Source organism: Triticum urartu, chromosome 4A, assembly GCF_056163025.1.
Source record: "Triticum urartu cultivar PI428250 chromosome 4A, HENAU_Tu73, whole genome shotgun sequence".
Lineage (NCBI taxonomy): Eukaryota > Viridiplantae > Streptophyta > Magnoliopsida > Poales > Poaceae > Triticum > Triticum urartu.
In genome coordinates, this window is record NC_141876.1 from 536696569 (window position 1) to 536767912 (window position 71344).

Below are 71344 nucleotides of genomic sequence, written 5' to 3' on the forward strand. Positions count from 1 at the left end.
GGCGGTGTACCAGGATATGCAATGATGCATGAGTGAAATGTGTGAAAGAATTATGAATGGTGGCTTTGCCACAGATACGATGTCAACTACATGATCATGCTAAGCAATATGACAATGATGGAGTGTTTCATGATAAACGGAACGGTGGAAAGTTGCATGGCAATATATCTCGGAATGGCTATGGAAATGCCATAATAGGTAGGTATGGTGGCTGTTTTGAGGAAGGTATATGGTGGGTGTATGATACCGGCGAAAGGTGCGCGGTATTAGAGAGGCTAGCAAAGGTGGAAGGGTGAGAGTGTGTATAATCCATGGACTCAACATTAGTCATAAAGAACTCATATAATTATTGCAAAAATCTACAAGTTATCAAAGCAAAGTATTACGTGCATGCTCCTAGGGGGATAGATTGGTAGGAAAAGACCATCGCTCGTCCCCGACCGCCACTCATAAGGAAGACAATCAATAAATAAATCATGCTCTGACTTCATCACATAACGGTTCACCATACGTGCATGCTACGGGAATCACAAGATTCAACACAAGTATTTCTCAAATTCACAACTACTCAACTAGCACAACTTTAATATCACCATCTTTATATCTCAAAACAATTATCAAGTATCAAACTTATCGTAGTATTCAACACACTCATAAGAAAGTTTTATTATTAATCTTGTATACCAAGCATATTAGGATTTTAAGCAAATTACCATGCTATTAAGACTCTCAAAATAATCTAAGTGAAGCATGAGAGATCAATAGTTTCTATAAAACAAATCCACCACCGTGCTCTAAAAGATATAAGTGAAGTACTAGAGCAAAATTATATGACTCAAAAGATATAAGCGAAGCACATAGAGTATTCTAAAAAATTCTAAATCATGTATGGATCTCTCAAAAGGTGTGTTCAGCAAGGATGATTGTGGTAAACTAACAAGCAAAGACTCAAATCATACAAGACGCTCCAAGCAAAACACATATCATGTGGCGAATAAAAATATAGCTCCAAGTAAAGTTACCGATAGAAGTAGACGAAAGAGGGGATGCCTTCCGGGGCATCCCCAAGCTTTGGATTTTACGTGTCCTTAGATTATCTTGGGGGTGCCATGGGCATACCCAAGCTTTGGCTCTTGCCACTCCTTGTTCCATAATCCATCAAATCTTTACCCAAAACTTGAAAACTTCACAACACAAAACTTAAAGTAGAAAATCTTGTGAGCTCCATTAGCGAAAGAAAATAAAAGACCACTTCAAGGTACTGTAATGAACTCATTCTTTATTTATATTGGTGTTATACCTACTGTATTACAACTTCTCTATGGTTCATAAACTATTTTACTAGCCATATATTCATCAAAATAAGCAAACAACACAAGAAAAATAGAATCTGTCAAAAACAGGACAGTCTGTAGTAATCTGTAGCTAGCGCAAGATATGGAACCCCAAAAATTCTAAAATAAATTGATGGATGTGAGGAATTTATATATTAATCATCTGAAAAAATAATTAACTAAATATCACTTTCCAAATAAAAAAGACAGCAATTCTCGTGAGCACTAAAGTTTCTGTTTTTTACAGCAAGTTCAACAAGACTTTCCCCAAGTATTCCCAACGGTTCTACTTGGCACAAACACTAATTAAACACAAAAAACACAACCAAAACAGAGGCTAGATAAATTATTTATTACTAAACAGGAGCAAAAATCAAGGAAAAAAATAAAATTGGGTTGCCTCCCAACAAGCGCTATCGTTTAACGCCCCTAGCTAGGCATAACAAGCAAGAATAGATATAGGTATTGCCATATTTGGTAGGTAATTCTTCAATTAGGCATCTACCATCTTTAGGAATTTCTTTCTTTTTATTAATTATCAAACTTTTAGGCACAAGATCGAAAAATTCATTTGTAACAAATGGTTCCTTAATGATAGCAAAAAGATTGGGATGAATACTTATAGATTTGAGATCCGCATTTTCTTTACTAGAGGATTCACCCTTATTTTTAGGAACATACATAAGCTTGGCAATTTTAGTGGGAGGACTTGGAGTATTCTTTACGGAAGAAAAAGCGGTTCCCAAGTTGCTGATAATACCCTCAAGTTTATCGATCCTAGTGGAATCGTGATTTATTTTCTCATTAACTATGGGTTCCTTTTCTTTAATATTTTTCAAAGTAACTCCTACTTTAGATCCATATTGAGAGATTCGGCTGTGGATCTTTTTATCCAAATTTTCAATTAAATCTACGGTAGCAACCTTATTTTCAATAATTTCAAGCCTTTGCATTACATGCTCCAAAGTTAATATAGTTCCATTAACCAAGAGAGGGGGTGAGCCAAATAAATCTAACATAGCATTATAAGAATCAAAAGTATGGCTACCCAAAAAGTTCCCTCCGGTAATAGTATCAAGAACATAACGGTGCCAAGGAGTAATGCCTACATAAAAATTGCGAAGGAGAATGGTAGTAGATTGCTTCCTAGTAGATCTATTTTGAGCATTGCAAATTCTATACCAAGCATCTTTTAGATTTTCACCCTCCCTTTGCTTAAAATTTAGAATTTCATTCTCGGGAGACAACGAAGAAGATAAGGGACTAGCCATAATGACAAGCAAACAAACTAACACACAAGCAAACAGAAAGCAAGCGGCAAAAAGAGGCAAACGGGAAAGAGAGGGAGGATAGAGAGAGAGAGGGAGAATAAAGCGGCAAGGGTGAAGTGGGGGAGAGGAAAACGAGTGGCAAATGGCAAATAATATAATGCGGGAGATAAGAGTATGTGATGGGTACTTGGTATGTTGACTTTTGCGTAGGCCTCTCCGGCAACGGCGCTAGAAATCCTTCTTGCTACCTCTTGAGCACTGCGTTGGTTTTCCCCGAAGAGGAAGGGATGATGCAGCAAAGTAGCGTAAGTATTTCCCTTAGTTTTTGAGAACCAAGGTATCAATCCAGTAGGAGGCTACGAGTGAGTCCCTCGTACCTGCACAAAACAAATAAATCCTCGCAACCAACGCAAATAGGGGTTGTCAATCCCTATAAGGCCACTTACGAGGGTGAGATCTGATAGATATGATAAGATAATATTTTTGGTATTTTTATGATAAAGATGCAAAGTAAAATAAAGGCAAAGTAAATAGCAAAGGAAATAACTAAGTATTAGGAGATTAATATGATAAAGATAGACCCGGGGACCATAGATTTCACTAGTGGCTTCTCTTGAGAGCATAAGTATTCTATGGTGGGTGAACGAATTACTGTTGAGCAATTGAAAAAATTGAGCATAGTTATGAGAATATCTAGGTATGATCATGTATATAGGCATCACGTCCGAGACAAGTAGACCGACTCCTGCCTGCATCTACTACTATTACTCCACTCATCGACCGCTATCCAGCATGCATCTAGAGTATTAAGTTAAAAACAGAGTAACACCTTAAGCAAGATGACATGATGTAGAGGGATAGACTCATGCAATATGAAGAAAACCCCATCTTGTTATCCTCGATGGCAACAATACAATACGTGCCTTGCTGCCCTTACTGTCACCGGGAAAGGACATCGCAAGATTGAACCCAAAGCTAAGCACTTCTCCCATTGCAAGAAAGATCAATCTAGTAGGCCAAACCAAACTGATAATTCGAAGAGACTTGCAAAGATAACCAATCATACATAAAAGAATTTAGAGAAGATTCAAATATTATTCATAGATAGGCTTGATCATAAACCCACAATTCATCAGTCTCAACAAACACACCGCAGAAAGAAGATTACATCGAATAGATCTCCACAAGAGAGGGGGAGAACATTGTATTGAGATCCAAAAAGAGAGAAGAAGCCATCTAGCTACTAACTATGGACCCGTAGGTCTGAGGAAAACTACTCACACTTCATCGGAGGGGCTATGGTGTTGATGTAGAAGCCCTCGATGATCGATGCCCCCTCCGGCGATGCTCCGGAACAGGCCCCAAGATGGGCTCTCGTGGATACAGAAAGTTGCGGCGGTGGAATTAGGTTTTTGGCTCCGTATCTGATCGTTTGGGGGTACGTAGGTATATATAGGAGGAAGGAGTACGTCGGTGGAGCAACAGGGGGCCCACGAGGGTGGAGGGCGCGCCTGGTGGGGGTGGGCGTGCCCCCCTACCTCGTGGCCTCCTATTTTCTTTCTTGACGTAGGATCCAAGTCTCCATGGTCTTATTCGTTGAGAAAATCACGTTCCCGAAGGTTTCATTCCGTTTGGACTCTGTTTGATATTCCTTTTCTTCGAAACCCTAAAACAGGCAAAAACAGCAATTCTGGGCTGGGCCTTCGGTTAATAGGTTAGTCCCAAAAATAATATAAAAGTGGATAATAAAGCCCAATAATGTCCAAAACAGTAGATAATATAGCATGGAGCAATCAAAAATTATAGATACATTGGCGACATATTAGGGGGAAGGTGATGATGACGTTGGTGAAGATGACGGAGGTGTTGGTGTAGATCGTTGTCGCGATGATGGCCCTGGCGGCGTTCCAGCACCACCGGGAGAGAGGGGGAGAGGGCCCCCTTCTTCTTCTTCTTCTTCTTATTCTTCTTCCTTGACCTTCTCCCTAGATGGGAGAAGGGTTTCCCCTCTAGTCCATGGCCTCCATGGCGGCGGAGGGGCGAGAGCCCCTCCAAGATTAGATCTGTCTCTCTGTCTCTCTCTGTTTCTGTGTTTCAGATTCTGGCCTTTCACCGTTTCTTATATTCCCGGAGATCCGTAACTCCGATTGGGCTGAAATTTTAACATGATTTGTATCCGGATATTGGCTTTCATGTGGCAAAGTGAAGGAAATATGCCCTAGAGGCAATAATAAAGTTGTTATTTATATTTCCTTATATCATGATAAATGTTTATTATTCATGCTAGAATTGAATTAACCGGAAACATAATACATGTGTGAATACATAGACAAACAAAGTGTCACTAGTATGCCTCTACTTGACTAGCTCGTTGATCAAAGATGGTTATGTTTCCTAACCATGGACATGAGTTGTCATTTGATAAACGGGATCACATCATTAGGAGAATGATGTGGTTGACTTTACCCATTCCGTTAGCTTAGCACTTGATCGTTTAGTATGTTGCTATTGCTTTCTTCATGACTTATACATGTTCCTATGACTATGAGATTATGCAACTCCCGTTTACTGAAGGAACACTTTGTGTGCTACCAAACATCAAAACGTAACTGGGTGATTATAAAGGTGCTCTACAGGTGTCTCCGAAGGTACTCATTGAGTTGGCGTATTTCAAGATTAGGATTTGTCACTCCAATTGTCGGAGAGGTATCTCTGGGCCCACTCGGTAATACACATCACTATAAGCCTTCCAAGCATTGTAACTAATGAGTTAGTTGCGGGATGATGTATTACGGAACGAGTAAAGAGACTTGCCGGTAACGAGATTGAACTAGGTATTGAGATACCGACGATCGAATCTCGGGCAAGTAACATACCGATGACAAAGGGAACAATGTATGTTGTTATGCGGTTTGACCGATAAAGATCTTCGTAGAATATGTAGGAGCCAATATGAGCATCCAGGTTCCGCTATTGGTTATTGACTGGTGATGTGTCTCGGTCATGTCTACATAGTTCTCGAACCCGTCGGGTCCGCACGCTTAACGTTCGGTGATGATTTGTATTATGAGTTATGTGATTTGATGTACCGAAGGTAGTTAGGAGTCCCGGATGAGATCGGGGACATGACGAGGAGTCTCGAAATGGTCGAGACATAAATATCGATATATTGGAAGCCTATATTTGGATATCGGAAGTGTTCCGGATTTTACCGGAGTACCGGGAGTTACCGGACCCCCCCCCCCCGGTGAAGTAATGGGCCTATTGGGCCTTAGTGGAGAAGAGAGAGGGCAGCCAAGAGGTGGCGCGCGGCCCCCCTTGCCCCAGTCCGAATTGGACAAGGGAAGGGAGCGGCGGCCCCCCTCTCCTTCCTTCTCTCCACCTCCTCCTTTCCCCCTTCTCCTACTCCTACTAGGAAAGGAGGAGTCCTACTCCCGGTGGGAGTAGGACTCCCCCCTTGGCGCGCCCTCCCTGACCGGCCGCCTCTCCCCCCTTGCTCCTTTATATACGGGGGCAGGGGGCACCTCTAGACACAAGTTGATCTATTGATCTATTCTAGCCGTGTGCGGTGCCCCCTCCACCATATTCCACCTCGGTCATATCGTAGCGATGCTTAGGCAAAGCCCTGCGTCGGTAGCAACATCATCACCGTCACCACACCGTTGTGCTGATGGAACTATGCCGTGAAGCTCCGCTGGATCGGAGTTCGCGGGACGTCATCGAGTTGAACGTGTCCTGAACTCGGAGGTGCCGTATGTTTGGTACTTGGATCGGTCGGATCGTGAAGACGTACGACTACATCAACCGCGTTGTGCTAACGCTTCCACTTTCGGTCTACGAGGGTACATGGACAATACTCTCCCCTCTCGTTGCTATGCATCAGCATGATCCTGCGTGTGCGTATGAATTTTTTTGAAATTACTACGTTCCCCAACAGAAAGAAGGGCACCAACCGCCTTACGGGGTGGCCACGAGGGCCCAGGGCTCGCCTGACCCCCCGGGGTGCGCCCCCTGCCTCGTGGCCCCCTCGAGCATCGTCTCGCGTTGATTCTTCTTCCCAAAAATCACATATATTCCAAAAAAATCTCTGTCAGTTTTTATGCCATTTGGACTCCGTTTGATATGGATTTTCTACGAAACAAAAAACATGCAAAAACAGGAACTGGCACTGGGCACTGGATCAATATGTTAGTCCCAAAAATAGTATAAAAAGTTTCCAAAAGTATATAAAAGTTGTAGAATATTGGCATGGAACAATCAAAAATTATAGATACGACAGATACGTTTCACGTCCTCGTCGCGGCAGTCCTTAATCTTGTCTTTGACAAGGAGGAATCTGGCCCAAAAGTGATGGACTGTTTCCTGAGGCTGCTGTCATACGTACATGAGGTCGCATATATCCGGCGGGCCAGAATTGCTTGGCGAATATTGCTTGTGGTGGGTAGGTGGTTTTAAATCCGAACCCTGACCCGATTTGGAGTCTGGAGCTTGAAAAACTTCCGAGCTCATTAGTTCGGGCTCCGGGATGTCGAACGATTTTCCGGGCCCAACGCCCGAACCCAAGTTCGGGGGACTGGGTGTGTCGTTCCGCGGACGGGTATCCGGCTCTTCGAGCTCAGAAATCCGAACATAGTTCATCTTCAGCATAGGGGAAGAATTGTTGTTTTGCTCTTTTACGACCGCTATATGATGGGTGATTGGCGGAGATTTGATTTCTCTCTGATCGGGTTTAAGCCCAATTTGATCATAGTCAGTAGCGACCCCCATGGCGGTGATGTGATCCAGGAGTTCATTTAAAGATTACCACTCCGCTGAATCCATCCGTATGGAGTATTCGGAGTCAACACGGAGGCAATTTTCGATGACCCGAGAAGTTATCATCGGCTTAACGGCCGAACGGGCGGTCATGGTAAAGCCGCCCAGCCGGAGGGTTTGGCCTGAGGCCAGAGCTCCTCCAGAGGTGATACTGTCTTTGATAACAAGGCGAGCCATCAACCCTAACTTCGACGTCACAGTGGAACTCTCAATGAAAGCACCAATATCGGTGTCAAAACCGGTGGATCTCGGGTAGGGGGTCCCGAACTGTACGTCTAAGGTTGATGGTAACAGGAGACAGGGGACACAATGTTTTACCCAGGTTCGGGCCCTCTTGATGGAGGTAATATCCTATGTCCTGCTTGATTGATCTTGGTGAATATAAGGATTACAAGAGTTGATCTACCACAGATCGTAATGGCTAAACCCTAGATGTCTAGCATGTATGATTGTGATTGTTCCTAAGGACTAAACCCTCCGGTTTATATAGACACCAGAGGGGCCTAGTGTTGGGGAACATAGTAATTTCAAAAAAATTCCTACGCACACGCAAGATCATGGTGATGCATAGCAACGAGGGGGAAGAGTATTGTCCACGTACCCTCATAGACCGTAAGCGGAAGTGTTATGACAACGCGGTTGATGTAGTCGTGTGTCTTCACAATCGATCGATCCTAGCACTGAAGGTACGGCACCTCCGCGATCTGCACACGTTCGGCTCGGTGACGTCCCACGAACTCACAATCCAGCTGAGTGTCGAGGGAGAGCTTCGTCAGCACGACGGCGTGATGACGGTGATGATGATGCTACCGGAACCGGGCTTCGCCTAAGCACCGCTACGATATGACTGAGGTGGATTATGGTGGAAGGGGGCACCGCACACGGCTAAGAGATCAATGATCAACTTGTGTGTCCATGGGGTGTCCCCCTCCCCTGTATATAAAGGAGTGTAGGAGGGGAGGGGCCGGCCCTCTCTATGGCGCGCCCTAGGGGAGTCCTACTCCCACCGGGAGTAGGATTTCCCCCTTCCCTAGTTGGAGTAGGAGATGAAGGGAAGGAGGAGTAGGAGAGAAGGAAAGCGCCCCCCCCAACCTATTCCAATTCGGCCTCCTGCCCAAGGGGGGCGCACCAGCTCCTTGTGGGCTGGTGTGCTTCCTTCTTATGGCCCATAAGGCCCGTAACTTCTCCCGAGGGGTTCCGGTAACCTCCCGGTACTCCGAAAAAATGCCCGAACCACTCGGAACCATTCCGATGTCCAAATATAGGCTTCCAATATATCAATCTTTATGTCTCGACCATTTCGAGACTCCTTGTCATGCCCGTGATCACATCCGGGACTCCGAACAACCTTTGGTTCATCAAAACACATAAACTCATAATACCGATCGTCACCGAACGTTAAGCGTGCGGACCCTACGGGTTCGAGAACTATGTAGACATGAACGAGACTCACTTACGGTCAATAACCAATAGCAGAACCTGGATGCTCATATTGGTTCCTACATATTCTACGAAGATCTTTATCGGTCAAACCGTGTAACAACATAGGTTGTTCCCTTTGTCATTGGTATGTTACTTGCCCGAGATTCAATCGTTGGTATCTCAATACCTAGTTCAATCTCGTTACCAGCAAGTCTCTTTACTCGTTCTGTAATGCATCATCCTGCAACTAACTCATTATGCTTGCAAGGCTTATAGTGATGTGCATTATCGAGAGGGCCCAGAGATACCTCTCCGATACTCGGAGTGACAAATCCTAATCCCGATCTATGCCAACTCAACAAACACCATTGGAGACACCTGTAGAGCGTCTTTATAATCACCCAGTTACGTTGTGACGTTTGGTAGCACACAAAGTGTTCCTTCGGTATTTGGGAGTTGCATGATCTCATAGTCATAGGAACATGTATAAGTTATGGAGAAAGCAATAACAACAAACTAAACGATCATTGTGCTAAGCTTAAAGATGGGTCAAGTCAATCACATCATTCTCTAATGTTGTGATCCCGTTAATCAAATGACAGACCGAGGTGGATTATGGTGGAAGGGGGCACCGCACACGGCTAAGAGATCAATGATCAACTTGTGTGTCCATGGGGTGCCCCCCTCCCCCGTTTATAAAGGAGTGGAGGAGGGGAGGGGCCGGCCCTCTCTATGGCGCGCCCTACTCCCACTGGGAGTAGGATTCCCGCCCCATTCCCTAGTTGGAGTAGGAGATGAAGGGAAGGAGGAGTAGGAGAGAAGGAAAGCCCCCCCCCCAACCTATTACAATTCGGCCTCCTACCCAAGGGGGGCGCACCAGCTCCTTGTGGGCTGGTGTGCTTCCTTCTTATGGCCCATAAGGCCCATAACTTCTCCCGAGGGGTTCCGGTAACCTCCCGGTACTCCGAAAAAATGCCCGAACCACTCGGAACCATTCCGATGTCCAAATATAGGCTTCCAATATATCAATCTTTATGTCTCGACCATTTCGAGACTCCTTGTCATGCCCGTGATCACATCCAGAACTCCGAACAACCTTCGGTTCATCAAAACACATAAACTCATAATATCGATCGTCATTGAACGTTAAGCGTGCGGACCCTACGGGTTTGAGAACTATGTAGACATGATCGAGACTCACTTCCGATCAATAACCAATAGCGGAACCTGGATGCTCATATTGGTTCCTACATATTCTACGAAGATCTTTATCGGTCAAACCGCATAACAACATACGTTGTTCCCTTTGTCGTCGGTATGTTACTTGCCCGAGATTCGATCGTCGGTATCTCAATACCTAGTTCAATCTCGTTACCAGCAAGTCTCTTTACTCATTCCGTAATGCATCATCCCGCAACTAACTCATTAGTCACAATGCTTGCAAGGTTATAGTGATGTGCATTATCGAGAGGGCCCAGAGATACCTCTCCGATACTCAGAGTGACAAATTCTAATCTCGATCTATGCCAACTAAACAAACACCATTGGGGACACCTGTAGAGCACCTTTATAATCACCCAGTTACGTTGTGACTTTTGGTAGCACACAAAGTGTTCCTTCGGTATTCGGGAGTTGCATGATCTCATAGTCATAGGAACATGTATAAGTTATGGAGAAAGCAATAGCAACAAACTAAACGATCATCGTGCTAAGCTTACGGATGGGTCAAGTCAATCACATCATTCTCTAATGATGTGATCCCGTTAATCAAATGACAACTCATGTCTATGGTTAGGAAACATAACCATCATTGATTCAACGAGCTAGTCAAGTAGAGGCAAACTAGTGACACTCTGTTTGTCTATGTATTCACACATGTACTAAGTTTCCGGTTAATACAATTCTAGCATGAATAATAAACATTTATCATGATATAAGGAAATAAATAATAACTTTATTATTGCCTCTAGGGCATATTTCCTTCACCTAGGGTTATACAAAGTTGGTTACAGAGAAAGGAAATAATACATCTAGACGCCTAGCTTGCCTTCCACGCAAAGGAGAGTTCCATCCAGACACGGGAGGAAGTCTTTTATCTTGTATCTTCATGGCCCAATAGTCCGGCCCATGTCACACAGGCCGGATGCCCGAGGACCCCTTAATCCAGGACTCCCTCAGCGTGCCCTGGTGGGTGGTGCCCTCCTCGGCCCACCTTCGGTGCCCATCTTCTGGTATATAAGTCATTTTGACCTAGAAAAAATAATAAGAGGACTTTCGGGACGGAGCGTCGCATTCTCGAGGTGGAAATTGGGCAGGAGCACTTTTGCCCTCCGGCGGAGCGATTCCGCTGGGGGAACTACCCTCCCAGAGGGGGAATTCATCGTCATCATCATCACCAACAACCCTCTCATCTTTGGGAGGGAAATCTTCATCAACATCTTCAACAACACCATCTCCTCTCAAACCCTAGGTCATCTCTCGTGTTCAATCTTTGTACCAGAATCTCAGATTGGTACTTGTGGGTGACTAGTAGTGTTGATTACATCTTGTAGTTGATTACTATATGGTTTATTTGGTGGAAGATTATATGTTCAGATCCTTTATGCTATTTAATACCCCACTGATCTTGAGCATGATTATCATTTCTGAGTAGTTACTTTTTTTCTTGAGGTCACGGGAGAAGTCATGTTGCAAGTAATTATGTGAACTTGATGTGTGTTCGATATTTTGATGATATGTATGTTGTGATTCCCTTAGTGGTGTCATGTGAACATCGATTACATGGCACTTCACCATATTTGGGCCTAAGGAAATGCATTGTGGAGCAGTTATTAGATGATGGTTTGATAGAGTGACAGAAGCTTAAACCCTAGTTTATGCGCTACTTCGTAAGGGGCTAATTTGGATCCAAAAGTTTAATGCTATGGTTAGATTTTATCTTAATACTTTTCTCGTAGTTGCGGATGCTTGCGAGGGTGTTAATCATAAGTAGGAGGTTTGTTCAAGTAAGAACAACACCTAAGCACCGGTCCACCCACATATCAAATTATCAAGGTAGCAAACATGAATCAAACCAACATGATGAAAGTGACTAGATGAAACTCCCGTGTACCCTCAAGAACGCTTTGCTTATTATAAGAGACCGTTTTGGCTTGTCCTTTGCCACGAAAGTATTGAACTACCTTGCTGCACTTTATTTACCATTACCATTACTTACTCGTTACAGATTACCTTGCTATCAAACTACTCGTTACCAACAATTTCAGTGCTTGTAGAGATTACCTTGCTGAAAACCACTTGTCATTTCCTTTTACTCCTCGTTGGGTTTGACACTCTTACCTATCGAAAGGAGTACGATTGATCCCCTATACGTGTGGGTCATCAGGGCTCTTTTCTGGCGCCATTGCCGGGGAATGAAGCGCTCTTGGTAAGTGGAAATTGGTAAGGAAAAATTATTACTACATGCTGAAATTTATTGTCACTTGTTACTATGGAGAATCATCCATTGAGAGGTCTATTCGGGGTATCTTCACCTCGTCCGAAACCATAGTTAGTTGCCCCTCAACCTACTGCACCTACTAAAAATATTGGTTATGAAATTCCTTTGGGTATGATAGAACAACTGCTAGCTAATCCTTGTGCAGGAGATGAATTGAATATCCTGATATGCACTTGATATATGTTGCTGAAATTTGTGGATTACTTAAGCTTGCAGGTTTATCCGGAGATGAAGCTAAGAAGAAGGTTTTCCCTTTATCTTTGAAGGGAAAATCAGTGACATGGTATAGGCTATGCGATGATAATGGATCTTGGAACTGGAATCGATTGAAATTGAAATTTCACCAAAAAATCTATCCTATGCATCTAGTTCATCGTGATCGGAATTATATATACAATTTTTGACCTCGTGAAGGAGAAAGTATCGCTCTAGCTTGGGGGATGCTTAACTCAATGTTATATTCATGCCCCAATCATGATCTCTCAAGAGAAATTATCATGCAGTACTTTTATGCTCGGCTTTCTCGTGATGATCAATCCATGCTCGATACTTCTTGTACTGGTTCTTTTATGAAGAAGACTATTGAATTCAGGTGGGATCTTTTAGAAAGAATTAAACACAACTCTGAAGATTGGGAATTCGATAAAGGTAAAGAGTGAGGTATTAAGATTGGATTTCATTGTGTTAAATCTTTTATGAATATCGGTGCTTTTAAAAAGTCTAGCACTAAATATGGACTTGACTCTGAGATGGTAGCCTCCTTTTGTGAATCTTTTGCTGCTCATGTTGATCTTCCTAAGGATAAGTGGTTTAAATATCATCCCCCTATTAAAGAAGAAATTAAAGAACCGGTCTCAGTTAAAGATGAAACTATTATTTATAATGTTGATCCAGTTGTGCCTACTGCTTATATTGAAAAACCACCTTTCCCTGTTAGGATAAAGGAACATGCTAAAGTTTCAACCGTGGTTCGCGAAAGTAATATTAGAGCACCCAACCCTGCTGAACAAATTAAACTAGAACCTAGTGTTGCTATGGTTAAACATCTCCTGGTAGAAAACATAGATGGGCATGTTATTTATTTCTATGATGAAGCTGCTAGAATTGCCAAACCCGATGAAAAAGATAAACATAGACCTGTTGTTGGTGAAGGAAATATGCCCTAGAGGCAATACTAAAGTTGTTATTTATATTTCCTTATATCATGATAGATGTTTATTATTCGAGCTAGAATTGTATTAACCAAAAACTTAGTACATGTGTGAATACATAGACAAACATAGTGTCACAGGTATGCCTCTACTTGACTAGCTCGTTAATCAAAGATGGTTAAGTTTCCTAACCATAGACATGAGTTGTCATTTGATGAACGCGATCACATCATTAGAGGATGATGTGATTGACTTGACCCATCCGTTAGCTTAGCACTATGATCATTTAGTTTGTTGCTATTGCTTTCTTCATAACTTATACATGTTCCTATGACTATGAGATTATGCAACTCCCGAATACTGGAGGAACACTTAGTGTGCTATCAAACGTCACAACGTAACTTGGTGATTATAAATATGCTCTACATGTGTCTCTGATGGCGTTTGTTGAGTTGGCATAGATCAATATTAGGATTTGTCACTCCGATTGTCGAAGATGTATCTCTGGGCCCTCTCGGTAATGCACATCACTATAAGCCTTGCAAGCAATGTGACTAATTAGTTAGTTGCGGGATATTGCATTACGGAACGAGTAAAGAGACTTGCCGCTAATGAGACGAACTAGGTATGATGATACCGACGATCGAATCTCGGGCAAGTAACATACCGATGACAAAGGGAACAACGTATGTTGTTATGCGGTTTGACCGATAAAGATCTTCGTAGAATATGTAGGAACCAATATGAGCATCCAGGTTCCGCTATTGGTTATTGATTGGAGATGAGTCTCGGTCATGTCTACATAGTTCTCGAACCCGTAGGGTCCGCACGCTTAACATTCGATGACGATCGGTATTATGAGTTTATGTGTTTTGATGTACCGAAGGTAGTTCGGAGTCCCCGGGTGTGATCACGGACATGACGAGGAGTCTCGAAATGGTCGAGACATAAAGATTGATATATTTGAAGGCTATGTTACTAAGACCCTAATTACCTTACTGCAATTTTTTTACTTTTATTTACTTTTGAAATTTACATATCCACCATTATCAGAATTAGTCCTTGTAATTAACGAGTACAAGGGGATTGACAACCTCTTGCCCGCGTTGGGTGCAAGTATCTGTTTTGTGTGTGTAGGTACTGATGACCTTTGTTTGTGTGAACCTCCTATTGGTTCGATAAACCTTGATTCTTTACTAAGGGAAATACTTTCTGCTACTATACTATTTCACCCTTCCTCTTTAGGGAATTCCTAACGCCTATCACAAGTAGCAACAATCTTGTCCATGCATTGGGGAATTGAATGTTTATTCATATATCTTGTTCAAAACAATATATTGGAAATAAAGCCAGCTAAAGCGAATGAAGACCCATCTCTCCTGAATCTTCTTCGCCTCATCTTCTTCATGGAGTTGACGAAGAAATGTCGCCCTCATCAAGCCCTCTCAATTGCCAACAAGGCCAAATACTGCCTCAACTTTGACGATGACAATGAGGTCCGTCACCCATTGAGCATGCACGTGCGCTATGCCCATGGGATGGGCATTTTCTTTCGCATCCTCTTCCAGGGCAACAAGGTACTCCATGAAGGTTATGTACCCACGGGTGGCCATCAGGCAAGCAGGGCTAGCTTCTTGCATGACCTTCTTACGACTCACCCTTTAAAATAGTCTGACCAACTCATATTGTGCAACCGTCGTTCCTGGTCCATTACCCATCGGCCTGCCTTTCTGATGTGATGCTTCTCCAGGTCTTTGCATGTCAAGCCAAAGTAGAAAATCACCCATATAAGTTCCTCGACCTTGTTCGGAAAATTGCGGGGCATGGTGCCAAGAACTATCCCTTGATCATGTCGTAGGCTTTGATCACTCGGCTCCACAGGTGCACCGATGGAAAAAAGGCTCTAGCAGTGTTGTTTACCCCGTGTCGGGCTTTTTCATCCACGCGTGCCAGGTAGGAGCAGGAGCGCAGTTCGTTAGGGTAGTGGTCTGCATCGGTGATGGTCTAGTGACTTTAGCCTATGCCATGGTGGAGCTAACTCAACGGCGTGCAACTTCGTTTGGTTTCCACTCGGTGCGGTTGTGTGCAGATTAAAGAATGATCCAATGCCTCTGGAATCTCATTGCCCGTTGTTGTCGCTCTACATGTGCTGGCATGTCCATTTGTGGCGGGGCGCATCCTATCGGGATCCTGACCGCCTATCCCACCCATGGGCCAGATGGTGACGTACCCAGTTTGGAGTCAGTGTCTTGACAAGTGGATGAGGTACGTTTGCTCCTTTCAGAACTGCCTGGTTGTTCCCCTGAAATCGGTTTCGCTCCTTGCTGCCTACCCGACTCATGGTTAGGTGGGGTTGTGGTCGTTCGGTCCTTATCTTCCCGACATGCAAAAACCAGCCTACCATCGCATAGGTTAACTTCATACTTTCAGATGGTTCCTTAAGAACTTCTTTTTAACAGCTTGCTCACCTTTTAAGCTTTGCTTTGCTTCTTGTTGTTCATTCATAACCATTTAGGGAACCAACCACTCTTTGCGGACCATTCGTAAAACATTTTGTTTATAGTTTGCTTCGTTATGTGGCTACGATTGGTCTTTGTGCCAAGGGCGCAATGAGTCATCTAGTAACAAAATAAAAGACAAGTAAGGAAGACACGTGGCAGAATTAACGAGATGGGAGCACGAAGAAGACGAGGTTATGCCCTATGGTTAAGACCCTTTGCGTGTGTAGGGGGAGGGGTCACCTATTTGTTGGAGAGCCCTGAACCGAAGACCCTATTGGCCACAAAGACCTAGACCTTTTCTTATTGAGATTTGTCCACTAATTCTAAGGCTAATCACTAATGGTGAATCTTGAGGTGACCTTCCTCATTCACTAACTTCTCAAGGAAAATCTACAAGCTTGGCTGTTTTCGGTGACTCCAACCTTGTATGAGTCCTCGCAACTCAAAGAGTAACAAAACTTGATGGATAACTTAAACGATATCAAAAATTGGCTCGGTTGAATCTTGGATCTAGTTTCGAATCACACTTTCCCTCGCATGGATTTAAGCTTGCAATGGGATGGGCGAGTTTGGATCTCATTAGTGGTGAAATATCTCAAATCCAAAAGCTAGGTACATGTTAGAAACTTGGTGGGGGTCACCCTCTAGCTTTGACACGCGGGGAGCACCCCTCGAGGCTCGAGCGTGCGCCGGACAAGCGGGGCGCCACGTGGCTGATTTACTGGTATCCTTTTATCTTCCCTTTTTTCACGGTTCTTCTGTGCATGCATATTTTCTAGTAATTCAGTACGAAACAAAATAAATCCAAACAAGTTTATTAGTAAACCTTAGAAAATAATGTAAAAAATGCATCAAGGCAACATTTAATGTTGCACCATTCGTCAAAGACAAAACCAAGCTTCGCACGTGATGCCAGTTGCACTGACGTACAATCATTTTGGTGATTTGTGTGCATATTTTTCAATCATTATAAAATTGAAATCAAATCAAATGAAATTGTTTGCTGATGCCAATGAAATAAAAATAATAATGTACCAAGCCAACATTAGTGTCATGCCATTCATCAAAGACAATGCTAGTGGTAGTAACGGAAATTATACAACACGCCACCTTCTCCCCAAGAAAAGAAGTCTAGGGTTCCCTGCCTCCCGCCGGCGCCGTCCGCCTCGTCTCCGGTGGCCTTACGGCCATGGCGGCGCAGTGGATCTTGGCCCTTGGCGGCGGGAGGGCACTGTTTTCGGTTGTTTCTTTACGTTTTGTTATGGTTTATGTCCTGTTTAGAAAGACGAGACGACGGCGGCTCCCTGAAAATGAATAAGGTTTCCTCGCCTAGCCCCTGTCTTGATGGTGTGTCTAGTATCATCGGTGGGCGTGTGGAGGTGTGTCTCCGGCGGATCTATCCTTGGTGGATTTGCTCAGATCTGGTCATAGCTCGTCTATGTTCATGTGTTTTCGGGTTGGATTCTTCCGATCTACGCTACTCTTCATCGGCGGCGGTTGTTGTCCTGCTGCGCTGGTCCCATGTGGCCTTAGCACGACGACTTCTCGACTGTCTACTACAACAAGTTTTGGCCGGCTCCGACAAGGGAGGGGCAATGATGGCGGCGCGCCTTTGTCTCGCTTCAGTGCTCATAGTCGTTGCTAGGTGGTCTACAGATCTGGATGTAATTTTTATTATTTCTGGTGTTCGTTGTACTGCCATCGGCGGCGTTGTAGCTCGTCTACGTTCATGTGTTTTCAGGTTGGATCCTTCTGATCTACGCTACTCTTCATCGGTGGCGGTTGCTGTCCTGCTGCACTGGTTCTATGGGGCCTTAGCATGACGACTTCTCGACTGTCTACTACAACAAGTTTTGGCTGGCTCCGACAAGGGAGGGGCAATGATGACGGCGCGCCTTCGGCTCGCTTCAGTGCTCGTAGTCGTCACTAGGTTATGGATGTAATTTTTATTATTTATGATGTTTGTTGTACTGCCATGATTGAAGATGAATAGATCAGAAGTTTTCTCATAAAAAAATGCTAGTGGTAGCACTTGTACTAGCCGGGGCAGTGTACAACCATGACAACTATGTTGCGAGTGGAGATGTACTTTTTAGAAAAATTAAAGTAGAAAAAAGGCCGTCAAACATATCAACGAGCAATTTAGTGTAACAATATTCTTGAGAGAAATACAATGTGAGAACGATATGTAATTTGAATCTTCATTCAAAACTCATTCTAGTATGAATTTCATTTAGAGTAAATTCAGCGTAACTCCCGGGAAACATCATAGACCCACTTGTGTTCTCTGCTGATGAGCTCTTCCCGTGCTCTCACCCGCTCACTTTATGTTGCACCACGTGGCGAGCTAAGATTGCTTATTTTCCAATGTTACACCACCTTGTTTGTCCGTACCTACAAAATTTGTACTACAACTATTAGCCTACACACTGGAAACCAAAATCATCACCTACCATATCATGCCATTCTTCTTCCTTCATTGCTTTTTTTTCATGAATCACCCCCTTGATTTTGCTTCTTACTCTTCACGAGTTTTTATGAGCTCTTTCATCGACAACACCATTTTTGCTATCACCAACATCTCTGTTGCGATGATAGGTTTGAAATTCCTCAAACCTAGACATATGGCTAATGGGGGGTGTCGGATCAACAACTGAGTAGGGTAGTATGAAGCGGCGAGAGAGCGTTGTCGCATCATGGTGGGTGGGGCAGACTGGCATCTTCGTAGGCCGGCTGGCAAATCACTGTGAGAAGTGGAGGAGACAAGTCGACAACATAATTGGTTAGGAGAACGTGAAGACGAGCCATGTTGATCGAGTTGTTGAAGATTGATGGAGGTGCATTGGTGACAAACTTGAGGACAAAAAGGTGAAGGCCGTAGAGATGGTTAGAGGGAGACGAGGGGGCAATAGTGCATAGGAACAGGACGAAGATAACAATACTTGTGTAGACATGAAGAACAACAAGCTAAAATTAAGATAGAAGAGAGCTTATATACATGGATTACACTTTACATGTGGACACGGAGTTTCTGCACCCGAGCTCAAATGAGCTCAGGTGAACAGTAAAATCAAAACTAAATCAAAAAAATAAAAAAAAAATCTAAATTATTTTGGAAGAAACATTGACAAAAGTTCTAAGTGCTTGCAAAAATTCGCCATGAAATCACATTTCTAGAAGGCGTGGCAAAAAAAACAAAATCAGTACTCTGAAAAGGCTACTTTCAAAAGCATTTTGGAGCACTGAATTTGTTTTTTTGCCACGCTTTACAGGAATGTGATTTCATGATGAATTTTTGCAAGCACTTAGAACTTTTGTCAATGTTTCTCCCTAAAAAAATTTAGAATTTTTTGATTTTTTTTTAAATTTACTGTTTACCGAGCTCAAATGAGCTCGGGAGCAGAAAGGCACTTTCGTTTACATGTGCTCTTCCTTGAACCTTGACGCGGCACTCCATAAATTCATTTGCCACGGCAAAGCAAAACAGTAAACTGTTGCTTAGTCACCGCTCAGAGAAGGAGTCCTAACTAACAACAGTCCTATTCGGAGGTGAAACTCCGTTTACAAAGGATGTAGATAAACCAATTCTTTCTCCAAATAACATTATCAAAAAAATAAAAGAAAAACAAGGCACCAACCCAACCCAACCCCACCCGGCCACGGGATGCCTGATGATTGGTGGACGCCAATAATACCCTGCTCTTTCCCCTCTCTTCTTCCTCCTCCGGCCTCCCTGTCGCTCCGCCCCATCCATCCGCGCCTCCAAATAAAGTAAGCGCGGCCACCCGCACCACCGAATCCTCCTCCGCCTCGCAACCCGCCCTCGCCCTCCCGCCATCGCCTCCCCTCCGCGCGACCGTCCAGCTCTTCCTCTTCGCGGAGGAGAGGGAGCACGCCGCGCGCGGCCGCCATGGGCTTCTGGGAGGCCTTCATCAACTGGCTCCGCAGGTATGGTTCCACAAGCGTATGCCCTCGGTGGGCGGGTTCAGATTCTCGAGTGCGACGCGCTGCGCATTGCGGGACGGGCGCGGGGGTCCGCGTGCGGGAGATCTGGGAATTCTGGGTCGGTCTAGGATTAGCATGCCTCGGTTGCTCGCTGGATCGGATGCTTGCTGGGGCAGGTTGAGCGATGTTCGTGCTGCCGTATATTTCGTAGGAAGTTGTTTTTGATGGTTGGCACTTGACAGGAAGCTTTGACCTGTATGAAGGTGACGCTGGTTAGCAGCAGCATGGTGTTATTTGTTTTTCTCATCCAATAGTGCCGGTAATCATAAGGAAAGTTGGTCCTTCTGGTTATTTTACGTGAGCCAAGTTCAGATTATGGAGTCCTGTGGCTTCGCGGCGTGCTTTGTGGTATCTTTGTATGGCGGAACTTCTCGCCATCGACTACAAATGGCGATCACATTATTGATTGAACATGTCGATCGAAGTATTTAATTGTGCATGCCTGCCTATCGATAGGAGAGATGAAGGGACACGAAATTCGTTCTTATCATTTTTGTGATGGGGTCAATTTATCCCCTGCTAACATCGCCTAGGGCGAGAAGTCGTACGGCATTTTCTCATGATAGCTATGGTCAATATTTTTTGTTATCCTGCTTTCTTATGGACTCTTATCTTGTCAAGAGAGAAAAAAAGCCATTTCCAATGTGCATTAATTAATGAACTTGCCTGTTCTGCTCAATGAACTCGTAAGAAATCTGGTTCCACCTGTAACTGACGCGTACTCCCTCCGTCCCATAATATAAGAGCGTTTTTAACACTAGTGTAGTGTCAAAAAACGCTCTTATATTATGGGACAGAGGGAGTAGTAAATTCTACTCGTTATGTCGTTATGTTGACTAAGATAGGGCTACCACGCATACCACGTAATGTTCATCCTCGTGATAATAAACTTCCTTAAATGTTTAGTTTGTGATAGTTTGTCAATGCATACCATTAAATTTTTCATAGTAGAATTAGCCCAAGGTCAGTAATGCTTCTCGTCAGTAATGCTTCTCTTGGAATCTAATCATTGGAATGAAAATGAGTTGCCAGTGGGCTGTATGCTATGATTTGTTTCATTTCTACCTACCAGCCATGTAGGCTTTGCTTCTTACACATATATAAACAAGGGGCTTGGGCTCAAAAGGATCCCTTGCACATGCCATCATTAAGTGGCAGAGCACAGTTTTGACTTGTGTACCAAGAAAATAAATGCACAGACGTAATTAGTTACTCATATTTTCTTCATTGGAGCTTGATTCAAGTATTTACCTTTTTTTTGTGTCTACAGCCTCTTTTTCAAGCAAGAAATGGAGCTTTCATTGATTGGGCTCCAAAATGCTGGGAAAACTTCGCTTGTGAATGTTATTGCTGTAAGTTTCATGCTTGTCACTATTCATTTCCTGGAGTTGTGCTGATTTACCATCAACGGCGTATTCTGCAGACAGGAGGTTTTAGCGAAGACATGATTCCCACAGTAGGATTCAATATGAGAAAGGTAACCAAAGGAAATGTCACTATAAAATTATGGGATCTTGGAGGCCAGCCAAGATTCCGGAGCATGTGGGAGAGATACTGCCGTGCTGTTTCTGCAATTGTGTATGTTCCTTTACTGTCTATTTTATGAATCTGCATAACTTCTTTGCTGTTAGTTGTTGCACATGCCTTTTTTTTCACATTTTGTTCGTTTCGTTGTATGATTAATTAATAATTATACGCATTGGTTAACACCTATATTGTCCAGATACGGCGATACGGGTACAGATGCTATGATTTGTCAGTTTTTCAAAAACACAGATATGGGGATATGTTTGTATATATATAATATAATATATAGGAAATTATTATTATATGAATATATATGACAGTTTAGGAATACTAATAAGGTGATAGGACCATGGAAAATGCACCATAAATATGATTCTAGTTTTCTCCAGCCACTGCAACTTCAATTTGAAGCTGCCGAAGAGTAGGATCAGTCACATATGGGCATGATCTGATCCCCTTCTTGGATATCTTGAGCAAATGTGCTTGAACTCTGTTGTAGCTATCTCTATATTCTTGTGTACAATACTTACAATACATCTGAATCAGACATTCCCTCCACCCCATGCATCTGCCTCCATAATGTCTACATGATTCCACAAAGGCCTGTTGCTTAGATCATTTGCCAGCACATCCTAAAATAGTGTGAGGCACACGCAACAGTAGACAATGAGAAGATAATTTTTTACAAGCAAGGGCACATAGGGTAAAATCTCAAACTCACCATGGCTAAGAAAATGTCATTCAGATTTGGTGAGTGGAATGCTGGAGTAGTGGCTGCTAGTCTTCCCTTCTCAAGTGCGGTGCCAGTTAGGGGGAGGGAGCAATGTATGCTGTCCTCCTCCTTCCTCATACGAGTGTTGCTCAGGTCAGGGGGAGGGAGTAGGGGTGGAGGCACTAAGATGCGGGGAGGGATCACGGCGGCTGCGCTCAGAGGTAGTCGCCGGATGGTGGTGCTCTAATCTGGGCAGGGAGGTTGCTGTGGTGGCGCTCAGATCTAGGGATGGGAATGACGGAGCAATGCAGGCTGGGTCTCTCCTCTGGTGCGGTGGGCTGGCGGCTGGGTATCTCCTTCTCCTGTGCGGTGAGTGGCAGTTAAGGGGAGGGTGCGGCGGCGGCGGCTCGAAGCCCAGGTTGGGAGGTATGAGACGAGAAAAGGGGAGAGGGGATCGCAGGTATGGATGGACACATGGGTTAGGGTTTTCCCGTTTTTTTCGTGTCCGACAAGTATTGTGGGGTATCCCACCAATGTCCAATTTAGTTTAATTTTTTGGATTTAGAAAAGAAAAAACAGGGGATACGTATGGGATACATTTCGGCGGGTATCCAGACAAATTCTCGTATCTGGGCGTATCTAACCCCTGATACGTCAGTTTCCTGCTGGATCCGTGTAACGTACGTCAATACAGATAAATGCACTGCTGAATTATATTAAATTTATCTACTAATATATTTGGTGAATTGAACTGGTAGAAATCCTAGAACTTAAATAATTTCATATTGACATTGTATTGGCATTCACTCCCAATAAAGTGTATCCTGATTAGTTTGGGTACCTTGGGGCACAGATGTTATGGTATCAGTGTAAATTCGTTTTTCCTCAGTTATCTAGTCTAAGCACTTGCTATAAGAATCTTGTACTCTACTTTCGTTGTCATAATTCTCTTTATGGCAAGGATAAGTGTGGGTTTGACTTGTGACTGTGATTACTAATTAGTCCTTTCACTTAGACTGGATCTAGGATTCCTTGTTTGTTTTTCCTGATTATTGTATTTGCCTAGCATATCTATATGCTGAAGGCTGTGCAAGCTGGAAGGTCTACTATTCTGATTCATTCCCACTTGACGGCTATATATATTATGATAGCCAGCTGCATAGCAACTGGATCGGGTTTTTTATGTATGCTTGATCAGTATTTTCTGTTGGAGGCTTTAACAAACTACAAGAAAAAAGTTCTCTGTATTGCTGATGATTTTTTAAACAATTGCATCTGCAGGTATGTTGTTGATGCAGCAGATCGGGAGAACATGGCTATTGCCAAAAGTGAGCTCCATGACCTTCTGAGCAAGCCATCTTTGACCGGTATCCCATTACTGGTCATTGGCAACAAAATCGACAAGCCTGAAGCTTTCCCCAAGCAAAGTTTCACAGAATTGATGTAAGCACACACAGAAGCTACTATGGACTGATGCAAATTACTCATCAATCGATACCCTATTTGACGAACCATATGCTACGTTTCAGGGGTCTGAAGGCAATGACTGATCGAGAAGTGGCCTGCTTCATGATATCATGCAAGAACTCAACCAACATTGATTCCGTCATCGACTGGCTCGTGAAGCACTCAAAGAAGAAGAACTGATCCAAGATTTGTTGCGTTTGAAGTGCTGCAGATTCTCTCTCTGTTTTTTGCATGTTACTTAGCATTGGGGCTGTAAATTATGTGAGAGGTCTTAATCAGGAAGGTTATGTGTTCATAATTGATAATTGTGTAACCTGTTTTAGCAATCTGTTGGTTGACTGCATCTGGCATTTGGACGCGTGTGCTCTGTTGGGCTGCTACAAAAAAAAGCCTATACAACTTACAGAAGTCTTTAGATGTTGCATACTTGCTTGGTGAATTTGAATCTCTGCATGGTTTTGTGCATTTACCAGTCAATCTGATGAAATGCTGAATTCTGCGGGCGATTGAACGATACTAGGCACTTATTGCACCAAACATGGGCTCCTCCAATTGCTCCAAATTCAAGATAAATACTTCAAGTGTCAGAAAATTCTGAAAAATCATACATGTAAATTTTCGAGTCCTTGCATGCTTGCAGTTTTTTTTGTATAAAACATTTTGTGTTGTGAAACACAAATTTTGGTGCTTGCTTTTCTAAGCACTCAAACATGTCCTAATGCATCAATTTTTATTGCCACAAAAGATGTTTTTTTGTACGTGACATGATGCTGACCTTTTCCCATCATTTAAATGTGCTTTTTTACATTATTATGAATACATAATATAGTTTCTTTTCGCCTGCTCTGAGGATTTTTAACTTTCGTATATAAAATGTGGATATCTGTCCCAGTATTTTTTTTAGAAAAACATATGAATCACACGTCTTCCAAATTTGAAGAGAAAGGGAAATTTCGTTGTGAAAGGAAAAGGAAAGTTGTCGCCTCGGGTCATCCCGAGTTCTGAACCGGAAGCCCAGACGGGCGAGTCCTCTCCTCGGTTCACCCCCAAATCGTTCGCAGAGGCAAAACATGGCGGCGTCGCTCTCCAAAACCCTCGGCCTCCGGCTGCGCGGCAGCGGCGGCCACCGCCTCTTCCCCTCCCGGCCCTCCACTTCCCACGCGCCCCAGCCACCACTTCCGCCCGCCGCCGCCCCGCCGCCCCCAGGTCTCCGCCCTTGCCGCCTCGCGAAATGTCCTGCAGAGCATCTTCGAAGTCAAGCCGCCGCCGCATTCTAACCAGATTTGTTTCCTCGCGCAGGAGCAGGGAAGGAGGCGGGCGCGTGGTCGAAGCTCTTCCTCTTCGCCCCCGGCGCCATCACCTTCGGCCTCGGCACATGGCAGCTCTTCCGGCGGCAGGAGAAGGTCACATCGCGCTCACGCACCCCCTCCTTAGTCTGGCCGTACGGCGCATGCTCAGCCCTGGAAATCCTCACTCTGCCGTTTCCTGCGCCATCCCAGGTAGAGATGCTGGAGTACAGGACGCGGAGGCTGGAGATGGAGCCCGTGGCGTGGAACGAGACCGTCTCCTCTGCTGTCTCGCGTGATCCGGCTGTGCTGGAGTTCCGGAAGATCGTGTGTGAGGGCGATTTCGACACGGAGAAGTCGGTCTTCCTCGGGCCTCGCTCCCGGAGCATCTCCGGTGTGACCGAAAATGGGTATTATGTGATCACTCCGTTGATACCTCGGTCGACTGAGCCTGGCAGGTAAATTATTGTTTGAGGCAGCATTGTGCTGTTGCAATTAAATTCTAGTTTCCATTTCACATTATTCATTTCCTTTGAGCTGACGTCTTAATTCAGTTCTACACTTCCACTTGAACAAAAAGCCATTTCCAGTTTTACCATAGCCAGGTTTAGAATCTGATTACTATTATGCCTATCATATCCTTCCACAATACAAGGTATCAAACACATCAAGGAATAAAAACACAACCTGAACTCTAGTTGTCAGTAGTTTTCATGCTTCTTTGTTCTAAATTGACTTCTTTTTGTACCCCTGCACATGTTATCTTTGGGAAAAGATAAAATCAGCGAGAAAGCATGAACTAAATAGTGAAATTAACCGCTATGTATATATTGGGTTCTGCATATTTGGAGTTTTGTTGCCTAGAAGTGAAGCATTACATATTTGTCGTGTAACTCCTCCTAGCTGCTCTCCTGAACAAGTTTTTGTCACTTAATTAGTAATCCATGAGGAAAGGACCTCTAGTTTCAAAAGGAGAGCAAAAAAGTAAAAGACTAGACGACGAAAGCAATTCTGTATGAAAGTTCCTATACTTCCACATATTGTGGATAACCCATTTACTAATTATTAATAAGAAAGCTATACACGAGTCTATTAAAGGACCAACCCTAGTTGTTAAACTGTATTTCAAAATACTAAAGCAGCCTTCACTTGAGCGTCCGCTTCTGCCAAATATATCTACCTATATCCATGCTAGGTTCAGTGCCTGCAGAGTTTTGAGCGATCAAGCTGCAATCTCATTACCTCAGACTGGTTGGGCTTTGTCTCGCAAATCATGGTCACAGCAAATAAGAATTAATTGATCTTATGCTGAATGTGTTGACCATAGAAATAAACCTCTCACCACTTCCCATTTTATCTAAAACTTTTTGTTTCTAAGAAATGTTTTGTCAGTTTGCAGTCACCCATCCTTGTGAATAGAGGGTGGATTCCTCGTGCTTGGCGTGATAAAAACATGCAGGATCACCAGGACCTTGGTGAAACTTTAGATGTGAACGAAGCTGATAAAAAGACAGATGAAAGAGGTACTTGGTGGAAATTTTGGTCTAAGAAGCCTGAATCTTCTCCAGAGGTGATTTACAGCCCCAACCAAACGTATGCATATCAATAGTTTGCTCATCTGATCAGGCTACATATTGTTGATATTTTCTGGGTGCGATGGTTCTTGAACTCTCTAAATGATGACAGTGTTGCAGCCCATTAAAGGATAACTTCTATGTATAATTGTTAACTTAACCTGCTTTTAATCTCACAAATGCAGTTATTAATGGTTGCTAAGTGAGCTGGTTGTTGGGTCTTATGTCGGTTTTGAGTCAATACATGCTGCCACGCTTGTACACATATAAAAACCACCATGGTATTCATTACTCCTTCCGATCATAATAAGTGTCGCAGTTTTGAACTAAGGTTGAACTAACCTTAGTTCAAAACTGCGACACTTATTTTGGATCGGAGGGAGTATCTTATTTTATATATTTAGGAATTTCATTTATTTATATCATCATTATCTTATACGATGTAACTATACCCTTTACTTGGCAGACACAAAATTGACGCATCTTACTTTGTACAGATTGAAAAACCTGTAAAGCCTCCTGTAAGAGTTATTGGAGTAATCCGAGGAAGTGAGAAGCCCAGCATATTTGTTCCACCTAATGAACCCAGTAATGGCCAGTGGTTTTACGTGGATGTTCCAATGATTGCACGTGCATGTGGCCTCCCTGAGAACACTGTCTATATAGAAGATATGAATGAAGACATCTCTGCAAGTAATCCTTATCCTCTTCCAAAAGATGCCAATGCTTTGATTCATCACTCAGTGATGCCAGATGACCATCTGAAATACACCTTTACATGGTAAGTGCCCCCAATTCATCAACCTTGTCTCCAGTTGGTATACAGAATATATAATAGTATTTTCATGTGTCATCTAATCAGGGATATTGTATTATACCATTTTGTGTCAGTTATATCTTTGGGCTGCTGTCACTAGAACCTAGAAGTATTGTGCTTTTCATAGAAAATCAGAGGGCAGTTTCTGGCTGTATCCGACATACACAATTGCTTTGAGGTTTATTGCAGCTACAAATCAAATTGCTGTTATTATCTGATGACTTGAGTTTGACAGTTCAGTACCATACCATGATAGTTTGACAGTTCAGTACCATACCCAGAACGACTCATCGACTCGAAAACCATGGTCTAAGCACATATGTGCTGAACATGCAAAACTCGGTTTTCTTTTCTTCTCTGAATTAATTGCTTATCCATAGCAGGGGGGGAAAGATTATTAGTAAGCTATGCACCTCTAGTACAGTAGTACTCGAATGATGAGTTGGTATCTTTGCCATATTGCTTGGATGAATCTACCTTGTATCATGCATCCAGTAACCGTCTTTGGAGTTGTTGCGTGTGGTACTTGCAGCCATAGCATAATGCTGGTGTGCGAACTTACGAAATTATGGGATGTTCTATCATGATCTAACATTTTGTAGGATCTACTCCCTCTGTTTCTAAATATAAGCCCTTTTAGAGATTTCAATACGGACTACATGTGGATGTATATAGACATATTTTAGAGTGTCCCGTAATTCTAAAATATACTGGATCACCAGGACCTTGGTGAAACTTTAGATGTGAAAGAGGCTGATAAAAAGACAGATGAAAAAGGTACTTGGTTGGGGCTGTAAATCACCTCTGGATTGGTATGTAGTCCATATTGGAATCTCTAAAAAAAGGCTTATACTCCCTCCGTTTTTAAATATAAGCCCTTTTAGAGATTTCAATACAAACTACATGCGGATGCATATAGACATATTTTAGAGTGCGGATTCACTCATTTTGCTCCGTATGTAGTCCGTATTGGAATCTCTAAATGGACTTATATTTAGGAACAGAGGGAATAGGATACATCTACCAAATGGAATTACTGTAGGAAAAGAATGTGTTGAAGAAATCAGAGAATAGCATACAGTGTTACATTCTTGAAACCCCTTAGGTTCCCATTGCCATTCACACTTCTTAGTTATGCCGTTGATGGTGGCTGTCTAGTGACCACTTTATCTTTTGCTATTACCAGGTACACTCTTTCTGCTGCTGTGACTTACATGGCCGCAAAGCGGATAAAGGCAAAGAAGGTGAGGCTATAGCAGGAGTGCAGGACGGAAGCCCAATAAAGCCTTTCCTCCAACGTGTACCTATTTTACGAAGCTCAAGTTCATGCTGCTTCAGAAGGAGCGTGCAAGCGTTGCATCTGTAACCTCTGGCAACGATTCATTAAACCGTTGTTTTGCATTTGATATCGATCGGGCATCGCTCAGCTGACTGGGCTCGGAGAATTACAGAGCTGCACAAGTTTTGTTATCCTACCATCCAGGGAAAGGAAGAAGACATTGCTAACTATTCCAGTTCCTCGTAGAATGTTTTCTGAATTGTTTTATCGGCGACTGTTGGCAGAGACATTGATGTGCTGGGTTGGCCCATTTATAACTTTAAACGACAAAAGTCATTTTCCGCCACCACCGCCAGCACTTACCACCAAGACGGCTGCTCCGAGGTCATCTGAGCAGCAAAGCGAACAGGGTTTGTCCTGTCCCTATGGGGAATCAATCCCCTTCTGATGGCGCTCTCGCGTCAGAACTTCTGCAGTGCTTTGCCGAATCCATGTTCAAACACAGCACAGCTCTTGAGAGCCTCAGGCCAACTCCATCGCGCGACCCCAAACGGACGTCTCTTTTGTTCTATTTTTGTCCTTTTAAATAGGGATTTGAGATCGTGTCCAGGCCTGTCCTGAGATGTGATGATCGTGTGCCCACCGCGCGGATGCATTCTTTTGCCCCATTTTGTCCGCGTCTATTTTAAAAAAAGGGACGTTTCAAATGCCAAGCCCCACTTCACGACCCCAGTTCATCACGCTGGTAACAAAGCCAGCGGCCTACACGACCATCGCCGGCAACACAGCCAGCGGCCGGCAACACAGCCAGCCTTCAAAATGAATAGTTGTCCTTGCCGGCAACACAGCCGGCCTCCAAAGTGAATGTTTTTTTGCCGGCACACTGTCAGCGGCCCAGCGGGCGGGCGGCACCCATGCCAGCCTCCAAAAAGAACGGCCACGACGATCGGACGACCTAGTTCAGGCCTTCGGCGTCGACCATCTCCTTCTACTTGGCCTCGAACCAGGCCCTCGCCGTGTCGCTCATCTTCGACAAGTCCACGCTCATGATCGCAAGGGCCACCTCCTTCGCTTTGGTGGCGGCATTGGTGGCCTTGATGTCGAGCTGCCTCTGCCTGGCCTTGACGTTGTCGGCCTCGATGTCGAGCTGCCTTTGCCGGGCGGCCTCTTCCATGTCAAGCTGCCTTTGCCGGGCCGCCTCCTCCATGTCTATCTTCCTCTTCTTGGCCGCCTCCTCCATCTCAAGCTTCTGTCTTTGGAGGTCTAGGTATTGCTTCATTTGCTCGTCCTTGCTTTGCCGCTTCTTCTCGTCCCTCACATCCTTATGTGACATCATGCCATGCAAAGTCTCATGCAAGGCCATGGTTGAGGCGTCACGTATGTCGTCCACCTTGGAGTTGGTCTTGCCCCTCGGCCTCTTCAATGCCTCGCCATCCCCACCTCCGGCGAACTTGGCCGTTTTCTTGCCTCTCTTCCTTTGAAGTTCACGGTATTGATCCTTGAACTTAGAGCAATTGTTGATGAGCGTCCAACAATGCGTAAGAGTGAATGGCTTGTCATTGTGTCGGGCCTTGAATGCCTCCAAAGATTGAAATGCCTACACCACATGATCAACAACAAGTGAACATGCAAACATATACACGGCCGAAGTATCATGGTCGTAGCAAGGAAAGGGCTAGAAAGAGAAGAGCATACCATGTCCCCAACGCCGAGACCACTCACGGGCCGTGCTTCAACGCTCTCAAATGCGGCACAATACTTGTTGCATTCTTGTTGGATGAACAACCATCTTTTTTGAATCGAACCGCTGCCACCGTTGCTTGCAATTTGGTAGGGCTCAAACATCTTCCTTTCATGGAATGTTTTGTGGACTCTTGTCCAAAAAACAATGCCCTTTTGTTGCGCGCCGGTCCTTGGATCTTGGCTAATCTCCATCCAACATTGACAAATCAACTTGTCCTCATCATGTGTATATGAACCGGTGTGAATGCTCTTCCGCTTCTTTTGTGCTTCCGCTCTTTGGGTGAGCTCGTCTATGAACAATGGAGCGTCACTAATATCAACATCATTGGCTTCATCTTCATCTTCACCTTCGACATAGATGTCGTCGTCTTCATGCCACGAATCACCATGGTCGTAGTCAGCACGGTCGTCGGCCTCCTCATCGGGCACGTACTGGGCGCGGCCATCCTGACTTTGGGTCTCCTCGGGGTCGTAGGCACGGCCATGCCCACCCTGGAAGATCACGTCCTCCATGTACTGGTTGTAGAAGGGGTCGTCCACCGTCGGCGTTGAGGATGGCATTCCGTCAAACAATACGCGGGGGCCGGCATGGTGCCCGTGAACGGTGCACGCGCCTGATTTCTTTGCATCTCGACGGACGACCGCCCGCCGCTACTGGACCCAGGCGTGACGTTGAGGTCGATGACGGCCGCGGGGCGTGGTGTGGACGGCGCGAACAAGCCCACGTCCGGCGACGCCGAGAAACGGGTCTGGCTGTTGTGCCTGGGCGGAGGAAAGCCGGGCGACATGGGCGCGGCGCGCGACGTCGGCGACTGGCAGTGCGTAGGCCGGGCGACCGACGAGCCTGTGCTCGCCGGGCCGACGGCCGCTGCATGGAACCCCGCCGGACGGCCCATGCCAAGCATGAGGATGGCGTGCGCTTTGTTGACGAGGTCCTCCTTCTCGTCGGCAGCGGCCTTGCGCCGCGCGGCCTCCAGCTCCTCACGCTGGGCGGCGAACTTGGCCGCAGCGGCATTGATCTTGACGGCCACTCTCCGTTCCCTCCTCTTCGCCGATTCCGCGTCCAACTTGGCTATCTCCTCCGGCGTGCACTCCGACCGCGGCTTCCTTGGCGCCTTCTTGTTCACCTTTGCGGCCAGGTTGACGGCCAGACCGCCGGAACTCGGCGGGGCGTCGGCCATGGACGGGGGAGAGAGGGGGTGGCGGGAGGGACGTGGGAGGGTTTAGGGGAAATGGCGCCAAATGGGCGTGGGGGGGGGGTTGGTTTCTCCCCCCGACAGGCGGGCCAAGGGAGGACAAGCGCGCGCGTCCCGCCCGTCCGCGCGCTGTCCGTTTCACCCCAAAACCGGCGCAACTTTGGGCCCGGGATGGGTCGAAAGCGGACAGAAAGCGGACAAAAGTCCGTTTGCGCCCGCGTGCTGGGCCGTCTCGTTTGTCCCTTTTACCCCAAACGAACGGGGACGGACAGGATAGGGTCGCGTGATGGAGTTGGCCTGGCCCTCTACTCTACTCTTGGCCTCCAGTTTTGGTTATCATGCTGTTTTCTCTGCTTGTCATCTGCATCTCTTGGCTGCTGGTAGTGTCCCTTTTCCCTCTGCGTCTCCTCCGGCGACGTTGTTGAATCAGGCAGGTGTGAATAGGGCAATGGTTTTTCTGGTACCCTACAGCCAGCCTACTGGTGTGGTAGTGGTACCATGTGTCTGGGGAAAGCAGGTCAACAATGCATGTGACGATGTGATGGTAGGGTACACCCTTATTTTATTTTAGAGAAAAATGTAGTACTCCGTAGAGTATAAGTAGTACCTTGAGGAGGAGTTGATGTGATGTTGCCATGGTGGTAGCCTGGCCCTGGCCGCTGGCCGTGCACGGTACGTCGTGCAGCTGCTGCTTAAATGGCCGCCTGTATCCGCTCGTACAGGTACAGCCGTGCTAGTCTTAAGAGAGGAGGCCCAATCAATCGATCGCCCTTGAATCACCAGCGCCCTGCAATGACACTCTGTGGTTAGTTCTCGCCATTTATAAATGTACCGCGGCGCCCAAGATCGCCCTAAATGACAAGGGGGAGGACACTGCTCCTAACAAGAAAGATTCCACTTCCTCACCAGCCAGCCAGCCAGCCAGCCCAAGAGAGGAGGACACATGTTTCTTGGGCTTATTACATAGGATTCTTCCATCCACGATTCCCTACTTGCATGTGTTTGCAATGCGGCATGCGTCCCATGTCGACCAGTAACTCTCATCTCATGATCTCATCTTGCGGGGAACAAGAGATCACATGATCCGCAGGGTGGCCATTATTACCACGGGCTAAAGAACACGCCGAGAGTCTCAGAGAAGGAACGTGACAAGATTGCAACTGCAGTGCGAGGGCCGATCGAGGCCAGTAGAAGCCGTCGTCATCATCTCCTCACTCGCTGTCTGTCTATAGTAACACTCTGTAGTCTGTACTAGTAGCAGTAGTACTACTGGCTGGCTGTGGGCTGGGTTGGCTGTGGCGTGGCGAGTGGCAGCTAGCGGGGAGGCAGGTCTGGAAGGGGGTCGAAAATGTCAAGGCCTAGCAATGTACTGTAGTCATCGGAGTTGGAGCCGCTGAATCATGGCAGCGATCGCTGGCACGCTCAGCTTCGCCGCCTTCCTTTGTCAACAAAGCACGCCACGCCTGCTCTGCTATGCTCTGCTCTTCCGGGTCCTTCCCTTCCCATGGCAGCGCGGAAAGGAGGCCATTGAATACGCTGCACATCCATTAACTGAAGGCAGTAGTACTAGTACGGCCATCGATCTTCATTTCGTGCGGCATTAATTAATAAAAACGCTCGTTTGCTAATTTGAGGATGATTGGTTTCCTGGGCACGCTCAGTTTGCTACTAGTAGTAATTTGATGATGGTGATGATTAGTTTACCATTTCCGTCGACGAGGCCGAGATAGGTTCACACAGCTTTCGCCTAGATATTTTTTTTTACCTCGGTCAGTCAGTCTGGACTCTGGAGTCTGGGGACTTTGGGCGTGACGCACCGGGCGGGGCGGGCTGACGTGCAGGGAGAAGGTACAGAGGACAAGGTACGGGGGGTAAAATGGTAAAGACACCGGGCGGACCCCTCCCTTCTCCTCCTGCCTTCCAACGACACGAGAGAAGCGAGCGCCCACCTCCCCTCCCCTCTCGGTGTGCAGCGCGGCGCGGCGCGCGCAGAGAGAGATCCTCCTCGCATCGCCATCATTCTCCAATCTACCTGCTCTGATTCCTCTGCGCTCTCGGCCGCCGCCGCCGCCGCCTCCTCCTCCTCCGTCGGCCGCGCCGCGCAGGGCGATCCTCCTCGCCGCAACGCGCGCGCGCGCGCTTCACGGTACGGGCTGCTTCCTCCCTCCCGAGTATCTTCCTCCGTGCCTTCGCTCCCCTGCTGCGCGCCGCCTGCTTGACGCTGCGTCGCGTCCGTTCCGTGGGCGTTGTCGAGGTGGGTTGCGGGCTCGCGGCTGTGTCTGTTGCCGTTCGTCGGTTTTGCGGGGTGGGGGAATGGAAGCAGGATCGGCCCCCTGTGTTGGTTTCTCGGGGTGGAATTCCCTGGCGAAGCTCTGCTCCGTTGCGTGGTTTTTTCACTTGGTGGTGAGTTCATCGGTTGAGTGAATGTGAGAGTTGGTTGGTTCGATCAAGGAGGGCCTATGGAGAATTGTCGTGGGGTTTCAGTTGGTAATTTGACGTGCGTGTGTGCGCGCGTGTTATGGAGGTTTAATTTCACTGTGGACTGCTGCTGCTTTGCTGGCAGAAACCACCGCGTTAGTTGTATTCTTATCGCAGCAGTGCGGTTCGAGAAATCAATCTTACCTGCACTTTTCGGGAATGTGGGAGCGATTGCTGAAATTCCGCTTTCGTTTGCCGTTCCTTCCCGAAGCAGGCACGTTATAAGGTGACTTTGTGGTATTATGTGGGCACCAGTGCATCTACTGGATGGTGGCATTGTTCAGTTGCTGCCAGTAGAATTTCAGTGTCGCTACCTTCTCGCTGAAAATGATGGTGGTATTTGTAGGAGATGAGGTTTTGGACTCGTGGTCTTGCTGGGAGCTCACATTTGCAACTGTCTTCCTGAAATATTCGCGGGGCTTTCTGTTGGTTTACTGAATATTTGCCCTGTTGATTGCATGTTTGGTAGATCCAGTTCGGTAGAATTGTTCTATGCCTGTAACTCTGAGCAAGCCTTACTGCTAGCTTCAGGAAGTTGCTAGCACTAAACCATGTAGTTGCTTATGTTTTCTGGTTCGTCGTGTTTACCCAAGAAGAAAAGATTGTTCGGAGATGATTTCATAGTTTGAGCTGGAAAGGGAATGGCTAAGTCTTGCTTCATGTATATTCCAAGATTTGGGTTGTCTTTGTGTGTTACTTTCATTTGTAGCTAACTCAGTACATGTTGTGCTCATGTGTTACACTGGTTTAATGTGAGAGTTCGTTGCTTCAGCTAAGGAGGGCATAAGGAGAATGTCATTGGGTTTCAGTTGGTACTTTGATGTGTGTGTGTGTGTTTATACAGGTTTAATTCCACTGTGAGCTGCTGCTTTGCTGGCACCACCATGTTAGTTGTTTCCTTATTTTAGCAGTGAGGTTTGCAAAATCAATTGTGCCTGCTCTTCTCAGGATTGTGGGAGGAACTGCTGAAATTATTTTCGTTTGCCGCTTCTTCCTGAAGCAGGAACGTTATGAGTCAGGGATACTTCATGGATTATGAGGGAACCAGTGCATGCAATGCGTGATGGGTGGTGGCATTGCTCAGTTGCTGCCAGTAGGATTTCGGTGTCGCTACGTCCTTGCTGACATTTGTAGGACACGAGGTTTTGGACTCGTGGTCTTCCTGGGAGCTCACATTTGCAGCTGTCCTCCTCAAGCATGCATATGCCTTCCTGTTGGCTCACTGAATATTTGCCCTGCTGATTACTTGTTTTGTATATCCAGTCCTGTATAATTGTTCTATGTCTGTAACTCTGAATGAGGCTTCAAGAAGTTGCTAACACTAAACCATGCAATTATCAATGTTGTCTGATTCGTCGTGTTTACCCGAGAAGTGAAACTTTTTCATAGATGATTTGATAATTTTTTAGCTGGAAAGGGAATTCTTCCTAGCTTCACATATATTTCAAGATTTAGCTTGTCTTGATGTGTTACTGTCATTTGTAGCTAACTTGCTATATGCTTGCTCATGTGATTAGTTGCCCAACTAGTGCAACCTTATGACAATGTGTACTGAGCATCATTCATTTTTTTCTTGCCAGGTTCTGTGATCTATACCATTGGCCTCAGGGAAGATCCTAAGAGAGAGGATAACTTACATTTTTTAATTCAGGTTAAGTAAAATTACCCGCGGGGGGCAAATGGCTGCAATCATGTTATGCACGTGCAGCGGGGACCAATCGAAGTTTGAAGAGATGCCCCGATCACCGGAATCTCTCGCAACACGGGATTTCTCAGCAAGTGGTTCTTGTTCGAGACCAGGAAAACGAGAAGCAACGCCTGATGATAGCCAAGTGAATGAAGTGGAATCGGACTTAAGAGAGACTCTTTCGCTAAATTATGAGGTTTGCCTGAATCCTTCTCTCTTCAAGGAAGATGATTACATTGCTGATTTGCTCACTGTTGGATCTATCTGATTATGTAACAGGAGGCCCGGGCATTGCTGGGTAGACTGGAGTATCAGAGAGGAAACTTTGATGCAGCATTGCAAGTCCTTCAGGGCATTGATATAAGAAGCCTCAAACCACGAATGACCAGTGCTGTTACTGAAAGTGCCAAGCCTAAAGTTTCTCCACGTTCTTCAAGACGGAAAACCTCACAAGTGAATGGAATGCTAGTGCATATGTCAATGCATTCTGTAAGTTTGCTTCTGGAAGCCATATTGCTTAAAGCGAGATCTTTGGAAAGACTTGGTAGAGTGACAGGTACTGACTGAAGTTCTTATCTATGTGATTTCTTGCATTGTACTTTAGCATCATCATCTGAAATTGCCGTAGTAGTTTTAGAAGCTTTGCCAAAACAAAAGTCTAATGTATGAGGGCTTTGTTTCCTAGTATTTCATAGGATTAAACAGAAACAGAAACCTATGTAATTGCATTGGATAAGGCCATACTATATTTCTTTGTCCATCATACAAGTTATATGCATATGCCTCAATTAAAATCTCTGCAATATCCAATCTGAGTTTCTCTTACATCCAACTCCTTTACATGACAGATGCTGCAGAAGAATGCAGAACCATCATAGATATTGTAGAGTCTGCATGGCCGGATGGTGTTCCTGAAGGTACTTCCGAAGACTGTAAGTTGATAGACATGTTCCACTCGGCTCTAGAATATCTTCCTAACCTATGGATGAAAAGTGGTTGTTTTGAGGAGGCCATAACTGCATATCGGAGAGCTCTTGCAAGGCCCTGGAATTTGGATTCTCAAAGGTCCGCCAACTTACAAAAAGACTTAGCGGTGACTCTACTGTACTGTGGTATTGAAGTGAAGTCTCCTCAAGAGTTCAGTCAGCAACGGAACTTGGCAACCCCGGAGAACAACATCGAGGAAGCAATTTTGCTGCTGTTTGTACTTATCAGAAAGCTAACCTTCCAAGAAATAAAGTGGGATCCTGATCTCGTGAACCATTTGATGTACGCACTGTCATTGTCTGGTCATTATGAAGTCTTGGCCAGGCATCTAGAGATGTTGTTACCTGGAACCTATAGCAGATCAGAAAGATGGTACGTTCTCGCGCTTTGCTACAGTGCAGCTGGCATGGATGATAGTGCCTTAAATATCATAAGGAATGGTTTCCGTGTGTTAGAAAGGAAGGGGAAACCTCATATTCCATCTCTTCTTCTAGGAGCCAAACTATGTTGTAAGAACCCAAAGCATGCTTCTGAAGGAATAAAATTTGCAAATAAAGCCAGGGAGTCATTCAGAAGTCATGATATGCATTTCATCAGTGCTGTGAATCATTTCCTTGGTGTTTGTTATGGACCTTTTGCTAGGTCATCCACTTCTCACACAGAAAAAATGAGATTGCAAGATGATGCACTGAGGCTGTTGCAGGATGCTGCGGCAACGGCGAAGTATAATCCTGAAATACTGTACAGCCTTGCTTGGGAAAATGCAATGCAGCGCAAACTGAATGCAGCCATTGAAAGTGCAGCGGAATGTCTCGAAATGGTGACAGGAAGTTCAGTGAGTACCTGGAAGCTGTTGATTCTAGTGTTATCTGCACAGCAGAATTTGGAAGAAGCTGAATCAGTAGCTGATATTGCACTAGATGAGGCTGAGCAAGAGGATCAAATGGGTATTTTGAGGCTAAAAGCACTAATTCAGTCCTCCCGTGGACAATCCAAGTCTGCTGTGGAATCTTTTAGGATTTTGCTTGCAATCATTCAAGCAAAGAAGGAAATCTGGAAATTGACCCCTTATGATAAGGTACGACCACTTACATTTCTTACCGAAACTCAAATGATGATAGCATGTGTCTACTTTCTTTAATATCCACTTGGCCTACACAGGTTAAATCCCTGCATGAGTTAGAGATGGAAGCATGGTTAGATTTGGCATCAATATACACAAAGCTTGAAGCATGGAATGACTCAAACATCTGTCTTGACAAAGCAAAATCCATCGATTTCTTATCTCCAAAGTGCTGGCATGTCAAAGGTAAATATTCTTACAACCTTGACTAGTTGTCGTTTGTGGCTAATTGTGCTCCACATGAGACCTGGTTCTGATGCTTACCGTCATTCTAGTAAGTTACATGCCTAACATAAAAAAATTACTCTGAATTAGTTAATAAGCATTGGAGTTGGTACTTACACCCATAGCCGGCCTTTACCAAAACTGTGTGTGCCGGCTTTTAACCTCTAAACCTTACCACTCCGAATAATATCAGGACAAATTATTTTTGGCCAAAACAACCTCAAGCAAGTACATACTGTACAGGCTATAATCGAACAAGCTAAAGCTATGAACACCAACTTTGTTTGCCCTCGGATGTACATGTTACATGACGATCACCAGATACTTGATGATGGTTGAAGTATTAATCTAGCTATGTGCAGATATTAAGATTTCCAAAAGAACATTGTATTTATTTGCTATCATCTTCGAGTTCTGGCTCAGTCATACAATTGAGGTTGATATTACCTGCATGTGCTTAAGTAATGGTATTTGTTTTCACTTGACATCAAGAAATTGTCAGCAACAGCAAAGATGAGTGGACGTTAAGGAGATTTGATTTGTCCCTGAAACTCTGTTGGCTTAGTGCTATAATTCACTATCGATCAATTAAACGTTGTTTACATATTTGCGGGTAACAGACATAATGATATTGCATGTCAGGAGCCACTACAAAAAGTAACAGTGATCCCAGATATCTGAATGGGTAGCCAAAGGCATGTTTGTGTTAGATTTGCTATTGTCATTTTCATATTGTGGATCAATTGCTACACTTGGTGTTGTTCATTCTGCTCTATGATTTTCAGAAGCGCTAACATGTGTGCTTTTCCAGGCCTGATACTGGAGGCCCAGTCCTTGCACCAAGAAGCCCTCGAGGCATTCTCATTCTCCCTCTCCATCAATCCAGACTATGTCCCTAGCATGGTTTCTATGGCAAGCATTCTAAGAACTCTTGGAGCGAAATCATCGTCAATCGCGAGAACTTTCCTCCGCAGCGCCACCCGCTTAGAGCCAACAAACCATCAAGCCTGGATGGGGCTCGGACTCGTCCTGAAATCTGAAGGATCGGTGCTTGAGGCCGCTGACTGCTTCCAGGCAGCTTACGAGCTCCTAGAGTTGTCACCTATTCAGGATTTCTCCGAGCAACTGCCCATCTTGCTGCAGTAGGAACCCGTCGCCTTGCCAGATATCAAAAAGGAAAAGAAAGTAGTACATTGCCTTGCCAAGTAGCACAGGTTTTGCTGTAGAAATCTCATTGCATCCTTGGCTCTCCAACCAGTAAATTATGTGAATGTAGTATACCCATTTCCTTAGATGGACATCCTTTACCAATTTTGTTTTGTGGATGAGCAGTTATGGTAAATTATGTGAGTGTAGGTGTTTCTGTTAATGTTGCAACTCCCTGTGCTGCACATTCAGTTTTGTTCTATTGGAAGAACATAAATGAAAGAGATATGCTTGGTAGAGTGAATTTCCATTGCTCGAAGAATCTGTTTCCATCTCACAGGGAGCATTCCCACCATTAGATGAAAATTTTACATCACTGCATCCATAAAGATCAGTGCAACCGCCCTCTGTTAGTGCCAACCCTGATTTTTACTGTTAAAGCAGTAGTTGATGCAGTAGTGCTTTGGATTTCAGATAGGAATATCTCCAGCTTTTCTTTGAGGAACATTTCATTGGTTTTCTGCACTTAACCTGAAAAGTTTTAAAACAAGACCTGCTCTGTCAAGTGATGGAAGCAGTGGAGGTTTAGGCTTGGATCTGTTCAGTTGAGGAAAGGGAAGGAAGACGATCATGATAGATTGATGAATGAAGCTTGGATAGGCAGTGGACAAGTGAAGAGAATGTTTTGTGATGTCTCCATCTTACCAGAGTTTACAATCAGTATCCCAGTGACGTTTACTTAATTCTGCAGCAGACTGAATGCGAACATTCATAACTAGCCACATAAAGTGCTTCACCTTCAAAGGAGTAGAGATTTCCACAGATATCTAGCCCTTAAGTCAGTAGTGCCACTTCATTGAAACTATGATTTATCTAAAGCCAACAACATTTTCTTTGATTTATCTAATGCCAACCAGTTTGATCTCTTCAAAATTACCTGCTGATGCAACAACAGTTTTGGAACCCTTGTCACAATATACTCCCTTCGTCCCAAATTACTTGTCGCTACATCAATTTCTATCCATTTTTGCGTATGTACATATTGCAGTACATAAATACTACCCAAAAATCGAACGCCAAATTGGCTGTTACGATCCATTTTCTTTTCCACATCTTCACTTTCTGTGCCACTAACTGGGGGAGCACATTGCTAATTTTACTTTCATACTCCTACAAATAAGACGGAGGGCTATCTTGGCTCGGAGGAGCTGGAGCCATTGCATACAAGCTGCAAACATCTTGTATGCACGCAAACAAAAAGTAGTACTGAGATAAACTAACAAAACAGAGGACAAGTTCTATTCAAACATAAAAACACAGGACAGGAATAAACTAAATATTTAGTTTTCAACTCATAACCTCCATCCAGAAAGTAACACGAACAAAATAAGATAGCGGAACACTGGCTAGGAATGTCGACAGAAGTACTCAAGAAATCAGCCATCAAAACTGACTACAAAGTTCACGACACCCAGGTGGCACATATATCATCTTCTAGATATGAAGCAGCAAAATAGCAACTTCTATCCTCTACTCAGCAGAGGCAACCTCCTCTGCTCCAGGAATAACCTCATCTCCATCAGCAGGCCTGTCAAGCTTCACACCAACATCCTCCTTGTAGTCACCGTGAACCTGGAACAGGCAACATGGGTCACATTAGAACTTGAGTAGACTGGAGAACAACAATTAACGCTGTCTATCCAATGCCCAGCTAAAATATTTTCAGTAGACATGGTGGTGCCACAAGACAATTACCTCCATGAGCTTCCCCAGGTCGAACTTGGGAGCCTTCAGGATCTTCACCTTGCGGACATACACGTTCTGGAGGGGGAAGATGCTTGAGGTGGCCTTCTCAATCTCCTTTCCAATCACCTCAGGGATGAACTTGTTCACAAGCTCCTTCAAGTCACAGCTTGCAGCTTGGTTGACCATGATCTCAACCATCTTGCGGCGGATCTACAAGCAAGAAACACAGATAGAATTGTTAACAATCAGCCCAATGATCACCAGAACTTAATACATACACAGATAGAAAAAAGAGCAAGGTGAACAAATTTACCTGTCTGATCTGACTTGCTTGGGCATAGCAAGTGCGCTTCACCTGGTTTGGGCGTCTCTTGGTGAAGCCAATGGCGAACATGCGGAGCATGTAGTTGTCAGTGGTCTTCACATCCACATGAGCCTCAATGAGTGTCTGCCACTTCCTCACAAGAGACCTGAGCTTGTCAGTGGTGAAGTCCATGCCCTGGCAAGAGGAAGAACATGTTAGCAAAGGAAAAAACACAACATAACATCAGGTTTCAGGCAATGCCAAAAAGATCATTACCCAGAAGTTTGTGAGGACATTCATCCCTTGCACATCCTCAGCACGGAGTCTGATCTTCCTGTAGGCCTGGTCCTCATCGTTCTGAAGATCAGCTAGAGATACTTCGAACACCCTGTGCTTCAGACCCTCTGAGGCAATCTAAAATAAAAATGAAATGTGCAGTCAGTTAATAGTCAACTTACAACAACAAACATTAAACACATTCCTAGATGAATGTAAATGGAAAGGCTTAGAAATAAAGATTCAGTGTGTCAAATGCTACACATTCGACATAGGAACACAGTTAGAAGAATCAGTTAGACCAAACACAAACTACTAACAACACTTGAATGCTTGATTGTTGATTCTAATCAACAGACTGGGTGCTAGTTTAAAAACAGGTGGACTATAACTACAACTACAAATAAACTGTGCAAGTGTGAAACAAGATGCATGATTTGGTTTCATACTTAAGGGCTGATTCACAAATTGCACCAGAGACATTGGTGAGACAAAATAGTAAATCCCGAAATAAAATCAATTATTATCAGTAGGGTACACAAAGTATAGTTTATAAATAATAGCGATTGCATCTTAGTGCTAGTCTATCACGCCTTTCAGCACTTAACACGACGACGCAACCTTCAGAAAATGGTTCAATCCGTTTCATGCCAATAGGACTATATAGATCACAATCGCGTATATGAGAGCAGGCATACTACCAAACAGCTAATCCATGGGACACAAGACATCAATGGATGTGACAAACACTGCACGCGCAGATGCAAGGCAGGGGAGAGCATACCTTGGTACCCTGCGTCCTGGACACGAGGGTCTTGCCGACGTTGCGGCTGGTGAACAGCAGCGGCGCCTTGATGTCATACCACTGCTTCTTGGTGAACGGATCGACGCTGCAAAACCACGAGAAAGCAGGCAAGAAACCGCATCAGCACATGAAGGAGGAAGAGGAGATGAAACAGATCCTAGATCACGACGCTGCAACGGATGAGCGGGGTGGGGGAGGCACTCACGCCTTCTTCTTGCTTCCCTTCCTCCCCTTGGAGATGCGCTTGTTCTTGCCGACCGCCATGGTTGCCGCTGCGGGTGGAGTGGCGGCGCTGCGGCGTCTGGGGGCTTGAGCGTCGGGGCTTCTGGGGCGCGAGGGGATGAAACCCTACACAGGGGAGGGGTATATATAGTGCGCTTTGAGGGTTTCCATTCCATCGTGCGGTCGCGAGGATACCCGGGTGGATGGACGGATGGGATGCGGGGAAGCCCATGTGGGCTCTTCGGGGAGATTGCGTTGAAGCTTGGCCCAATAGTGTATGGCATGGGCTCGGGCCGTATCTTCTTTTGGTTAAAAAGGGGAAGAGACGGAAAGACTCCTACAAAAAGGGAAGAGACGGAAATAAATACCGTTTTGTTAAAGCACATATGAGAATTATGCTTTTTAGGCTAAAATGAGAATTAAGTATTGCATATCTAAGTTCGTCACCACGTAATTAGTTGTTGTTTGATACGTGCAAAAGGTTCGTCTCTGCTATCAGGCGCGTGTTTGTCTCCTGGCGGGCCATGTTTGCTTTTTGTGTTCATCTCGCATGGGCTTTTTTATGTTTTGTGGGTTTTATGAATTGCGTGTGTTGCTCCCTTTGTTGTTGTTGTTGTATGTTTTTTTCTTTGCAATGAAGTATGACACGGCGAAAGAACTGAAGAGTCAGCCTTTTATAGGAGGAGTGCCACAACCTCTCATGTACCGGTTTTGGGCTAGAAGCTTCCAACTAGTATTTTGTTTTTTCTCCTTTGCTATTTTGGGTTTTTACAATTTTTTGTTATTTTTATTTATTTACTGTTTCTTTTTTCATTGATTTGTTTTCAAAATCATGATTTTTTGTTTTGTTTCTAAATTTTAATTTCTTTATACTTTTTTGTTTTTTGGATTTATTAATTTTCATTTCTACTCCTAATGTCTCAGTTGGTAGAATAGCTTTCATGATTTTTTTTCGCCTGGTTAGTTTTCGTCGGTTTATTTTCATCTCGCCTCTCATCACCCCTCCCACGTTATTTTTTTCTTCTTCGCACTTAAAATCGAATCACGCTTGATACTCCTTTCATTTATTCGCGCTTGCTTTGTCAGATGTCGATTCAATTCAATCATGTAAATATTTGGCAATTAAGAATTCAGAAATAATACCATATACATAAGATCACCTTCCAAACAGATCACCTCCCTCTCTGATTTATTTCTCCCACCGATCCCCCTCCATACTTAGCTCCACTAGGGGGAAAAACACAACCGTCGAAGCCACGCCCTCACGTGATCACGTATCACAATGAGAAGATTCCTTATCTCTACTCCTAATGGAGCAGTTGGTAGTCTCCGTTGCACATTTTTTTTCGTCTCACCTCCCGCCCTTCGCTTGGTTTATTTTCGTCTCTCCTCCCACCTACCTCGCAGGTAACGATCCCCTCGAAAAAAACCAACCAAAACCACGTTAGGAGGGAGCGATGTCTCCAGGTAGTCCCCACGCATGCCAGAGAATCAAACGAAAAAAATTGACGACTCGCACGCACGAGCGAGCGAGGCGATCAGAGTGCCCTCGATCCCCATCCTAGTCACAGCATATCCCTTCATTGCCGCCCTCGCACTCGCATCAAGTGCCCTCAATCCTAGTAGGAGTAGGAATCCCCCCTTGAGGTGCACCATGAGGGCCGACCGCCCCCCTCCTCCCCTCCTTTATATACAGGGGAGGGGGCACCCCATAGACACATAAGTTGACAATTGTTTTAGCCGTGTGCGGTGCCCCCCTCCACAGATACACACCTCGGTCATATCATCGTAGTGCTTAGGCAAAGCCCTGCGCCGGTAACTTCATCATCACTATCAACACGCTGTCGTGCTGACGAAACTCTCCCTCGGCCTCAACTGGATCAAGAGTACGAGGGACATCACCGAGCTGAACATGTGCAGATCGCGGAGGTGTCGTGCATTCGGTACTTGATCGGTTGGATCACGAAGATGTTCGACTACATCAACTGCGCTTCTTAACGCTTCCGCTTTCGGTCTACGAGGGTACGTAGATATACTCTCCCCTCTCGTTGCTATGCATCCCTAGATAGATCTTGCGTGATCGTAGGAATTTTTTTAAAATACTGCATTCCCCAACAGTGACATCCGAGCCAGGTCTATGCTTAGATGTTATATGCACGAGTAGAACACAAAGGAGTTGTGGGCGTGGGTATATACATATTGCTTGTCGTCACTAGTTGTTTCTTGATTCAGCGGTATTGTTGGATGAAGCGGCCCGGACCGACGGTACATGACCGCGTTCATGAGACTGGTTCTACGGACGTGCTTTGCACACAGGCGGCTGGCGGGTGTCAGTTTCTCCAACTTTAGTTGAATCGGATTCAATGAACATGGTTCTTTCTGAGGATCAAAAAGCAATCACTATACTGCGTTGTGGTTTTTGATGCATAGGTAAGAACGGTTCTTGCTAAGCCCGTAGCAGCCACGTAAAACTTGCAACAACAAAGTAGAGGATGTCTAACTTGTTTTTGCAGGGCATGTTTGTTGGGGAACGTAGTAATTTCAAAAAAATTCCTACGCACACGCAAGATCATGGTGATGCATAGCAACGAGAGGGGAGAGTATGATCTACGTACCCTTGTAGATCGCAACGGAAGCGTTGACACAACGTAGAGGAAGTAGTCGTACGTCTTCCCGATCCGACCGATCCAAGCACCGTTACTCCGGCACCTCCGAGTTCTTAGCACACGTACAGCTCAATGACGCTTCCCGGGCTCCGATCCAGCAAAGCTTCGGGGATGAGTTCTGTCAGCACGACGGCGTGGTGACGATGATGATGTTCTACCGACGCAGGGCTTCGCCTAAGCACTACAACGATATGACCGAGGTGGAATATGGTGGCAGGGGGCACCGCACACGGCTAAGGAACGATCACGAGGATCAACTTGTGTGTTCTAGGGTGCCCCCTTGCCTCCGTATATAAAGGATCCAAGGGGGGGGGGGTGCGGCCGGCCTAGAGGAGGGCGCAGGAGGAGTCCTACTCCTAACGGGAGTAGGACTCCCCTCCCTTTCCTTGTCCAAGTAGGAGAGAAGGGGGGAGAGAAGGAAAGGGGGGGCGCCGCCCCTCCCTCCTTGTCCAATTCGGACTAGGGGGAGAGGGGGCGCGCGGCCTGCCCTGGCAGCCCCTTCCTCTTCTCCACTTTAGGCCCATGAGGCCCATTAACCTCCCGGGGGGTTCTGGTAACCCCCCGGTGCTCCGGTTTTATCCGAAACTTCCCCGGAACGCTTCCGGTGTCCGAATATAGTCATCCAATATATCAATCTTTATGTCTCGACCATTTCGAGACTCCTCGTCATGTCCGTGATCACATCCGGGACTCCGAACAAACTTCGATACATCAAAATGCATAAAACTCATAACAACTGTCATCGTAACTTTAAGCGTGCGGACCCTACAGTTCGAGAACAATGTAGACATGACCGAGACACGTCTCCGGTCAATAACCAATAGCGGGACCTGGATGCCCATATTGGCTCCTACATATTCTACGAAGATCTTTATCGGTCAGACCGCATAACAACATACGTTGTTCCCTTTGTCATCGGTATGTTACTTGCCCGAGATTCGATCGTCGGTATCCAATACCTAGTTCAATCTCGTTACCGGCAAGTCTCTTTACTCGTTCCGTAATACATCATCTCACAACTAACATATTAGTTGTAATGCTTGCAAGGCTTATGTGATGTGCATTACCGAGAGGGCCCAGAGATACCTCTCCGACAATCGGAGTGACAAATCCTAATCTCGAAATACGCCAACGCAACATGTACCTTCGGAGACACCTGTAGTGCTCCTTTATAATCACCCAGTTACGTTGTGACGTTTGGTAGCACCCAAAGTGTTCCTCTGGTAAACGGGAGTTGCATAATCTCATAGTCATAGGAACATGTATAAGTCATGAAGAAAGCAATAGCAACATACTAAACGATCGGGTGCTAAGCTAATGGAATGGGTCATGTTAATCAGATCATTCAACTAATGATGTGATCCCGTTAATCAAATAACAACTCCTTTGTCTATGGTTAGGAAACATAACCATCTTTGATTAACGAGCTAGTCAAGTAGAGGCATACTAGTGACACTCTGTTTGTCTATGTATTCACGCATGTATCATGTTTCCGGTTAATACAATTCTAGCATGAATAATAAACATTTATCATGATATAAGGAAATAAATAATAACTTTATTATTGCCTCTAGGGCATATTTCCTTCAATGTTGTGATGTGATATGGTCAAGACGTGATTATATAAATTGTTGTATAAGATGATCATATTTTGTAACACAGTTATCGGCAACTGGCATAAGCCATATGATTGTCGCTTTTATTGTATGAAATGCAATCGCCATGTAATTGCTTTACTTTATCACTAAGTGGTAGCGATAGTCGTAGAAGCAATAGTTAGCGAGACGACAACGATACTATGATGGAGATCAAGGTGTCAAGCCGGTGACGATGGTGATCATGACGGTGCTTTGGAGATGGAGATCAAAGGCACAAGATGATGATGGCCATATCATATCACTTATATTGATTGCATGTGATGTTTATCCTTTATGCATCTTATTTTGCTTAGTACGTCGATAGCATTATAAGATGATCTCTCACTAAATTTGAAGGTATAAGTGTTCTCCCTGAGTATGCACCGTTGCTACAGTTCATCGTGCTGAGACACCATATGATGATCAGGTGTGATAAGCTCTACGTTCACATACAACGGGTGCAAGCCAGTTTTGCACAAGCATATTACTCGGGTTAAACTTGATGAGCCTAGCATATGCAGATACGGCCTCGGAACACTGAGACCGAAAGGTCGAGCATGAATCATATAGTAGATATGATCAACATAGTGATGTTCACCATTGAAAACTACTCCATCTCACGTGATGATCGGACATGGTTTAGTTGATATGGATTACGTGATCACTTAGATGATTAGAGGGATGTCTATCTAAGTGGGAGTTGATAACCCACAAGTATAGGGGATCGCAACAGTTTTCGAGGGTAGAGTATTCAACCCAAATTTATTGATTCGACACAAGGAGAGCCAAAGAATATTCTCAAGTATTAGCAGCTGAGTTGTCAATTCAACCACACCTGGAAAACTTAATATCTGCAGCAAAGTATTTAGTAGCAAAATAATATGGAAGTAAGGGTAACGGTGGCAAAAGTAACAGTATTGGTTTTGTAGTGATTGTAATAGTGGCAACGAAAAAGTAACTAAGCAAAGATCAATATGTGAAAAGCTTGTGGGCATTGGATCAGTGATGGATAATTATGTCGGATGCGATTCCTCATGCAACAGTTATAACATAGGGTGACACAGAACTAGCTCCAGTTCATCAATGTAATGTAGGCATGTATTCCAAATATAGTCATACGTGCTTATGGAAAAGAACTTGCATGACATCTTTTGTCCTACCCTGCCATGGCAGCGGGGTCCTATTGGAAACTAAGGGATATTAAGGCCTCCTTTTAATAGAGTACCGGAACAAAGCATTAGCACTTAGTGAATACATGAACTCCTCAAACTACAGTCATCACTACAAAAAAAGACACATCCGTGACATTTTGGGCTGAACGAATTTTTTTTCTGTCATACATATGACACTTCTATGACGATAATTGTGACAAAAACCGGTATCATCGTAGATGTAGTGGGCTCCTACTTCTATGACAAAAAATCATGACAGAAAATGGGCTTTTCGTCCTGGGCGGGTCGGAGACGCAGCTGCATGACATTCTTTGGGCCGTCCATGACAGAAAAAACCGTGGTAGAAGCGAGGGGGAGGAAAATTTCGGAGAGTTCCCGGTTACGGTGGGAGGTCGGGGGCCGAGCAATGCGCGTTTCTCTCGTACACGTACGCGTGTGTGTGTGAGGCGTTGGCTCTAACCGAACCCGAGCGAGGCGTTGGGCTCTAACGGAACCCGAGCGATTGCACTGCAGGCTACGCGTTACTGAACCCGAGCGATCGATCGATGGCTGTTAACTGAACCCGATCGAGCGATTCCTTCGCTATTGCTGCTAACTGAAGCCGATCGATGCTGCCTCTGGGATGAACAGTGAGCGTTGCCAGGGGCGTGGATGAACAGTGAGCGGTGGCATTGCCTCTGGATGAACAGGACCCCGTGGTGTGGTGGAGGGCTGGATGAACAGTAGACGGTGGGGGGTGCCCGTGGAGGGGTGGTTGAACAGGACCCCGTGGTGTGGAGGGATGGATTAACAGTAGACGGTGGAGGGGTGCCCGTGGAGGGGTGGTTGAACAGTAGCCGGCGGAGTAGCGCGCGGTGGAGGCTGGATGAACAGGAGCCCGTGGAGGCCGAGGAGGTCGACGGTAGCCCGTGGAGGCTGGAGGAGGTCGACGGTAGAGATGAGCAGTATCCCGTGGAGTCCCGTTTTGCGGTACGCCACACCCCTCCTGATGAACAGGACCCTCGTTTCGACCGTAGGAGGTCCGTTTCGTCCGTTTTGCGGTACGCCACACCCCTCCCTATCAACAGGACCCCCGTTTCGACCGTAGGAGGTCCGTTTCGTCCGTTTTGCGGTACGTCACACCCCTACCGATCAACAGGACCCTTGTTTCGACGGTAGGAGGTCCGTTTCCTCCGTTTTGCGGTACGCCAGACCCCTCCCGATCAACAGGACCCCGTTCCGAACGTAGGAGGTCCGTTTTCTCCGTTGTGCGGTACGACAGGCCTCGTTTCCATCGCCTGTTCCGTCTAAGCCCTCCCGATGAACACGACCACGCATTCCGTTCCGACCCGCCGGTTGGCTCCCACGCGTTCCGTTGCCTCCCGATGAACACGACGCATTCCGTTGCCTCCCCATGAACACGACGCGTTCCGTTGCCTCCCCATGAACACGACGCGTTCCGTTGCCTCCCCATGAACACGACGACGACGCTGTTTCTCCATTCCGACCCAGCCATGTACACGAGCCCTGGCCGTACGTATGCGCGAGTAGGCGTTCGAGACCCCGCCCGTATGTACACATACGTGGCCATATTTTCTTTCTTGCACCCTGGCCGTTGTACGTACGTGCACATGCTACGTGCGCGCCTCTACTACGACACGTGCGCGCCTCTACATCCACCAGTATATATGTACGTACACGTTTTCGACCAGAACGACAACGCTACGTACGCTTCGACCAGGTGGGTCCCGACTGTCAGGCACTTCCTTGCCTGCGAAGATGTAGCTGGTGGGTCCCAGCAGTCAAGGGGGCGAATCATTTTTTTTTGCCCGGACGCACTTCCTTGCGTGCGAAGATGTAGCTGACGGGTCCCAGCAGTCAGGGGGAAACGTTTTTTTCACAAAATACAGTGGCCCGTTCGGTGGGTCCCAGCTGTCAGGTGGAGGAATCATTATTTTCCACGTAATAAGGAGGCACTTCCTTGCTGCGGCCGTGGACCCAGCTGTCAGCCTCTCCACGTACAGTCCACGTCCAATGGAAGTCGTTCCTTGACCACGTTGACCACGCCGCACCGAGAGCACCAGGGCGGTGGACAACGACGAGGCCTGGGAAGGGGACGACGGGGAGCCGGGGAAGACGCGACAGTGGAAGCCCGCGCGGAGAGGAGTACGAGGGTTCACTGGTTCGGCTGCGGTGTGAGGCTGCCGTCGCCGCAGGGTCTGGCCAGCGGTGGGAATAGTAGGGGGCGGTGAGGCCTCCGCGGCAGCACAGCCGGCCACGGGAGGCAGGAGCATGCGGCACGACCGGCGCTGTTTTGGGCGGCTAGAGCAAGAAGACCAGAGGTTGAAGAAGCACTACGACCGTTGGATGGACATCGTACGGTCACTGGAGCTAGAATCGTTCATATTGACTAAAGTTGACAAAGGCCCCCGTCCCAGTCAACTTAGTAGGCCCACAAGTCAGCCTCCCACCATGGTGGGTCCCAGCTAGCAGGGGGGTATTCATTTTTTGTGCGTAATAAGGAGGCACTTCCGGTGGGTCCGAGCTGACAGCGGGGGGAACATTTTTTTTGCGAAATACGCTGGCCCGTCCGGTGGGTCCCAGCAGTCAGGGGGAAACGTTTTTTTCACGAAAATAAGATGGCCTGTCCGGTGGGTCCCTGCTGTCAGGTGGAGGAATAATTATTTTGCGCGTAATAAGGAGATACTTCCTTGTGGCCGCCTGGACCCAGCTGTCAGCCTCTCCACGTACAGTATTTTTCCGATGAAAGTCGGTCGTTGACCACATTGACCACGCCGTGCGGAGAGCACCAGGGCGGTGTTCTGGACGACGGCGAGGCCTGGGAAGGGGACGACGCGGAGCCGGGGAAGACGCAGCAGTGGAAGCCCGCGCGGAGAGAAGTACGAGGGTTCACTGGTTCGGCTGCGGTGTGAGGCTGCCGTCGCCGCAGAATAACAGGGGGTGTGGGTGAGTAGAGAGATGGTCTGGCTAGCGGCGGGAGTAGTATGGGGCGGTGAGGTCTCCGCGACATCACAGCCGGCCACGGGAGGCAGGAGCACGCGACATGACCAGCGCTGCTTTGGGCGGCTGAAGCAAGAAGACCAGAGGTTGAAGAAGCACTACGGCCGTTGGATGGACATCGTACGATCACTGCAGCTAGAATCGTTTATATTGACTAAGTTGAGAAAGCCCTTGGTACGCGTCAACTTAGTAGGCCCACAGCTCGGATTTGGCAGAGAACATATAGCCCATTTGCGATTTGTAAGAATGTACATCCCATTTTTTAATTCTAATGGAATTTGCTACAGCCCATTTACAGTTTGTTAAAAATACAACCCAACTTCTAGCTAGGACAACGATTAATAATTTCAAACAACCGCTCAAAACAGAATTAAAAAAAAATTCCCACATTTTGATGGGATCCGAAATATTTGTATCTGAAATTTCTAGTCAGGTTAAATATAATTTCAAAATAAAGTTGTATTACATTAAAATCCAATGAAATATTGCGCGCGCAACAAGTAATGAAATTAAAATTTTCAAATTCCAAAAACAATATATTGTTCAAACTAATTATGTGTTTGGTGCATAGTAACTGTCCAGTTATTATAATTACATCCCATTTATTATTTCTTAAAGTTCATTTTCTTGTTAAGCCTAATACATACCTCATAGGAAAGTTTGCAACCCAGCGGGGCGGAGAATAACAAGTTGACCTGGATATTGTGTACAACTGTCGGCCCAGTTGCATTGCTGATGTTGAAAAAAAGGCCCGTGTAGTACAGTACAACCTAATATGGTTACTCAACCCACATTCAGCAACACAGAAAAGGCCCAAACAAAGCTTCTATACAACTTTTTGAAGTCACTGAGCTCAATTAATAACTTAAGAAAAAAGTTAGATTACAGTGGAACCTAATTAAAAGCTGTCACGAGCAAATAAATAATTCAACGGGTCCCACTTGTGCGTGTGCGCGCGTGTGTGTGTGTGTGTGTGTGTGTGTTTGTGTGTGAGAGAGAGAGAGACCCATCGGTCGATGCTCATAAATACATCTTTCAGCCATATGCATTGCTGATGCTCAGTAAAACTTATATAGTTGACACAATCATATAGAACATCATAGCACACTGAACTTGCATACAAAAATTTCACGCAGGCGGCACAATCAGAATGGAAGCAGTGGATCGCTACGGGAAGGGCTATGTTGAAACCAATGAAATCGTACATAATGGTTCATCGTCTTTATCAATGACGGGGAAATATCTTGAATGTTGTGCAAAGAAAACAGACAAACAACACAATAAGTTCTGCTAGCACATTAAGTTGACGTACAGCCTTTCTAAAAAAAGTTCAGGTACAAAATTAGAACAGGTCACAATCAAATGTACTGGCATATCAGTGCTTCACACCCATAGCTCGGATTTAACTAGTATCTGACAAGATTCAGTTGTTACCTCAAATTAGAGCACATCCAGGCAGCCAGCCCTGCCTCTTCTCCCAAAGAAGTAGTGGCCTCCACCGCGCGATGGAGTAGGCCCTGTGCCATCCATCGTTCCAAGCAACACGGGGAAAGTCTGACGTTGACTCCTGCAATGGACGTCGTCGACGGACCCTGGCACCAGCGGCGGCAGCAGGACTTCGATTGATGGATTGACCACTTCTTCGACATGCACGAACACTCGATACAGGTACATCCCTAACATGGTCCGCGGCGGCCTTGGTGGCGACGAATAGTATAACCCCGGTTCCTGCACTGGTATCTCAACACCAATCACCTTCGGTATGGTGGACGACTTCTTCATCCATGCCATAACCGTCAGAACCCAGCTATCTGGAGGAACAAACATACTTACGAGCTCACCTCCAAGGTCATTGATAAGCTCGTTCATGGACTCGTTGTTTCAAGCACGTCGAGGCATGCCGTGGAAGTTAAGCTTTGTTAAAAACTCAAGCTCAGAGGGCACCAAGCCCCATCCTGGGTGCCACCGATCAAAGCTCACCAGCGCGCCATTGTAGAACAAACGCCGAGAAGATTCAAACACACGACTGCAGTCGAAAGTTGTCCGGAACCTGACGAAGAAATCAGCCGGTGGCAGACGGACTTCGACGAGCAAATCACTTATTTGGATGCCGTGCGCAATGTCAAGAGCTTTGACAAGGTCGTCCAGCGAGACGGGAGGCCGGTCGCCGTTGATGGTTACCATCAGCACTTTGCCGGCAAACTGGTCGTCAAGCGCCGCCATGCCACTGTTGAGCGACAGCACACAGCGACCTAAGGCAGGACGGACCTCAGGATCTCTGGCTCGAAGATCCGCGTTGACCAGCGACATGACAGTGCGCTTGAGTACAGGGAGTACAGGAGGGGGATTTGGGGGAACTAGAGTAGGAATCGAGATTCCAGAGGTGGGGGAGGGGCGGGAGACTGGGGATGAAAAGGTAGCATGAATTTTGAGCACGCGCCAATATGCTCTCGGCGCGCAAGCGCACGAAAACACCGGTGGCGCCCACATGTCGGCCTAAGAGTCCTTATTCTTTCTTTTTTGGAGAGCCCGGCCTTTTTTCAGGATCTTTTGAGAGCACGGCCTGAGAGTCGTAATTGACCTGTTTGGCATTGCGTTACTACTCGGCCATATTCAACGACACCTCACTGGCCCAAACAAGTGTACATCATCGAAAAGACACTGAGCTCAAATTATATAACTTGAAAAAAGGAGATATACCCTGAACACTGGAGAATGGTGATGCCCTCATTTAGCTCACCAGTAGTTCGAGACAATAAACAGTTTGAAACAACGATATATACAACATTCAAACACTGACTAGTGACTAGTACTGACATAAACAGCAAGACATGATAGTTCATAAGAAGTCTTGCTACACCACCAAAATGCACCCATCTGCAGCATTCAGACTCTCGTGATCCAGACGAGAATGACATTCTAAACAGAAGCAACTATTACATAGTAAGAGTGACATAGACGAGGATGACCAAATGACAAGGAATATGCATAACAAAAGAAAGAACTACCCATCTACACGTTTATTAAAATCAGAGACATCAAAGGATTTTGTTTATTAAAATATAGTGAACCAGCAGCCCAAGTGCACCACAGTATCCATCTAAGCTTTGTTCCAACAATCGATGACAAATGAACAAATTTCACAATACCAAATTAGTCTATTTACACAGAATAGGTTTGCATCTGCTCCATCTACACAAAATTACTCCATTTACATGAACAGCGTGGTGACCCGGAAGAACAAGTGCCTGGCGAACGTGAGCTCGCTCCTCATCCTCGCAACCGCCCTGGCCTCGACGTCCAGATCAATGGCGGTCCTTGCTCTTCCGGGGCGCCTCGGCAACAAGCTAGAGGCTAGCGTGGCAGGAGTCGTCGTTGACGGCCACGAAGGCCATGGTGCCACCGCACTGGACGCGGCCGGCCCGGACCCAGCCGCCCACGACCACACGCTCGCCGGCGAGGGCGTCCGTGGCGGCCTGGATTGCGCGGATGGGCGTGCGGGACGCGGCCTTCGGGGGCTACAGGTGGTCGGCGGCCATCGGGAGCTCAGCCGTCGGTGCTGCTGCTGCCATCGGGGGCGACGGGGCACGGATTCCGCTGGGGGCGACGGAGCACGGAGGCCGCCGGGGGGACAAGCGAGGGGGACGGGCCGGGGCCGGCGGGCTAGATGGCGGCCCGCGAGGCCGGGGCCGACCGGCGAGATGGCAGCCAGCGAGGCGGGGGCCGGCCGGTGAGGTGGTGGCGAGTGCCGGCGGGCCTACGGGGGCGACGGGGGAAGTGGTCGGGGGCGACGGAGCTGGGGGTGAAGGTGGAAGTGGCCGCGGCCGGCAGGCGATGTGGTGGCCGGCGAGGACGGGGCCGGGGCGGGTGGTGGCGGGTAGGTGAGATCGGGAGCAGGGAGAGAGATGAGAGAGAGACGTGGTGGGGTGGGTGAGATCGGGAGCAGGAAGAGAGATGAGAGAGAAGTGGTGGGTGGGTGAGACCGATGGATAAGGCAGGCAGTGGGGGCGTGGGGCGCGCGGGTGTTGCCTTGGGGGCGCGTGCATCGTGGGTGTGTGGGGTATGCGTCCGACAGAACGTGTGTCTGAGATCTTGCCAACTCATCGATCCAGGTGATTGATCCGCGAGCTGTGCTTTCTCTTTGCCGTGAGTGTTTCTTTGCCGTGTGCCTTTGGAACCTTTGCCGTCCGCTTCAGCTGGCCCGTCTGGATTAACTAGCCGCAGGGTCCAGTGGGGCCCAGTTGGGCTCTTTGCCGTCTGCCTTCTGAAGCTTTGCCGTCCGCTGGCCGGCGACAAAGAAATGGCAGATGGCAAACAATATATTTGCCATCAGCCAGTTTTTTGCCGTCTGCTAGCAGACGGCAAAGAATAAGCTGATGGCAAATTCCCTGATTCCTGTAGTGCCATGTGATTAACACCCAAAGGGTTTACTAGATTCAATAATCTAGTTCACATTGCTATGTGATTAACGCCCAAAGAGTACTAAGGTGTGATCATGTTTTGCTTGTGAGAGAAGTTTAGTCAACGGGTCTGCCACATTCAGATCCGTAAGTATTTTGCAAATTTCTATGTCAACAATGCTCTGCACTAAGCTACTCTAGCTAATTGCTCCCACTTTTAATATGTATCTAGATTGAGACTTTGAGTCATCTGGATCGGTGTCAAAACTTGCATCGATGTAACCTTTTACGACCAACCTTTTGTCACCTCCATAATCGAGAAACATATCCTTATTCCACTAAGGATAATTTTGACCAATGTCCAGTGATCTACTCCTAGATCACTATTGTACTCCCTTGCCAAACTCAGGGCAGGGTATACAATAGGTCTGGTACACAGCATGGCATACTTTATAGAACCTATGGCTGAGGCATAGGGAATGACTTTCATTCTCTCTCTATCTTCTGCCGTGGTTGGGTTTTGAGTCTTACTCAACTTCACACCTTTGTAACACAGGCAAGAACTCCTTCTTTGACTGTTCCATTTTGAACTACTTCAAAATCTTGTCAAGGTATGTACTCATTGAAAAAACTTATCAAGCGTCTTGATCTATCTCTATAGATCTTGATGCTCGATATGTAAGCAGCTTCACCGAGGTCTTTCTTTGAAAAAACTCCTTTCAAACATTCCTTTATGCTTTGCAGAATAATTCTACATTATCTTTGATCAACAATATGTCATACACATATACTTATCAGAAATGTTGTAGTGCTCCCACTCACTTTCTTGTAAATACAGGCTTCACCGCAAGTCTGTATAAAACTATATGATTTGATCAACTTATCAAAGCGTATATTCCAACTCCGAGATGCTTGCACCAGTCCATAGATGGATCGCTGGAGCTTGCATATTTTGTTAGCACCTTTAGGATTGACAAAACCTTCTGGTTGCATCATATACAACTCTTCTTTAATAAATCCATTAGGGAATGCAGTTTTGTTTATCCATTTGCCAGATTTCATAAAATGTGGCAATTGTTAACATGATTCGGACAGACTTAAGCATAGATACGAGTGAGAAACTCTCATCGTAGTCAACACCTTGAACTTGTCGAAAACCTTTTTGCGACAATTCTAGCTTTGTAGATGGTAACACTACTATCAGCGTCTGTCTTCCTCTTGAAGATCCATTTAATCTCAATGGCTTGCCGATCATTGGGCAAGTCAATCAAAGTCCATACTTTGCTCTCATACATGGATCTCATCTCAGGTTTCATGGCCTCAAGCCATTTCGCGGAATCTGGGCTCATCATTGCTTCCTCATAGTTCGTAGGTTCATCATGGTCAAGTAACATGATCTTCGGAACAGGATTACCGTACCACTCTGGTGCGGATCTCACTCTGGTTTACCTACGAGGTTCGGTAGTAACTTGATATGAAGTTACATGATCATCATCATTAGCTTCCTCACTAATTGGTGTAGTAGTCACAGGAACAAATTTCTGTGATGAATTACTTTCCAATAAGGGAGCAGGTATAGTTACCTCATCAAGTTCTACTTTCCTCCCACTCACTTCTTTCGAGAGAAACTCCTTCTCTAGAAAGGATCCATTCTCAGCAATGAATATCTTGCCTTCGGATCTGTGATAGAAGGTGTACCCAACATTTTCTTTTGGGCATCCTATGAAGATTTACTTCTCTGATTTGGGTTCGAGCTTATCATGTTGAAACTTTTTTACATAAGCATCACAGTCCCAAACTTTAAGAAACGACAGCTTAGGTTTCTCGCCAAACCACAGTCATACAGTGTCGTCTCAACGGATTTAGATGGTGCCCTATTTAACGTGAATGTAGCTGTCTCTAATGCATAACCCCAAAACGATAGTGGTAATCGGTAAGAGACATCATATATCGCACCATATCTAATAAAGCACGGTTATGACGTTCGGACACACCATTACACTGTGGTGTTCCAGGTGGCGTGAGTAGTGAAACTATTTCATATTGTTTTAACTGAAGGCCAAACTCGTAACTCAAATATTTTACTTCTGTGACCATATCATAGAAAATTTTATTTTGTTACGATGATTCTCCACTTCACTCTGAAATTCTTTGAACTTTTCAAATGTTTCAGACTTGTGTTTCATCAAGTAGATATACTCATATCTGCTCAAATCATCTGTGAAGATCAGAAAATAATGATACCTACCGCGAGCTTCAATACTCATCGGACCACATACATCAGTATGCATGATTTCCAACAAATCTGTTGCTTTCTACATTGTTCCGGAGAACGGAGTCTTAGTCATCTTGCCCATGAGGCATGGTTCGCAAGCATCAACTGATTCATAATCAAGTGATTCCAAAAGCCCATTAGCATGGATTTTCTTCATGCGCTTTACACCAATATGACCTAAACGGCAGTGCCACAAATAAGTTGCACTATCATTATTAACTTTGCATCTTTTGGTTTCAATATTATGAATATGTGTATCACTATGATCGAGATCCAACGAACCATTTTCATTGGGTGTGTAACCATATATGTAAACAGAACAACAATTTATTCTCTTACTTAAATGAATAACCGTATTGCAATAAACATGATCAAATCATATTCATGCTCATTGCAAACACCAAATAACACTTATTTAGGTTCAACACTAATCCCGAAAGTATAGGGAGTGTGCGATGATGATCATATCAATCTTGGAACCACTTCCAACACACATCGTCACTTCACCCTTAACTAGTCTCTGTTTATTTTGCAACTCCCATTTCGAGTTACTACTCTTAGCAACTGAACCAGTATCAAATATCGAGGGGTTGCTATAAACACTAGTAAAGTACACATCAATAACATGTATATCAAATATAGCTTTGTTCACTTTGCCATCCTTCTTATCCACCAAATACTTGTGGTAGTTCCGCTTCTAGTGACCAGTCCCTTTGCAGTAGAAGCACTTAGTCTCAGGCTTAGGTCTAGACTTGGGTTTCTTCACTTGAGCAGAAACTTGTTTGCCGTTCTTCTTGAAGTTCCCCTTCTTCCCTTTGCCCTTTCTCTTGAAACTAGTGGTCTTGTCAACCATCAACACTTGATGTTTTTCTTGATTTCTACCTTCGCCGATTTTTGCATCACAAAGAGCTTGGGAATCGTTTCCGTTATCCCTTGCATATTATAGTTCATCACGAAGTTCTACTAACTTGGCGATGGTGACTAGAGAATTATGTCAATCACTATTTTATCTGGAAGATTAACTCCCACTTGATTCAAGCGATTGTAGTACCCAGACAATCTGAGCACATGCTCACTGCTTGAGCTATTCTCCTCCATCTTTCAGCTATAGAACTTGTTGGAGACTTCATATCTCTCAACTCGGGTATTTACTTGAAATATTAACTTCCAACTCCTGGAACATCTCATATGGTCCATGACGTTCAAAACGTCTTTGAAGTCCCGATTCTAAGCTGTTTAAGCATGTGCACTAAACTATCAAGTAGTCATCATATTGAGCTAGCCAAACGTTCATAACGTCTGTATCTGCTCCTGCAATAGGTCTGTCACCTAGCGGTGCATCAAGGACATAATTCTTCTATGCAGCAATGAGGATAAACCTCAGATCACGGATCCAATCCGCATCATTGCTACTAACATCATTCAACTTAGTTTACTCTAGAAACATATAAAAATTAAACGGGGAGCAACATCGCGAGCTATTGATCTACAACATAGATATGCTAATACTACCAGGACTAAGTTCATGATAAATTAAAGTTCAAATAATCATATTACTTAAGAACTCCCACTTAGAAAGATATCCCTCTAATCCTCTAAGTGATCATGTGATCCAAATCAACTAAACCATGTCTGATCATCACGTGAGATGGAGTAGTATCAATGGTGAACATCAATATGTTGATCATATCTACTATATGATTCACGCTCGACCTTTCGGTCTCCGTGTTCTGAGGCCATATCTGTTATATGCTAGGCTCGTCAAGTTTAACCTGAGTATTCCGCGTGTGCAACTATTTTGCACCCGTTGTATTTGAACGTAGAGCCTATCACACCCGATCATCACGTGGTGTCTCAACACGAAGAACTTTCGCAACGGTGCATACTCAGGAAGAACACTTATACCTTGATAATTTAGTGAGAGATTATCTTATAAAGCTACCGCCGAACTAAGCAAAATAAGATGTATAAAAGATAAACATCACATGCAATCATAATATGTGACATGATATGTCCATCATCATCTTGTGCCTTTGATCTCCATCTTCAAAGCATCATCATGATCTCCTTCGTCACCGGCATGACACCATGATCTCCATCATCTTGATCTATATCAATGTGTCGTCACATGGTTGTCTCGCCGACAATTGCTCTTGCAACTATTGCTATCGCATAGCGATAAAGTAAAGCAATTATTTGGCGCTTGCATCTTATGCAATAGAGAGATAACCATAAGGCTTTTGCCAGTTTCCGATAACTTCAACAAAACATGATCATCTCATACAACAACTTATATCTCATCACGACTTGACCATATCACATCACAACATGCTCTGCAAAAACAAGTTAGACGTCCTCTACTTTGTTGTTGCAAGTTTTACGTGGCTACTACGGGCTGAGCAAGAACCGTTCTTACCTATGGATCAAAACCACAATGATAGTTTGTCAAGTTGGTGTTGTTTTAACCTTCGCAAGGACCGGGCGTAGGCACACTCGGTTCAACTAAAGTTGGAGAAACTGACACCCGCCAGCCACCTGTGTGCAAAGCACGTCGGTAGAACCAGTCTCGTGTAAGCGTACGCGTAATGTCGGTCCGGGCCGCTTCATCCAACAATACCGCCGAACCAAAGTGTGACATGCTGGTAAGCAGTATGACTTATATCGCCCACAACTCACTAGTGTTCTACTCGTGCATATTACATAAACACATAAAACCTAGGCTCGGATGCCACTGTTGGGTAACGTAGTAATTTCAAAAAAATCCTACGCACACGCAAGATCATGGTGATGCATAGCAACGAGAGGGGAGAGTGTCGTCTATGTACCCTCGTAGACCGGCAACGGAAGCGTTGACACAAGGTAGAGGAAGTAGTCGTACGTCTTCCCGATCCGACCGATCCAAGTACCGAACGTACGGCACCTCCGAGTTCAGCACACGCTCAGCCCGATGACGTCCCTCGAACTCCGATCCAGCCGAGTGTTGAGGGAGAGTTTCGTCAGCATGACGGCGTGGTGACGATGTTGATGTTCTACCGACGCAGGGCTTCGCCTAAGCACCGCTACAGTATTATCGAGGTGGACTATGGTGGAGGGGGGGTGATGAAGCTATGTACCTAGGGTAGGGTCATGGGCCTATCCTAACTGCTCTACCCAAGGACATATCTAGAAGAAACCACCTTTCAATCGACTTGGAGGTGTTCCACTCGACAGACTCGAAGACGCTCGACCAAGAAACAATCACTCGACCAAGATCCAACCACTCGACGGCCAGGAGACCTGAAGTCACTCCGCACGCTAACGGTCGGTCATTAAGTAGCTTTTATGGTCATCATAGCACTTTATTACTAGCGTTACCAGTAACGCTCTGCCTTAATGTACATTGAACCCTTTGTAACATGGGCTGGCCGGGGTCCTGGCGCGCTCTATATAAGCCACCCCCCTCCTCCGAGACAAGGGTTCGCACCTCTGTAACCCATATTCATATAATCCAGTCGACCGCCTTCGGGCTCCGAGACGTAGGGCTATTACTTCCTCCGAGAAGGGCCTGAACTCGTAAACCTTGCGTGCTTACAACTTCCCCACAGCTAAGATCTTGCCTCTCCATACTTACCCCCCTACACTACTGTCAGACTTAGAACCACGACAGTTGGCGCCCACCTTGGGGCAGGTGTTTTAGCGTTTGTTGGAGAAGTTGCGACTTTTTCCGACCCGAATCATCATGGTTTTCGGCGGAGTTTCGGTGGTGGGCCGCGAGATCCGTCTCGGCGCGCTCACGTTCATCGTCGACGACTCTGCTTGGCTCCAGGAGGCTCCGCTGGACGTGGACGCACTCCCTGCTCACGGGGCAACGCACTTTAGTGCGTGCGTCCGCGGCGTTCTCCTGCGGCAACCGTCGACCCCCTATCGGTCGACTCCTGTGTTGTCCTCACTCCCTGTTTCCCGCCGGCGCAAGCGTTCCGGTCGGTCGAGACTCCAGCGGTGGGTGAGGCACACGGTGGCGCGTCAGTCGGCCACCCCCCAGGTCGCGGCGATCGAGCCCGACGAATCCCTCTACGGCCTGTTCGACCTGTCGACTGGCTCCGCAGAGACCGCATCCGAGTGCGACAGCAGCGATCCGGCGGCGGAGGTTCTGATGGTCGATGGACTGCCCAGTCCTCCCGGTTTTCCCCGTACCGACGGAGGGGCGGGTGGAGGTGACCCGTCGCGTCTCCATGAGGAGTATCTTCCCGAGCCTCTCACATCGCTGCAGAGAGAAGAACTTCGCCGCCGGAACATGGATGCACTGCACACTCCTATCGTTGGAGAGACCCCCGAGGCTCGCACCTTGGGGGACGCGCGCCTGGCAAACTTAGCCGAGCGCACTCGACTGGAGAACCTCCAGCAAGCACTCGACGAGCGTGCACGACAACAGATTCCCGAATCCAGTCGACGTCAGCTCTTCCCGCCCCGCAGGTATATCGAACTCCGATTCAGAATTTAGCAGCTGCAGCTCGCATAGCAGAGTCGATTCAGCCTTCCTAGTCGAAGGCTGGCAGAGGATTGCTGCAGATCAGAGCATTACTCCAGGCAGCAGGAGATCATAATTCCGTTGTTTCTCAGTCGCGGAACAGGATTCACAGCAGATCCGTTGTTGCGGACACAGTTCAGTCGGCTCACAGCCCGAGATCGCCCCCGAGGCGTGAGGGACATGGAGACCGGCGTGACCAGTATGGGAACCATGAGCAGTATGATCACCGAGTCGATCGTGACGGACGACATCGAGTGCCCACGCCTCCCCCGAGGAGCGGGTCATATGTGCCTCGCCAGCAGGATGACAGGCACCCTCATAGTGGTGGGTGAAGGATTCCAGTTGACCCCAGAGGGCCAGGCTTTGACGCGAGATCCATTCTCGTCCAGGGTTTGGTCGACAGGAACAGGGCTCACCGAGAAGGTCACGACAGAGATGCACCTACCAGCAGCAGAGTGCATGTTTCGGGGCCAGAATGCTTCAGTAGGGCCATCAGGGCCGCTGTGATTCCTCCCAACTTCAGGTTGGCGACTGGAGTCAGTAAGTTCACTGGCGAGTCCAAGCCCGATACTTGGCTTGAAGATTACTGAGTGGCCGTCCAGATCGGCGGCGGCAATGATGAAGTGGCCATGAAGCACCTCCCTCTCATGTTGGAGGGCTCGGCCAGAGCGTGGCTGAACCAGTTAGCACCTAGCAGCATTTACACTTGGGAGGATCTCTCCCGAGTGTTCGTCACCACATTTGAAGGTACGTGCAAGCAGCCGGCAGGACTGACGGAACTGCGGTCTTGTGTACAGAAGCCAAATGAAACTTTGAGGGATTACATCTAGAGGTGGATCACGTTACATCACTCGGTGGAGAATGTGTCTGACCACCAAGCAGTTTGTGCTTTCAAGGAAGGCGTCAAGTACAGAGAACTGAATTTGAAATTCGGTCAAACTGGGGATATGTCCCTGAATCGGATGATGGAGATTGTCACCAAGTACGCTAATGGCGAAGATGAAGATCGGCTCAGGAGTGGCAAACTCAAGTCAGTCGCCCAAGAACCCGGGGGCAATTCCAATCGGAAACAGAAGCGGAAAGCCGAGCCAGCGGCTCCCGGGGAAGCCTTGGCTTTAACCCAAGGAAAGTTTAAAGGGAAACCTAAAGGGCCTTGGAACCCTAAAAAGGTTAAAGACCAGGACGGAAATGATGTGTTGGACTTGCCATGCCTCGTCCACACAAAGAAATATGAAGAGGGTAATTTCATTTACCCGAAACATACCACTCGACAGTGTCGACTCTTGATCCAGCAGTTCCAGGGCAAGCAGCCCAAAGATAAAGAAAAGGAGTCAAACAAAATTGAGGACAAAGAAGATAGAGACGATGGATACCCCCAAGTCAATTCCACCCTGATGATTTTTGCTGATGTTGAGAGCAAAAGTCGACTGAAAGTCATCAACCGAGAGGTGAATATGGTTGCTCCGACAACACCAAGTTATTTGAAATGGTCTCAGACTGCCATCACATTCGACCAGTCCGATCACCCAACGCATATTGCCACCCCTAGGAGGCAAGCTCTGGTGGTCGACCCAGTGGTTGAAGGCACTCGACTGACCAAAGTCTTGATGGATGGTGGCAGTGGTTTGAACATATTATATGCTGAGACGTTGAAAGGGATGGGCATTCCGATGTCCAGACTCAGTGCCAGCAACATGAGTTTCCATGGAGTCATTCCTGGGAAGAAGGCTGAATCACTCGGCCAGATTGCTATTGATGTGGTTTTCGGTGATTCCAAGAATTACCGCAAGGAAAGGTTGACATTTGAAGTTGTAGACTTCCAGAGTGCCTACCATGCTATTTTGGGCAGGCCGGCTTATGCACGCTTCATGGCCCGACCATGTTATGTGTATCTCAAATTGAAGATGCCTGGCCCCAAAGGTGTGGTCACTATTACGCGCAATCGAAAAAAAGCGGAAGAATGTTTTCAGAAAGGTTCGAAGATCGCTGATGCTCAGATGGCAGTGGTGGAGTTGCAGGAATACCAGAAGACTACAGACCCGAGTGATTTGTTGCGAGCCAAGAAGCCCGCCACAGAATCGGCTTTCCAGTCGACTGGCGATATGAAGACAGCTCACATCCACCCGACCGATCCCGGCGCTGCTCCGACTCATATCTCGACAACACTCGACTCCAAATAGGAAGAAGCGCTCATCCAGTTCCTCCGTGAGAACTGGGACATTTTCGCATGGAAGCCTTCTGACATGCCAGGTGTTCCCAGGGAGCTGGCTGAGCATCGCCTGAGAGTCGACTCAAAAATAAAACCTGTCAAGGAACATCTCTGACGGTCCGCCGTCCAGAAGAGAAAGGCCATTGGCGAAGAGGTAGCTCGGCTCTTAGCGGCAGAGTTCATCTGAGAAATCTACCACTCCGAGTGGCTCGCCAATGTTGTCATGGTCCCCAAGAAGGACAAGTGACTTCGCATGTGCATTGACTTTAAACATATCAATCGGGCCTGCCCGAAAGACCATTTTCTTCTCCCCCGCATCGACCAGATAGTCGACTCGACTGCGGGATGTGAGCGACTGTCTTTTTTAGACGCCTATTCCGGGTACCATCAGATCCGCCTGTATGGACCTGACGAGATCAAAACAGCTTTCATCACTCCATTTGGGTGCTTCTGTTATGTTACCATGCCATTCAGCCTCAAGAATGCCGGAGCCACATTCACGAGGATGATTCAGAAGTGTTTGCTCACCCAAATCAGTCGGAATGTGGAGGCGTACATGGATGATATTGTGGTCAAGTCACGAAAGGGTTCCGACCTGCTGAGTGACCTTGCTGAAACCTTTGCCAACCTCAGAAGGTTTGATATCAAGCTTAATCCATCAAAATGCACATTCGGGGTTCCTGGCGGAAAGTTACTCGGTTTTGTCGTTTCCGAACGGGGAATCGACGCCAATCCAGAAAAAGTTGGTACTATACTCCGCATGAAAAGTCCTGTGCGAGTGCACGATGTTCAGAAGCTTACTGGTTGCTTGGCCGCCCTAAGTCGATTCATATCTCGTCTCTGTGAAAAGGCATTACCTCTTTACCGATTGATGAAGAAATCTGACAAGTTCGAGTGGACTCCTGAAGCCGACGCAGCGTTCGCAGAACTCAAAGCTCTGCTCTCCACCCAGCCGGTGCTTGCTGCCCCAATCAGCAAGGAACCTTTGCTGCTTTACATTGCAGCCACAGGACAAGTCGTCAGTACGGTACTCACGGTCGAGCGGGAAGAAGAAGGGAAAGCCTTCAAAGTTTTCAGCGCCCAGTGTATTATATTTCTGAAGTCTTGACCCCATCGAAGCAAAGATATCCTCATTATCAGAAGCTCGTATATGGGATTTATATGACCACAAAGAAAGTTGCCCACTACTTCTCTGATCATTCCATTACAGTCGTCAGCGACGCTCCATTGTCAGAGATCTTGCATAACAAGGATGCAACTGGTCGAGTGTCAAAATGGGTGATTGAACTCCTTCCTCTAGATATCAAGTTTGAGGCAAAGAAAGCTATCAAGTCCCAGGCAATCGCGGATTTCGTCGCCGAGTGGATTGAACAGCAACTGCCGACTCAGGTCCACTCGGAGCATTGGACCATGTTCTTTGACGGTTCCAAGATGATAAATGGTTCCGGAGCCGGAGTGGTGTTGGTCTCTCCCAGAGGAGATAAAGTCAGATATGTTCTTCAAATCCACTTTGATTCCTCTAACAACGAGGCAGAATACGAAGCACTTTTATATGGGTTGCGCATGGCCATTTCACTCGGCGTCCATCGCCTCATGGTCTATGGCGACTCAGATTTGGTGATCAATCAAGTGATGAAGGAATGGGATGTCAGAAGTCCAGCCATGACTGGTTATTGCAATGCAGTGACAAAACTGGAGAAGAAATTCGAGGGGTTAGAGCTTCATCACATACCCCGACTGAAAAATCAAGCAGCTGATGATCTGGCAAAAATAGGTTCCAAAAGAGAAGCCATTCCCAGCAATGTGTTTCTGGAACACATCCACACACCATCAGTCCAGGAGGATCCCTTCACTGAAGAGGCCCCGCAGCCAAAAAGTGCCACGGATCCGACTGAAGTCGAAGTGCCAGCTGTGGTCGACTTGATCATGAAAGTCCTGGTTATCACTCCCGTCTGGACAGAACCATACATCGCGTACATCCTAAGGAAAGAACTACCAGAAGATGTAGAAGAAGCTCGACAGATCGTTCGTCGATCCAAAGCCTTTACAGTCATAAAGGGACAGTTATATAGAGAAAGTGCGACTGGGGTCGGCCAGAAGTGTATTAAACCAGAAGAAGGTCAGATGATCCTTAACTATATCCACTCGGGGACCTGTGGCCATCATGCGTCCTCTCGGACCATAGTGGCTAAAGCATACCGAGCGGGGTTCTACTGGCCAAGAGCCAATGAGATGGCCAAAGAAATAGTCGACAAATGTGAAGGATGTCAGTATTACTCCAACATGCCACACAAGCCCGCATCGGCCCTGAAAACCATTCCACTCGTCTGGCCCTTCGCTGTTTGGGGGTTGGACATGGTTGGACCACTGAGAACAGGCAGGAGCGGCTTCACTCATGTGCTGGTAGCAGTCGACAAGTTCACCAAATGGATTGAGGCCAAGCCTATCAAGAATCTTGATGCTTGCACCGCTATCAGTTTCGTCAGAGAGTTGATATTCAGATATGGAGTTCCGCACAGCATCATCACCGACAATGGGTCAAACTTCGATTCCGACAAATTCAGGGCCTTCTGCGCCTCTCAGGGCACTCGGGTCGACTATGCTTCGGTCGCTCACCCCCAGTCGAATGGGCAAGCAGAAAGGACAAACGGCCTAATTCTCAAAGGACTGAAACCCCGATTGATGCACGATCTCAAGCACGCAGCAGGTGCATGGGTCGACGAGCTTCCATCAGTCCTTTGGGGATTGAGGACAACCCCGAATTGATCGACCGGAAGAACCCCATTCTTTCTGGTCTATGGAGCCGAGGCAGTCTTACCGAGTGACCTGCTTCACAACGCTCCCAGAGTCGAGCTCTACTCAGAAGATGAAGCAGAACAAGCCCGGCAGGACGCATTCGACCTCCTAGAAGAAGAAAGAGAAATGGCCTTGATTCGATCGACCATCTATCAACAAGACTTGCGTCGATTCCATGCCAGAAACGTGAAGAGCCGAGCCTTCCAAGAAGGAGACTTAGTCCTCCGAGTGGATCAGCAGAAACCACACAAGCTCGCTCCTACTTGGGAAGGCCCCTTCATGGTCACCAGAGTCCTCCACAATGGAGCATACCACCTCTACAATGTCGATCGCCAGATTGATGAGCCACGAGCCTGGAATGCGGAGCTACTCCGCCCCTTTTATACTTAAATTCTCACTCGGATGAGATGTAATAAGAAAAACTCCCGTAGTTTATTTATCAAAGACAAGAGCTTTATAATTTTCCCAGTGATTATTATTGTTTTTTGTTTGCGTAAGAAATCCCCCAGTGGGTGGCTTAGCCGCGAATCCGCTTCGCCTAAGTTTGTAAAAATAGTTTCCTACCGAGTGGCGAGCCAGCCTCCCAATCTTGGGGCTTAGCTGCGAAACCGTTTCGCCTAAGTTTGAAAAAATCCTACTGAGTGGAGAGCAATCCTCCCACTCGGGGGCTTAGCTGCAGTCCAGTACTCGCCTAAGTTCTCTCACTTAGAGACTTAGCTGCAGTCCGGCACTCGCCTAAGTTTGAAAAAAAATTCCTACCAAGTAGAGAGCAATCCTCCCACTCGGGGGCTTAGCTGCAGTCCAGTACTCGCCTAAGTTCTCTCACTTAGAGACTTAGCTGCAGTCCGGCACTCGCCTAAGTTTGAAAAAATCCTACCGAGTAGAGAGCAATCCTCCCACTCGGGGGCTTAGCTGCAGTCCAATACTCGCCTAAGTTCTCTCACTTAGAGACTTAGCTGCAGTCCGGCACTCGCCTAAGTTTGAAAAAATCCTACCGAGTGGAGAGCAATCCTCCCACTCGGGGGCTTAGCTGCAGTCCAGTACTCGCCTAAGTTCTCTCACTTAGAGACTTAGCTGCAGTCCGGCACTCGCCTAAGTTTGAAAAAATCCTACCGAGTGGAGAGCAATCCTCCCACTCGGGGGCTTAGCTGCAGTCCAGCACTCGCCTAAGTTCTCTCACTTAGAACTTAGCTGCAGTCCGGCACTCGCCTAAGTTTGAAAAAATCCTACCGAGTAGAGAGCAATCCTCCCACTCGGGGGCTTAGCTGCAGTCCAGCACTCGCCTAAGTTCTCTCACTTAGAGACTTAGCTGCAGTCCGGCACTCGCCTAAGTTTGAAAAAATCCTACCGAGTAGAGAGCAATCCTCCCACTCGGGGGCTTAGCTGCAGTTGAGTACTCGCCTAAGTTCTCTCACTTAGAGACTTAGCTCTAGTCCGGCACTCGCCTAAGTTTGAAAAAATCCTACCGAGTGGAGAGCAATCCTCCCACTCGGGGGCTTAGCTGCAGTCCAGCACTCGCCTAAGTTCTCTCACTTAGAGACTTAGCTGCAGTCCGGCACTCGCCTAAGTTTGAAAAAAATCCTACCGAGTGGAGAGCAATCCTCCCACTCGGAGGCTTAGCTGCGGTCCAATACTCGCCTAAGTACGAAACACATCTCATTCCTCAAGGACGACGAGGGGCAGGTCGACTGCCACCTTCTCCTGGGGAGCTTCACCACAAATACAATGTGCGCTCCGTCCCACTCTGCGGTAACAGGGTGTGGGTCGACCGCCGCCTTCTCCTGGGGAGCTTCGCCACAAATACAAGACATAGGTCGACTGCTTCCCTCTCATTCGGAGCTGCGCTGCGAATGCAAAAGTTGTCTCGAATGAAGAATGGGTTCACTCAGCAGGAGATTCATAAAGATATTCAACGGTAAACCAAGTTCGGGTAAATTCCAAAGGTTCCAAATCACAGATCGAAGTACTCGGACATGCATCCTGAAAAAGTTTAATGGTTATAAAAACCACTCGGCATTCCGAGGCAAATTTAAGGTGGGACATAAGAGTTTGTTCACTCCGCGGGAGGAGGGCTGGCAGGCTCGACGAACTCATCCAGGTTGACACCGTCGGCTATCCGAGTGGCTGCAGCGATGAAAGTCTCCATAAAGGTTCGGAAGTCATGCTTCTGGGTGTTGGCGACCTTGATTGCTGCCAGTTTGTCCTGTCGCACCTCCTTGCAGTGGACACGAACCAAAGACAGAGCCACGTCAGCGCCACACCGAGCAGCAGACTTCTTCCACTCCTGCACTCGGTCGGGGATTTCATTTAGTCGAGTCATCAGGGACTCAATATCATTTTGGAGCTCAGCCTCTGGCCAAAGTGCCGGGTCAATCCGCGACATGGCGACCTTCAGTCGAGCCAAGTAGTCCACGGCACTGTCGATGCGAGATTCCAGATGGAGTAGATTCATGGCAGTTTCATCTTTCATGGGAGAGTTGATTGGATCCAAACCAGGCTCGATCCGCCCAGTCTCCTCTTCAAAGTTGTGGCAAAACTCTGCATTCACGATCCAAGGATAAGTCAATTTTCGTACACTGAGTCGACTCAAAAAAAAGTCAGTCGGAACAGAATGTGCACCTTCAAGCTTGATGAACAGCTTCTTGGCAAGACTTCTCAGATAACTCTCCAGATCATCCCTCCTGCGAGCAATGCCTTCCATTTTCTCGCCCTAGACGAGATTCGCCTTCTTCCAGCGCGAGCACTCCTTGTTGGAGTCATTCAGAGCGGTCTTCAGCCTGGTATTCTCTTCTTCCAACTGGTCGACCGAAGCCAGCTTCTGTTCGGCCAGAGCGGTCTTGTCGTCAGCCTCCTTATGAGCAGCGGCCAAATCCTGATCCTTCTTCGCCAGAGCTTCTCTCAGTTTTTCTGCAAAGAAAGGATGATTGATTCAGGAAATAGCGGAAGGGTACTCAAGCCTAAAACTGACCAGTCAACAAACTCGTCTTACCTGCGGCGCCGTCTCTGACCTTTTGTAGCTCTGTCCTGGCCAGCTCCAAGTCAAGGTTCAGTTGAATCTGCTGCTTCTCCAAGTCAGCAAAGTGAGCTCCAAGATCACAAGATTTCTGAAATCAAAAGGGAGAAGTTATTTTTACAGCAAAAAGAACAACAAAGGCAATAAATACTAAGACTACGGTCGACTGCCCGCAGTCCACCATAGTCTCGGGGACTACACCCAGTGGGTGCACTTAGCGTGCCCCCACCGGTTCTGATCCCACTCGACCGGTCCACCGGAGTCGAGTGAGGGGAATAAAAAAAAGAGAGAAAGTGGAACTCAGACCACAATCGACTGCCAGCAGTCGACCGCGGTCCCGGGGACTACACCCAGTGGGTGCACTTGGCGTGCCCCCACCGGTTCTGATCCCACTCGACCAGATCGAGTGGAAGAGATAAACTACCAGTTCGGTTTATACATTCGGCAAAATACAAAGACTACAGTCGACTGCCAGCAGTCCACCGTAGTCTCGGGGACTACACCCAGTGGGTGCACTCAGCGTGCCCCCACTAGACCAAAAATTCAATCGACACACCCAGTGGGTGTACAGATGCAACGGTTTTCGGAAAGAATCTTCAGGTAGCATATCCTAACAGAACAAGCGGCGACCAACTAACCTGAATGTTGCTCTGGAGAGCCAAGCTGGCATCATAGGCGGCTTGGCTGGCGTCCCGCACCGTCTTCATCTTCTCCATCATAATGCCCGCCTGGCGTATGGCTTCCTTAGCAGCATTCACCTCGTCCTCTGGGACATGATGGGTCGCAAAAACTGAAGGCGGGTCGACAGGGGACTGAGCAGTCGACGAAGAAGGCAGGGCACTCGACAGTGGCTCAGCGAAGGTAACAGAACCCCGATTGACGTCGCCAGTGTCCTGAGCAACTGGTTCCGCCCTCGGCGTCGTCTGTAGCGCCCCGCTTGTAGGAGCTCACCTATTTTTCCTCGTCGAAGGCCTCTCGGACTCTTCATCATCATCAGGGAGGTCAATAACGTTGGGAGCTATGCAAAGTTCAATCGTTAAAGTCACATCACCCAATGGTACGCGTTGCAGT

General features: G+C 46.5%; 4 protein-coding genes across 4 annotated transcripts; 3 read left to right on the top strand and 1 right to left on the bottom strand.

Annotated features, from left to right (window-relative positions):
- Window positions 1–19668: 19668 nt before the first annotated feature.
- ARLA1C (ADP-ribosylation factor-like A1C) lies at window positions 19669–24130 on the top strand. The gene is made up of 5 exons (XM_048716251.2): window positions 19669–19941; window positions 21269–21350; window positions 21422–21576; window positions 23519–23680; window positions 23767–24130. Exons 1-5 carry the CDS (start codon window positions 19904–19906, stop codon window positions 23882–23884), a joined length of 555 nt encoding a protein of 184 aa, XP_048572208.2. The 5' UTR covers window positions 19669–19903; the 3' UTR covers window positions 23885–24130.
- Window positions 24131–24699: 569 nt separating this feature from the next.
- Window positions 24700–28890, top strand: LOC125552631 (surfeit locus protein 1). The gene is made up of 6 exons (XM_048716250.2): window positions 24700–24910; window positions 25004–25107; window positions 25204–25448; window positions 26383–26560; window positions 27062–27345; window positions 28568–28890. The coding sequence occupies exons 1-6, from the start codon at window positions 24775–24777 to the stop codon at window positions 28635–28637; spliced, it is 1017 nt and encodes a 338-aa protein (XP_048572207.2). The 5' UTR covers window positions 24700–24774; the 3' UTR covers window positions 28638–28890.
- Window positions 28891–33502: 4612 nt separating this feature from the next.
- NPGR1 (no pollen germination related 1) lies at window positions 33503–39549 on the top strand. Its single transcript, XM_048716252.2, has 6 exons — window positions 33503–33745; window positions 35658–35960; window positions 36044–36320; window positions 36613–37829; window positions 37913–38060; window positions 38911–39549. Exons 2-6 carry the CDS (start codon window positions 35757–35759, stop codon window positions 39243–39245), a joined length of 2181 nt encoding a protein of 726 aa, XP_048572209.1. The 5' UTR covers window positions 33503–33745; window positions 35658–35756; the 3' UTR covers window positions 39246–39549.
- A 1020-nt stretch (window positions 39550–40569) lies between these two features.
- Window positions 40570–42739, bottom strand: LOC125552634 (small ribosomal subunit protein eS1). Its single transcript, XM_048716253.2, has 6 exons — window positions 42582–42739; window positions 42356–42461; window positions 41572–41709; window positions 41305–41490; window positions 41001–41201; window positions 40570–40877 (listed from the first exon to the last, which is right to left on the bottom strand). Exons 1-6 carry the CDS (start codon window positions 42638–42640, stop codon window positions 40776–40778), a joined length of 792 nt encoding a protein of 263 aa, XP_048572210.2. The 5' UTR covers window positions 42641–42739; the 3' UTR covers window positions 40570–40775.
- Window positions 42740–71344: the final 28605 nt, after the last annotated feature.

Coding starts and splice junctions, on each gene's coding strand:
- ARLA1C (XM_048716251.2), top strand. CDS start 19,904: ATGGGCTTCTGGGAGGCCTTCATCAACTGGCTCCGCAG. Junction 19,942..21,268: donor TTCATCAACTGGCTCCGCAG/GTATGGTTCCAC, acceptor TTGTGTCTACAG/CCTCTTTTTCAAGCAAGAAA. Junction 21,577..23,518: donor CGTGCTGTTTCTGCAATTGT/GTATGTTCCTTT, acceptor TTGCATCTGCAG/GTATGTTGTTGATGCAGCAG.
- LOC125552631 (XM_048716250.2), top strand. CDS start 24,775: ATGGCGGCGTCGCTCTCCAAAACCCTCGGCCTCCGGCTGCGCGGCAGC. Junction 25,108..25,203: donor TCTTCCGGCGGCAGGAGAAG/GTCACATCGCGC, acceptor GCGCCATCCCAG/GTAGAGATGCTGGAGTACAG. Junction 25,449..26,382: donor CGGTCGACTGAGCCTGGCAG/GTAAATTATTGT, acceptor ATGTTTTGTCAG/TTTGCAGTCACCCATCCTTG.
- NPGR1 (XM_048716252.2), top strand. CDS start 35,757: ATGGCTGCAATCATGTTATGCACGTGCAGCGGGGACCAATCGAAGTTT. Junction 36,321..36,612: donor AAGACTTGGTAGAGTGACAG/GTACTGACTGAA, acceptor TTTACATGACAG/ATGCTGCAGAAGAATGCAGA. Junction 38,061..38,910: donor AAAGTGCTGGCATGTCAAAG/GTAAATATTCTT, acceptor GTGCTTTTCCAG/GCCTGATACTGGAGGCCCAG.
- LOC125552634 (XM_048716253.2), bottom strand. CDS start 42,640: ATGGCGGTCGGCAAGAACAAGCGCATCTCCAAGGGGAGGAAGGGAAGC. Junction 41,710..42,355: donor CCAGGACGCAGGGTACCAAG/GTATGCTCTCCC, acceptor TTTTTATTTTAG/ATTGCCTCAGAGGGTCTGAA. Junction 41,202..41,304: donor AAGCAAGTCAGATCAGACAG/GTAAATTTGTTC, acceptor TCTTGCTTGTAG/ATCCGCCGCAAGATGGTTGA.